The sequence below is a fragment of the Hordeum vulgare genome, chromosome 6H (assembly GCF_904849725.1).
Source record: "Hordeum vulgare subsp. vulgare chromosome 6H, MorexV3_pseudomolecules_assembly, whole genome shotgun sequence".
Lineage (NCBI taxonomy): Eukaryota > Viridiplantae > Streptophyta > Magnoliopsida > Poales > Poaceae > Hordeum > Hordeum vulgare.
In genome coordinates, this window is record NC_058523.1 from 547,741,382 (window position 1) to 547,813,470 (window position 72,089).

A 72,089-nucleotide genomic window follows, 5' to 3' on the forward strand; every position below is an offset into this window, starting at 1 on the left:
GAGGGGCCCTTTTTGGCGATGTAGACAAGTGATGTTATTAAAATGTTTGATCAGTCGGTGAACAAAGGCATGTTTCAAATGCAGTGGTGCCTTCCCAATACCTTTGCCTCTCTACTCGTGCTAACCGCAACGGTGGATGATGACCTTAGTGTTTCAAGCCAGGCTTTTTCTACTTGCCTCTTTTGCCTTTTTCGTAACAACTTTTGTAAGCATGTGTATCTTACTGCTCGGCTCTTATTAATTTAAAGCTGGGCATATAATGATGTAAAGAGAACACTCGCAAAAAAAGACCGACTCCTGATAGGTTTTTTTATCCGGTCTGATTCTGTGATGTTTAAAGAAGGGACACCACTATGGTGAGGCGTCTGAATCGTGTAATGTGCATGGGCGTCTCCACGTGGTTCTGTTGAGGTCATGGAATTATCACAGCCATACAGGTCATGGAATTATCACAGCCATACATACACGCAGCAGCAAGCAAATCCGCCGATGTAGATGGTGTCCATAAAAACTCACGCAAAATGTTTGTTCTGTAAAATTTCCGCTAAAGAGATACTCTATTCGTTCAGGTCGACAACATGCCCCCCGATAATTGATGTATTCTCCATCCATATCAAAATACTCATTATGTTCTCTTTTATAACACCTCCAAAACAAATATCTGAACCTCTTATTAAAGAGAACAGAGTGAGTATTTGTTCTCTTTTAAAGTGGCGCCAACGTCCCCTCCGGTCAGCCACTTGCTCTTTGCCGATGACAGCCTGCTGTTCTTCAAGTCAAGTAGTGAGGGAGCCACTTTGGTGTCTTCTTTGTTGGAAACTTGTTGTAGGGCCTCAGGACAGAAAATCAATCAAGCAAGATCATCGGTTTTCTTCAGCAGAGGATGTGCACCAATGTTAAAAGACTCTATCAAGACTATTCTCAATGTGCAGAATGAGAATTTGAATGAAAAGTACCTGGGCATGCCCACTGATGTGGGAAACAGCAAGAATGGCGCCTTTAAATATCTAAAGGACAGAGTCTGGGGCAAGGTCAAGGGTTGGATGGAGAAAATGCTATCATTTGGAGGGAAGGAGGTGCTGATTAAATCGATAGCGCAAGCAATCCCGGTCTTCTCGATGGCATGTTTTAAACTACCTCGGGGGCTATGTCTCCATATCAACTCGATGATTCGCAAGTTCTGGTGGGGGAGCAAGAATGGAGAAAGAAAAACATGTTGGGTCTCCTGGGAAGTTATGACTCGACCCAAGTATGAAGGGGGGCTGGGGTTTAGGGATATTCAACTGTTCAACATCGCTCTCGTGGCAAGACAAGCCTGGCGGCTACTTACAGCTCCGGAAACACTTAGTGCTAGGATACTTAAAAGCTCGATATTTTCCCTCTTCTGAATTTTTGGTCGCGGAACTGGGCAATAACCCTTCCCAGATTTGGCGGGCAATCATGGAGGGGAAAGAGGCCCTCAAGGTTGGACTGATTAGAAGAATTGGAGACGGCACAAATACTGATATCTGGAATCAGAATTGGCTACCTAAGGATGCATCTATGCGCCCAATAACCAGCCTTACTCCACATATACCTATGATGGTGTCGGAACTTATTGATAGTACGGCTGCGAGGTGGAAGCACGATCTGGTCAATGCAACGTTCCTCCCAATCGATGCATGCGTGATCCTAAATATACCCCTCCCTACCAGGCAAAGTTCGGATTACTGGGCATGGTCACATGAGAAGAAGGGAGAGTTTACTGTCAGGTCGTGTTATCGTATGCTTATCTCGACGAAGTTAAGAAGGGAAGCATGGTTGGAGGGGCGAGGAGGCCCTGCTGATAGCACCAGAGAGAGAAAATGCTGGGACAATCTCTGGCATATCCATGTGCCATCGAAGATCAAGGTTTTTTTGTGGAGACTAGCTTGTTCATCTCTTCCCACAGCAGATGTGCGACACCACCGACATATGGCCTCATCACCTTCTTGTGCAATATGTCGCGCTGCAGACTCGTGGTTCCACTCACTGATTACATGTACTATGGCACGGTGCGTATGGGCACTGCACGATCAACAGCTGGTTGAACACATGCTAGTTACTGCGGAACCGTGTGCTCGCTCCTGGTTGTTCAGTATGTTTGCTTCGGTTACATAGGACGAAATGACTCGCATCACAGTTACCTTGTGGGCGATCTGGTATGCACGAAGGAAGCTAATTCATGAGGGAGAGCACCAGAGTCCAGCAGCAACATACTCTTTCGTCAACAGATTCATCGATGAGCTGCGGGAGACCAGACCTATCCGGCCACTATCGCATGCAAGACCGACCCAGGCAACAGCTACAAGATGGAAACCTCCACCGATGGGGTATGCTAAGGTAAACGTTGATGGGGCGGTCTGCAAAGCTCCTCCTATTGGTGCGGTTAGTGCATTTTGCCGGGATGAACATGGGATGTACTTGGGTGCTTCTGCTGTGGTTTTTCATGGGCTAACTGATCCTCATATTCTTGAAACTTTGGCATGCCGTGAGGCACAAGCTTTAGCCAGGGACATTCTCCTTCAGCACATCGTCGTTGCATCAGACTGTCTCACAGCTATAATGGAGATCAATTCAGGCACACAAGGAATCACGAGCCCAATTGTGGAGGAAATCAAGGATGGAAATTCAGATTTTCAGCATATATCTTTCGTTCCCGAAGGGAGAGCCTCGAATAGGGAAGCTCATGTTCTTGCTAAGCATGCTTTGCATTTGGGGGAAGGACGCCATTTGTGGATCCTACAACCTTTTGATTTTAATGTAATTATTGTACTTCGTATCCTTGATCAATAAAGCAAGCATTTACCCCTCAAAAAAAATATAAAGGACGGTGGGGTGTCGGAACACGAACACTTGTATGTACTGCCAAGAGAAAGGGCACTACAAGAAGAACTGCCCTGCCTGGCTAAAGGCCTTCATGGCAAAGAGAGGTAACAATATTGTTTCCTTTGTAAATGAATCTCTGTATTTAAAGAGAACTGCCCTGCCTGGCTAAAGGCCTTGGTGGATTGACTCAGGAGCAACTGTTCATGTTGCAAACACTTTACAGGGGTTCAGTTTGAAGAGGACCATGTGCCAAAAAAAAGAAGTATTGAAGTTGCAAATGGTGTCCAAGCAGAAGTTGAAGCTGTAGGTGACGTCTCCTTGGAGCTAACCGAAGGATTCAAGCTTTTGCTTAGAGATGTACTATTTGTGCCTTCATGTAATAGGAACTTAATAAGTGTTTCATGCTTAGACAAAGACAATTACCAATGTTTTTTTTGGATTTGGTAAATGTATCATTTGGTACAATAATGATTATGTAGGCGATGCCTTTCTTCATGATGAGCTTTATTTGTTATCGATTCGTGACAAAGTGAATTATGCAAATAATGTGAATGTGAAAGTTCTTCGTCGAACAACGAACAAAAGAAAAGAAAGAGAACTATCACGACCCCTTGAAATTATGGCACTGTCGGTTGGGCCATATTTCGAGGGGGAGAATAGAAAGATTAATCAAAAGCGAAATTCTTCCAAAGTTGGAGTTCTCTGACTTAGAACAATGTGTAGATTGCATTAAAGGAAAATATGTAAAACAAATAAAGAAAGGTGCAAACCGAAGCACAAGAACACTGGATATTATCCACACTGATATTTGTGGACCGTTTCCGGTGAAAAGTGTGGATGGTTATGATTCGTTCATAACATTCACACACGATTACTCTCGCTTCGGTTACATTTATCCAATCAAAGAAAGAAATGAGGCATTGGATAAATTCAAGATATTCAAAGCTGAAGTTGAAAATAACCTTGACAATAATATTAAGATTGTGAGGTCGGACCGTGGGGGGAGTACTACGGTCGACACACAACATATGGCCAAGTCAATGGACCTTTTGCAAAGTTCTTGCAGGAGACTGGCATTGTCGCCCAGTATTCAATGCCGGGAGAGCCTCAGCAAAATGGAGTAGCTGAAAGGCGTAACCGTACCCTCATGGATATGGTGCGCAACATGATGAGCTACTCCGACATGCCATTGGGATTGTGGATGGAGGCACTTAAAACCGCCATTCACATTCTCAACAGAGTACCAAGCAAGTCGGTGTCCAAAACATCGCACGAGCTATGGACAGGAAGAGTGCCATCCCTGCAACACTTCAGAGTGTGGGGATGTCCACCTGAGACCAAAATGTTTAATCCAAACATTGGAAAGTTAGATTCAAAGACAGTGAGTTGCTATTTCATTGGCTATCCTGATAGATCAAAAGGTTTTCGTTTCTACTGTCCAGACAGATACACAAAGTTTGTACAAACGAGACATGTTGTCTTCTTAGAGGACGAAATGATGAGGGGGAGCTTGCTAGCTTGGAAAATTGATCTCGAGGAGAAAAGGGTGCATGCACCCATTCCGATAATTCAAGAGCCATTTTCTCGCTACCCGCTATGACTCCAATGATGACAACTATGGGAGAAGACCCCGAACCTGTCCTTCAGGAGCCGACTGAACCTGTTTTTGATCATGAAAGGGAAGTGCAACAAGAAATAGTAGAAAGTGTGCCAGACATTGAGGCACTTAGAAGCTCTAATAGAACATGAAGACCTGCTATTTGTACTAATTATAAAGTCTAGAACACAAAAATGGTTCATATGGAAGGTGATCCCACCACATAGGAATAAGCCATTAAAAGTCCTCACTCATCAAAATGGATAGAGGCAATGGAAGCTGAGATGAAATCGATGAGTTCCAATAATGTTTGGGACTTAGAGATTATTCCTAAAGGAGCAAAGACAGTAGGCTGCAAATGGGTCTACAAAACAAAGTATGACTCTAATGGGAATATAGATAAGTATAAAGCCCGACTTGTGGCAAAAGGATTCACGCAAAGAGAAGGGATAGACTACAATGAGGCCTTTTCTCCGGTCTCTTGTAAGGATTCCTTCAGAATCATAATGGCACTAGTTGCTCATTTTGATTTAGAGCTGCATCAAATGGATGTAAAGACGACATTTCTAAACGGAGATTTAGAAGAAGATGTCTACATGAAACAATCCAAGGGTTTTATCATGGAAGGCAAGGAAAATATGGGATGCCACCTAAAGAAATCCATTTACGGGCTAAGGCAAGTCTCTAGACAGTGGTACATAAAGTTTAATTGTAACAGCCCGATGCCGACGTTCGAGAAGATTCCCCTTCTATTCTGTTTTCGTTGTGTGTCTATTTTCTTTTGTCGCATCATCATCGAATCATCAACATTGCATCAGCATCTCCGTTGCCGCCAGTTTTCAAAAAGTTGCATCCGTTGTTAGTTGTCGGCTCTCGTCGTTGTCCGTTCTGAGCCCGACCGCACACGCACGCGCCCGCGGCATCATCAAAACCTTGTTTTAAAAGTGTGCGTAAAACATTCTCTGATCGAGGTGAAACTTGGCATGCGGTTGTGATTAGTTATAGCTAGGCCGTCTGTCGAATTTCGTCACGATCGGAGCCCGTCTGGTACCCGAACGGTCGACCGTAGCGGCACCGTATTCGGTCTACCGTGGGACGTCTGTCGGTGTTTTAAAATTCGTTGCCGCGCCGCCCGTTCTCCCTCTCGTCTCCGGATATCCACTCTACACGGCCACTAGTCCATCCCGCGTTCGGAATCGTCTGATTCCGACCGCGCGGTTGTATCCGGAACGAAATTCCGGTAAACCTAGCCCCCCTTTCTCTATAAATAGACCTCCTCCTTAATTTTAGGCAGCAACCCCGCTCTACCTCGGGATCCGTGCGAAACCCTAGCCAGCCTCCTCTCTCCCTCTCCAGTCGCCGGGCCCGCGAAGCCCATCTGGGGCCCGCCCGAGCCCGGATCGCCCCTGCCTCGGTCGGTTCCCTTCTCCTCCCGCAGGAGCTCGCCCGTGCGTGCCCGAGCGCCTCCCTTTGGTCGCCGTGCCGCCGCCAGGCGCCTTGGCCGTCGAGGCCCCCTCCTGTGCCGCCCCAACCTTCCCGTGCCAGATCCAGTCTCACGAACCCTCGCGTCAGGGAGCGTCGCCTCTCCTCCCGTGCTGCCCGCAGCAGCTCCGCCGAACTGTTGGGGAACGTCGCATGGGAAACAAAAATTTTCCTACGCGCACGAAGACCTATCATGGTGATGTCCATCTATGAGAGGGGATGAGTGATCTACGTACCCTTGTAGATCGTACAGCAGGAGCGTTAGTGAACGCGGTTGATGTAGTGGAACGTCCTCACGTCCCTCGATCCGCCCCGCGAACAATCCCGCGATCAGTCCCACGATCTAGTACCGAACGGACGGCACCTCCGCGTTAAGCACACGTACAGCTCGACGATGATCTCGGCCTTCTTGATCCAGCAAGAGAGACAGAGAGGTAGAAGAGTTCTTCGGCAGCGTGACGACGCTCCGGAGGTTGGTGATGACCTTGTCTCAGCAGGGCTCCGCCCGAGGTCCGCAGAAACGCGATCTAGAGGAAAAACCGTGGAGGTATGTGGTCGGGCTGCCGTGGAAAAGTCGTCTCAAATCAGCCCCAATACCTCCGTATATATAGGTGGGAGGGAGGGGACCTTGCCTTGGGGCTCAAGGAGCCCCAAGGGGGTCGGCCGAGTCCAAGGGGGGAAGGCTCCCCCCACCAAACCGAGTTGGACTTGGTTTGGTGGGTGGGAGTCCTTCCCTTCCTTCCCACCTCCCTTTTTTTTTCTTTCTCTTTGATTTTCCTTTGTATGGCGCATAGGGCCCTTTTGGGCTGTCCCACCAGCCCACTAAGGGCTGGTGCGCCACCCTCATGGCCTATGGGCTTCGCCGGGGTGGGTTGCCCCCCCGGTGAACTTCCGGAACCCATTCGTCATTCCCGGTACATTCCCGGTAACTCCGAAAACCTTCCGGTAATCAAATGAGGTCATCCTATATATCAATCTTCGTTTACGGACTATTCCAGAAACCCTCGTGACGTCCATGATCTCATCTAAGACTCCGAACAACATTCGGCAACCAACCATATAACTCAAATACGCATAAAACAACGTCGAACCTTAAGTGTGCAGACCCTGCGGGTTCGAGAACCATGTAGACATGACCCGAGAGACTCCTCGGTCAATATCCAATAGCGGGACCTGGATGCCCATATTGGATCCTACATATTCTACGAAGATCTTATCGTTTGAACCTCAGTGTCAAGGATTCATATAATCCCGTATGTCATTCCCTTTGTCCTTCGGTATGTTACTTGCCCGAGATTCGATCGTCAGTATCCGTATACCTATTTCAATCTCGTTTACCGGCAAGTCTCTTTACTCGTTCCGTAATACAAGATCCCGCAACTTACACTAAGTTACATTGCTTGCAAGGCTTGTGTGTGATGTTGTATTACCGAGTGGGCCCCGAGATACCTCTCCGTCACACGGAGTGACAAATCCCACTCTTGATCCATACTAACTCAACTAACACCTTTGGAGATACCTGTAGAGCATCTTTATAGTCACCCAGTTACGTTGCAACGTTTGATACACACAAAGCATTCCTCCGGTGTCAGTGAGTTATATGATCTCATGGTCATAGGAATAAATACTTGACACGCAGAAAACACTAGCAACAAAATGACACGATCAACATGCTACGTCTATTAGTTTGGGTCTAGTCCATCACGTGATTCTCCTAATGATGTGATCCAGTTATCAAGCAACAACACCTTGTTCATAATCAGAAGACACTGACTATCTTTGATCAACTCGCTAGCCAACTAGAGGCTTGGTAGGGACGGTGTTTTGTCTATGTATCCACACATGTAAATGAGTCTTCATTCAATACAATTATAGCATGGATAATAAACGATTATCTTGATACATGAATTATAATAATAACTATATTTATTATTGCCTCTAGGGCATAATTCCAACAGTCTCCCACTTGCACTAGAGTCAATAATCTAGCCCTCACATCATCATGTGAATTACATTGTAATAAATCTAACACCCATACAGTTCTGGTGTTGATCATGCTTTGGCCGTGGAAGAGGTTTAGTCAGCGGGTCTGCTACATTTAGATCAGTGTGCACTTTGCATATATTTACGTCCTCTCCCTCGACATAGTCGCGGATGAGGTTGAAGCGTCGTTTGATGTGTCTGGTCTTCTTGTGAAACCGTGGTTCCCTTGCTAAGGCAATGGCACCCGTGTTATCACAGAACAAGGTTATTCGATTCAGTGCGCTTGGCACCACTCCAAGATCCGTCATGAACTGCTTCATCCAGACACCCTCCTTAGCCACCTCCGAGGCAGCCATGTACTCCGCTTCACATGTATAATCTGCTACGACGCTTTGCTTGGAACTGCACCAGCTTACCGCACCCCCATTAAGAATAAATACGTATCCGGTTTGCGACTTAGAGTCGTCCGGATCTGTGTCAAAGCTTGCATCGACGTAACCTTTTACGGCGAGCTCTTCGTCACCTCCATACACGAGAAACATCTCCTTAGTCCTTTTCAGGTACTTCAGGATATTCTTGACCGCTGTCTAGTGATCCACTCCTGGATTACTCTCGAACCTACCTGCCATACTTATGGCTAGGCTAACATCCGGTCTAGTGCACAACATCGCATACATGATAGAACCTATGGCTGGAGCATAGAGCGCATATGCTCTCTATCTTCATCAGTTGCTGGGCACTGAGTCTTACTCAATCTCGTACCTTGTAGAACTGGCAAGAACCCTTTCTTGGACTGTTCCATTTTGAACCTCTTCAAAACTTTATCAAGGTATGTGCTTTGTGAAAGTCCTATCAGGCGTTTTGATCTATCCCTATAGATCTTAATGCCTAGAATGTAAGCAGCTTCTCCTAGGTCCTTCATAGAAAACCTTTATTGAAGTAACCTTTTATGCTTTCCAAAAACTCTACGTTGTTTCCAATCAGTAATATGTCATCCACATATAATATTAGAAACGCCACAGAGCTCCCACTCACTTTCTTGTAAATACAAGATTCTCCAACCACTTGTATAAACCCAAATGCTTTGATCACCTCATCAAAGCGTTTGTTCCAACTCCGAGATGCTTGCACTAGTCCATAAATGGATCGCTGGAGCTTGCACACCTTGTTAGCATTCTTAGGATCGACAAAACCTTCGGGTTGTATCATATACAACTCTTCCTTAAGGAAACCGTTAAGGAACGCCATTTTGACATCCATCTGCCAGATTTCATAATCGAAAAATGCAGCTATTGCTAACATGATTCTGACGGACTTAAGCATCGCTACGGGTGAGAATGTCTCATCGTAGTCAACTCCTTGAACTTGTGAAAAACCCTTTGCCACAAGTCGAGCTTTATAAACGGTCACACTGCCGTCAGCGTCCGTCTTCCTCTTAAAGATCCATTTGTTCTGAATGGCCTTGTGGCCCTCAGGTAGTACCTCCAAAGTCCACACTTTGTTCTCATACATGGATCCTATCTCGGATTTCATGGCCTCTAGCCATTTGTTGGAATCTGGGCCCACCATTGCTTCTTCATAATTTGCAGGTTCATTGTTATCTAACAACATGATTGATAAGACGGGATTACCGTACCACTCTGGAGCAGCACGTGGTCTCATCGACCTGCGTGGTTCGACAGAAACTTGAACTGGAGTTTCATGATCATCATCATTAACTTCCTCCTCAACCGGCGTCGCAATGACAGAGGTTTCCCCTTGCCCTGCGCCACCATCCAGAGGGATGAGAGGTTCGACAACCTCGTCAAGTTCTATCTTCCTCCCACTCAATTCTCTCGAGAGAAACTCCTTCTCGAGAAAAGCTCCGTTTTTAGCAACAAACACTTTGCCCTCGGATTTGAGATAGAAGGTGTACCCAACTGTCTCTTTTGGGTAACCTATGAAGACGCACCTTTCCACTTTGGGTTCCAGCTTTTCAGGCTGAAGCTTTTTGACATAAGCATCACATCCCCAAACTTTAAGAAACGACAACTTTGGCCTTTTGCCATACCACAGTTCGTATGGTGTCGTCTCAACGGATTTTGATGGTGCCCTATTTAAAGTGAATGCAGCTGTTTCTAATGCATAACCCCAAAACGACAACGGCAGATCGGTAAGAGACATCATAGATCGCACCATCTCTAATAAAGTACGATTACGACGTTCACACACACCATTGCGCTGTGGTGTTCCAGGCGGTGTTAACTGTGAAACAATTCCACATTGTCTTAAGTGAGTACCAAACTCGAAACTCAGATATTCACCCCCACGATCAGACCGTAGGAACTGGATCTTCTTGTTACGATGATTTTCCACTTCACTCTGAAATTGCTTGAACTTTTCAAATGTTTCAGACTTGTGCTTCATCAAGTAGACATAACCATATCTACTTAAATCGTCAGTGAAGGTGAGAAAATAACGATATCCGCCGCGTGCCTCCACGGTCATCGGACCACACACATCGGTATGTATGATTTCCAACAAGTCACTTGCACGCTCCATTGTTCCTGAGAACGGAGTCTTAGTCATCTTGCCCATGAGGCATGGTTCGCACGTGTCAAGTGAATCAAAGTCAAGTGACTCCAAAAGTCCATCAGCATGAAGTTCCTTCATGCGCTTTACACCAATATGACCTAAGCGGCAGGGCCACAAAAATATGGCGCTATCATTGTTAACTCTAACTCTTTTGGTCTCAATGTTATGTATATGCGTATCGCTATCAAGATTCAATATGAACAATCCTCTCACATTCGGTGCATGACCATAAAAGATGTTACTCATAGAAATAGAACAACCATTATTCTCTGACTTAAAAGAGTAACCGTCTCGCAATAAACAAGATCCAGATATAATGTTCATGCTCAACGCAGGCACTAAATAACAATGATTTAAGTTCATCACTAATCCTGACGGTAACTGAAGTGACACTGTGCCGACGGCGATTGCATCAACCTTGGAACCATTTCCTACGCGCATCGTCACTTCATCTTTTGCCAGCCTTCGTCTATTCCGCAGTTCCTGTTTCGAGTTGCAAATATGAGCAACAGAACCGGTATCGAATACCCAGGCACTACTACGAGAGCCGGTTAAGTACACATCAACAACATGTATATCAAATATACCTGATTTTTCTTTGGCCGCCTTCTTATCTGCCAGATACTTGGGGCAATTGCGCTTCCAGTGACCCATACCCTTGCAATAGTAACACTCCGTTTCAGGCTTAGGTCCAGCCTTGGGTTTCTTCGCCGGATTGGCAACAGGCTTGCCGCGCTTCTTCGAATTGCCCTTCTTGCCTTTGCCGTTTCTCTTGAAACTAGTGGTCTTATTCACCATCAACACTTGATGCTCTTTACGGAGTTCAGACTCTGCGACTTTCAGCATCGCAAACAACTCGCCGGGAGACTTGTTCATCCCTTGCATGTTGTAGTTCAACACAAAGCCTTTATAGCTTGGCGGCAGTGATTGAAGGATTCTGTCAGTGATAGCTTCTTGCGGGAGTTCAATCCCCAGCTCAGCTAGACGGTTTGAGTACCCAGACATTTTGAGCACATGTTCACTGAGAGATGAGTTTTCTTCCATCTTGCAAGCATAGAATTTATCGGAGGTCTCATACCTCTCGATCCGGGCGTCCTTCTGAAAGATAAACTTCAACTCCTGGAACATCTCAAATGCTCCATGACGCTCAAAGCGACGTTGAAGTCCCGGTTCTAAGCCATACAAGACTGCACATTGAACTATTGAGTAGTCCTCCTTACATGCTAACCAGGCGTTCTTAACATCCTGATCAGCCGTAGCGGGTGGTTCATCTCCTAACGCAGCATTAAGGACATAATCCTTCTTCCTAGCTTGTAAGATTAGCTTAAGATTACGAGCCCAGACTACAAAGTTGCTTCCATCATCTTTCAACTTAGCTTTCTCTAGGAACGTATTAAAATTTAGGATGACTATCGCGTGAGCCATGATCTACAACACAAATATATTCAAAGTGGACTTAGACTATGTTCAAGATAATTAGAGTTTAACTTAGTCAAATTATTTGCTAAACTCCCACTCAAAAAGTACATCTCACTAGTCATTTGAGTGGTTCATGATCCACTTACACTAGCTCAAGTCCGATCATCACGTGAGTTGAGTATAGTTTCAGTGGTAAGCATCCCTATGCTAATCATATCATCTATATGATTCATGATCGACCTTTCGGTCTCATGTGTTCCGAGGCCATGTCTGCACATGCTAGGCTCGTCAAGCTTAACCCGAGTGCTCTGCGTGCGCAACTGTTTTGCACCCGTTGTATGTGAACGTTGAGTCTATCACACCCGATCATCACGTGGTGTTTCGAAACGACGAACTGTAGCAACGGTGCACAGTCGGGGAGAACACAATTTCGTCTTGAAATTTTAGTGAGAGGTCACCTCATAATTCTACGGTCGTTCTAAGCAAAATAGGGTGCATAAAAGGATTAACATCACATGCAATTCATAAGTGACATGATATGGCCATCATCATGTGCTTCTTGATCTCCATCGCCAAAGCACCGGCACGATCTTTTTGTCACCGGCGCCACACCATGATCTCCATCAACGTGTTGCCATCGGGGTTGTCGTGCTACTCATGCTATTACTACTAAAGCTACATCCTAGCAAAATAGTAAACGCATCTGCAAGCACAAACGTTAGTATAAAGACAACCCTATGGCTCCTGCCGGTTGCCGTACCATCGACGTGCAAGTCGATATTTTCTATTACAACATGATCATCTCATACATCCAATATATCACATCACATCGTTGGCCATATCACATCACAAGCATACCCTGCAAAAACAAGTTAGACGTCCTGTAATTTTGTTGTTGCATGTTTTACGTGGTGACCATGGGTATCTAGTAGGATCGCATCTTACTTACGCAAACACCACAACGGAGATATATGAGTTGCTATTTAACCTCATCCAAGGACCTCCTCGGTCAAATCCGATTCAACTAAAGTTGGAGAAACCGACACTTGCCAGTCATCTTTGAGCAACGGAGTTACTCGTAACGATGAAACCTGTCTCTCGTAAGCGTACGAGTAATGTCGGTCCATGCCGCTTCAATCCAACAATACCGCGGAATCAAGAAAAGGCTAAGGAGGGCAGCAAAACGCACATCACCGCCCACAAAAAACTTTTGTGTTCTACTCGAGAAGACATCTACGCATGAACCTAGCTCATGATGCCACTGTTGGGGAACGTCACATGGGAAACAAAAATTTTCCTACGCGCACGAAGACCTATCATGGTGATGTCCATCTACGAGAGGGGATGAGTGATCTACGTACCCTTGTAGATCGTACAGAAGAAGCGTTAGTGAACACGGTTGATGTAGTGGAACGCCCTCACGTCCCTCGATCCGCCCCGCGAACAATCCCGCGATCAGTCCCACGATCTAGTACCGAACGGACGGCACCTCCGCGTTCAGCACACGTACAGCTCGACGATGATCTCGGACTTCTTGATCCAGCAAGAGAGACAGAGAGGTAGAAGATTTCTCCGGCAGCGTGACGGTGCTCCGGAGGTTGGTGATGACCTTGTCTCAGCAGGGCTCCGCCCGAGCTCCGCAGAAACGCGATCTAGAGGAAAAGCCGTGGAGGTATGTGGTCGGGCTGCCGTGGAAAAGTCATCTCAAATCAGCCCCAATACCTCCGTATATATAGGTGGGAGGGAGGGGACCTTGCCTTGGGGTTCAAGGAGCCCCAAGGGGGTCGGCCGAGTCCAAGGGGGGAAGGCTCCCCCCCCAAACCGAGTTGGACTTGGTTTGGTGGGTGGGAGTCCTTCCCTTCCTTCCCACCTCCCTTTTTTTTCTTTCTCTTTGATTTTCCTTTGTATGGCGCATAGGGCCCTTTTGGGCTGTCCCACCAGCCCACTAAGGGCTGGTGCGCCACCCTCATGGCCTATGGGCTTCCCCGGGGTGGGTTGCCCCCCTCGGTGAACTTCCGGAACCCATTCGTCATTCCCGGTACATTCCCGGTAACTCCGAAAACCTTCCGGTAATCAAATGAGGTCATCCTATATATCAATCTTCGTTTCCGGACTAGTCCGGAAACCCTCGTGACGTCTGTGATCTCATCCGAGACTCCGAACAACATTCGGCAACCAACCATATAACTCAAATACGCATAAAACAACGTCGAACCTTAAGTGTGCAGACCCTGCGGGTTTGAGAACTATGTAGACATGACCCGAGAGACTCCTCGGTCAATATCCAATAGCGGGACCTGGATGCCCATATTGGATCCTACATATTCTACGAAGATCTTATCGTTTGAACCTCAGTGTCAAGGATTCATATAATCCCGTATGTCATTCCCTTTGTCCTTCGGTATGTTACTTGCCCGAGATTCGATCGTCACTATCCGTATACCTATTTCAATCTCGTTTACCGGCAAGTCTCTTTACTCGTTCCGTAATACAAGATCCCGCAACTTACACTAAGTTACATTGCTTGCAAGGCTTGTGTGTGATGTTGTATTACCGAGTGGGCCCCGAGATACCTCTCCGTCACACGGAGTGACAAATCCCACTCTTGATCCATACTAACTCAACTAACACCTTTGAAGATACCTGTAGAGCATCTTTATAGTCACCCAGTTACGTTGCGACGTTTGATACACACAAAGCATTCCTCCGGTGTCAGTGAGTTATATGATCTCATGGTCATAGGAATAAATACTTGACACGCAGAAAACACTAGCAAAAAAATGACACGATCAACATGCTACGTCTATTAGTTTGGGTCTAGTCCATCACGTGATTCTCCTAATGACGTGATCCAGTTATCAAGCAACAACACCTTGTTCATAATCAGAAGACACTGACTATCTTTGATCAACTGGCTAGCCAACTAGAGGCTTGCTAGGGACGTGTTTTGTCTATGTATCCACACATGTAAATGAGTCTTCATTCAATACAATTATAGCATGGATAATAAACGATTATCTTGATACAGGAATTATAATAATAACTATATTTATTATTGCCTCTAGGGCATAATTCCAACACGAACCTGCCGCTCGCCGGCACGTGTGCCTTTGCCGGGGATGGAACCCGAACGGCCGGAACCAGCCGAGCGCCGCCGGACCCAGCCGATCCGCCGCGCCGTCGTGTTCCTTGGCTTCCCAAGCCTGCGCCGCCGCCTCTTGTCCAGGTCGGGATCGAGGAGGATGACGAGCGCCGCTCGCTCGCCCCTCCCGCAGATCTGGGCCAGCGCCACGTGGCCCAGCTCCCCGTGTCGTGCCCCAGGCCCAGGCGCCCCCCGGCCCAGCAGCGCCGAGGCCCAGGCCGCCTGCCCTCGCTCTGGTCGGCTTCCTCCAGATCTGGGCCGAAGCCCATGGTGAGCCTCTCCCCCCCGCCGCCTCTATTTTGCGCTTAGGCGTTTCTTAGTTCCTTTGCGCATGCCCTGTTGGGCCAGGAATGGTTTAGGCCCATTAGATTTTAGGTTGTTGGTTTATTCAATTTCAAGGATTGTTAGATATTTTAAAACGCCGTAACTTTTAAACCGTAAATCGGTTCGCGACGTGTAGCATATGTATCTTGGCTAGAATTTCGCGTAGAACACGTTTTCACAACTTGCATATTTGTTGACGTGGTTTGCTGTGCTAAATGCATAGGTTTACGTGCTGTCCTAATAGGTTTCGTCCCGTATTTATTTTTTTGCGCAAGACCGTATAGCCCGAATGCCGTATTAGAAATGCCCATGTTTTAAAAACCCTCTTGCTATGTATTTTAGCGTGGTCATTGGTATTTTTGCGCGTAGGGATTTGTCGTTAGTTTATTTTTCCGTGTATAGGTTATTATCTCGCATTTACGTGTGGCGTTATTTTTGTTGTGCAACCCCACATATTTTATATGTTTTCGGGGTAGAAAAAATCCATTGGATTTTTCTGTGCAATTAGTTTTAGCATTAGAGCAAGTTAGTTCGCGTGATATTTTGTCATGTTGCCCTCTTGTCTTTTTCGTAGTATTTATTCCGTGCTTCCTTTGATTAAGTTGTCCACTAGAGAGTTGTTCTTTGATGCTTAGTCTAGCCCCTGGTATTTTTGGTTGCAATAGAAATGCATGTTTAGGTGTGGTTTCCTTGCTCTCAAGTTGCTAGAAATAGTGCTGATTTGGAGGTGCTGAAATATTTCTAAGTCTGGATTCTGTTATATTTTGTTGTTGTCTTGTCTTGCTTTTATCTTGTGATCTGTAGCTCTTTTGAGGTTGGTGCAATGGAGTTAATTATAGCCCTTGTGTTTCTCTAGCATGCCGTGAATTTTCATGCCATTTGGTGCCATGTAGCTATAGGTTTTTCTGCTGTCAATATGCCTTCAGATCGAAAACTGCACTTCCATGAAGTGTTATTTTCACCAAGTCTGAAACTGTGTGTGAGAAGCCATTTTGTGACTTCTTTTCCTAGTGTTCCTTGCTGCCATGCTAGTTGTTGTCAGTTGTTTGTTGTAGTGCTTCTTGACCTATTTTGTGTCATGCCTTGGTTGATTATATTTGAGTTGAGTAGCTCGTAGTTGTGGGGTGTAGAAAATGCTATGTGGCTGATTTTGGCAGATTGTAGAGATTTCCTGTTTTGCTCGTAGTTGTTGAACAGTAGCTCCGATTTCATCGTGTTCTACATGAAACTTGCTTAGAAACTCATGTAGTTACTTTTTCTCTTGCTGGATGTATGTTTTGAAGTACTCGTGACCGTCGTTGCACACATATTGCATTCATACCATCATATCTTGCGGTGCTTGTAACTTTTGATCCGTAGCTCCGTTGGAGATGTTCTTTATGTGTAAATTGCTTCCCATGACGCGTAGAATCACGTGAACCTATTTGTTTTGCTGTTTAACAACCAATTAAATGTGTCAGTTCAAATCTGAACAGATTTGTAAATTAACATGTGAGGTCGTTTCGGAGGTGTTATATGTCATTTCCGACCTCATTTAAAACGCCTAGATAGGTAGTTTAATTACGCTTCACCTCTTGCCATGTTTAACCACATTTCATATTACCGTGTATCTAATCGGGATAGAACTAAATAATTAACGTGTAGTTTCATTAATATGCAACTCATTGCATATTGAACTTCAATTAATGTGTAGTGTTTGTTTGTGTGATTTGCCATGCCGTGGCTTGCATGTATTCAGCTGCTCATGCATCATATGTGTTGTGCATCGTGTGGTGACTTCCGTGTGTTGATTTGTATTTCCGGTTTGCTTCGTCTCGATAGAGTTCCGCAGCGTGCCGGATTTTGAGGACCCGTTCGACTACGTCGGTTCGTCTGCTTCACGGAGTCGTTCTTCTTCCAAGCGGGATCTCAGGCAAGATGACCATTTCCCCATATACCATTACTATCATTGCCATGCTAGTTTTACCGTTTCTATCGTTTATGTCTTGTTGCCTACCACATGTTAAATATAAGCCTCTCAACAATGTCATGAAAACCTTCAACCTGTTCAACCTAACAAACCACTGATTGACTATGTTACCGCTTGCTTAACCTGTGTAGCGTTGCTAGTTGCAGGTGCAGTTGCTTCCATGTGATTACATGGGTTCCTTGTCATATCACCATATTAATGCTATTTAATTTAATGCACCTATATACTTGGTAAAAGGTGGAAGGCTCGGCCTTTCTAGCCTGGTGTTTTGTTCCACCTTTGCCCCCTTAGTTTCGGCTACCGGCGTTATGTTCCATAATTGAGCGCTCCTAACATGATCGAGGTTGTTATGGGGACCCCCTTGATAATTCGTTTCAGATTAAAGCTGGTCTGGCAAGGCCCAACATTGGTACTATTTTCCCAACATAATAATTCTGTTAAATTGAAATGCGTAGGGAGTTAGCGCTACCCGAGGAGTAATTCTACATAATACACGTAGGGCGAGTGCTGATGGTGCTGGTCCAAAACAGAGCACTGTGCGGGGCCACCGCGAGGAAACTCGAGGTTTGGCACTCGTACGCGTAGCTTATCCGTCGTGACCTGAGAACGAGATACGCGGCTCCTATCGGGATCGTCGACACGCCGGGCGGCCTTGCTGGATTAGTTTTACCTTTGACGAGATATCTTGTGCATCGGGATTCTGGTGATGCTTTGGGTAATCTCACAGTTGAGGTTTTCCACTAAGGAATCCGACGAGATTGCGAACTTCGTGATCGAGGATTTCTATGCGGCTTGTGGTAATTTGTGATGGACTAGTTGGAGCACCCCTGCAGGGTTAAATCTTTTGGAAAGCCGTGCCCGCGTTTATGTGGCAACGTGGAAACTTTATTTAACACTGGTTCTAGATAACTTGAAGTAACTTAATTAAAACATGCCAACTGTGTGCGTAACCGTGACTGTCTCTTTCGTGTGTTCCTTCTCCGATCGAGGACACGGTGGGGTTACGTCTGGCGTAGGTAGGTGTTCAGGATCATTCATTTGATCATCAGTAGTCACGTCCGTTATGCGTAGATCTTCCCCCTCTTATTCTTGTACTCGTAAGTTTAGCCACCAAATATATGCTTAACCGCTGCTGCAACTTCACCACTTAACCGTACCTCACACATTAAGCTTTGCTAGTCTTGATACCTTTGGAAATGAGATTGCTGAGTTCCCTGTGGCTCACAGATTACTACAACACCAGTTGCAGGTACAGGTAAAGGTTACTTGACGCGAGCGCGTTGATTGTTCATTTGGAGTTGCTTCTTCTTCTTCTTCATCATCAATCTAGGATGGGTTCCAGGCCGGCAGCTTGGGATAGCAAGGATGGACGTCGTTCTTCTTTTCTCGTTTGTTTTCGTCCGTAGTCGGACCATGCTCTTTTTCATGATGATTATGTATTGTACTGCTGTGACTCTGATGTAGCTTGTGGCGAGTGTAAGCCAATTCTATATATATATCTCTTCTTTTCAGTACATGTACTTGTAACGATATCCATTCTTGCGACACGACGAGATGCGCTTCTATCCCTGACGAGGCCCTCGTGCCAAATTGAGGATAGGGTTGCATCTTGGGCGTGACATTAATGATACTATTAAAAGGTTTGGATTTCAAGAAAATGTTGAGGGTAACTGTATTTATGCAAAGTTTAAACATGGCAAATATATTTTCCTAATCTTGTATGTGGATGATATCTTGCTTGCAAGCAATGCTATTAATCTACTACAAGAGGCAAAGGAGTTTTTATCCTCGAACTTCGACATGAAAGTTTAAACCTTGGTGATGCATCATATGTTTTGGGCATTGAAATTCACCGAGACAGGAAAAATGGTGTCTTAGGACTTTCACAGAAAGCATATTTAGAGAAAGTTCTCCAAAAGTATAATATGCATATGTGTAAACCACACCTTCTCCAATAGTCAAGGGCGATAGTTTTGGGAATCACCAACGTCCCAAGAATAAGTACGAGCTTGATGAAATGAAAACAGTACCGTATACTTCGGCTGTTGGAAGTTTACAGTATGCACAAGTGTGCACACGCCCTGACTTGGCGTTTATCACCGGGGTACTCGGTAGATATCAAGCAAATTCAGGCCAAGAGCACTGGAAGATGGCAAAGAAAGTTGTGCGTTATGTGCAAGGCACAAAAGAAATCATGCTAACATACAGGAGATCTGAGTCCCCAGAGATAAAAGGGTACTCAGACGCAGATTTTGCGGGAGATAGAGATGATAGAAAATCCATATCTGGGTACGTGTTCACTCTCGCAGGGGGAGCTATTCCATGGAAAAGCTCCAAGCAGACCATAGTTGCATCGTCACGATGCAAGCAGAGTTCATAGCATGTTTTGAAGCCACCGGGCAGGTGATATGGTTAAAGAAATTTATACCCGACTTGAAAGTGGTAGATTGTATTCACAAGACACTAAAGATATACTGTGACAACCAGCCCGCAGTATTTTATGCTCACAACAACAAGTCTAGTAATGCTTCCAAGACAATAGATATAAAGTACTCCCTCTGTAAACTAATATAAGAGCGTTTAGATTACTAAAGTTGTGTTCTAAATGCTCTTATATTAGTTTACGGAGGAAGTATTACGTTGTGAAAGATAAAATCTAAGATCAAACTATAAGTCTCGAGCATATAAGTACGAAGTATATGCTTGCGGATCCGCTAACGAAAGACTTACCATCCAGTGTGTTCAAGAAACACTTAGCCGGCATGGGTTTGATGGAAAGCCTATGATTCATGGATCATAAGAGGCCCAAAAGTAAATGAATTTGTTTCAAAACAAAAGTGTGTTGTAGCTGTATGATTCTATCGGCAATTAAGCTGTGACGATGAGACATGCTCTACATGCCTATATGTGATGGAACAAATTAAATAAAAAATAAAAGTTGAGATAAGGGGGAGAATGTTAGGTTGATCTCTCACCGCGTGGGCCCAACGGTCCACCGGGGCTTGATCTATGCGCCCTGATCGGGGGCGCCCAACCCATTATGGTTGATGGGCCCCTGTGACCTGCGCTATATAAAGGACGGTAGGGTGCCGAGGCACGGACTACGAGATTCGTCGCCGTCACACCCCTATCCACATACCTATCCGATCTAGGTTAAGCGCAGTGCTCACGGGAAGCTCCACCTAAGCCTAACCCTCCTTCTCCGTCACCGCTGTCGCTACCGCACCGATGAGACCGGTGGGAGCTCATCCAGCTCAGGACAAGGTAAACCTACGGGCACTACCGTGACTCATCTACCCTAGTCGATCCAGAGGATCTATCACTCTCATCCATATCTGTCCATTGACACAGCGATTCAGAATACAGATTGTAGATTGAGTTTAGTAGGACCAGGATATAGCACGTCCAGCTATATAGATATAGCAATCATCCGATACATCAAAGATCCCAATGCCGGGACAGGCAGCACAAGAGTGCACAAAAAGAATAAGAAAGAAATTAAAAGCAAAGAATGACAACAGAATCGGCTCGACGAAAACAAGGTTGATCCCAAACCGCTGCGCGCTCCAAAGAAATCCACCACGCTCCTAGCACTTCGTACCATCGCATAACGAGAACCACCTTCAGGAAGGAATGCGACGGTGACGACGCTGCAGCCCGGATTGATCCTAGGGTTTCCCCATACGCGGAGGGACGTGGGTGATTGGGAGACCCGACGCCCTTCTGGAAGGAACAGCGACGCCCGTGGGCGTCGCCGTGTCGGTGCCATGCACGCCGATAAGGATTTCTCCCATTCACCACAAACCCCCACCCCAACTGATCCGTCATGCTCCACCAAACGTGCAGCCCACCAATATGCGCTACCACGATCTAGGAGAAACCACCGCCGTCTCACCATGGAGAGCGAAAAGGGACCAACGGGCCCTAGAGGGAACAACCGGGAACGAGGAGCGACAGAGTAAGCAGCCACACGGGAGGGACAACCTCCACCGCCCTCGACGGTCACCGACCGGACGCAATAAGGGGAACACACCAGACACGTAGGCCCACTCGAGCCCTTAACGGCTCATGAAGCTCCCGTTGCCGCGCTGCACTGGACGTGCTGCCCTCTCCGCAACCCCTCACACGAGCCACCCCCTCTGTCCGTCGGAGCCAGCGCAGGCGGAGCCGAGCCAGGCCCGCCCAGACCCATATCGGGCCCCAAAGGGCCCAGATATGGGCCGAGAGAACGCCGAGGCCAACCGTCGTGCCAACCCGCCGCCAAGCGGCCGCACCACCACCTCCTCACCATCCGGAGCAGCGTCGCCCGAGGTAGAACCGCCGCTGCCCAAGGAGCATCGCTGCACACCCGCGACGGGACGACCACCTACAACCGCCGAGCCCGAAACCGGACCATAGTAGCCGCCCACGCCGCCCGCAGTCCGCGCCGCCAGGAGCCAGATCCGCCGCTAGTTGACCACGATCTGCACCAGGCGCGCCCCACCATGGCAGCCACCACGCCACCACTAGAACTCCCGGATCCGACGGGTCGCCACCATCCGGAGAGCTCAGATCCGCGCCGCCGAGCCCCGCCACAACCAGCACCTCCGGCGGCCAACTGTCCCGCATCGGCTAGGGGGTCCACGAGGAGGGGAAGGAGCGACCCCGCCGCCGCCCACGTCGGACTGGCTTGGCCCAACGGCGACACGAGGCGGCGGCGAGGGAGGGAGAGGCCGGAGGAGGAGGAACTGGGGGCCGACGGCTAGGGTTCCTCCCGCACGGCGACGTGGGAGGAGGAGGGAGGACAGGTAGTGAAATGAATAACTAAGCTCTTCATGTATTCTATTTTGGTTGCGTAGTCGCATGATCTGGTTATCCTGGGATCGGTGTTGTACTTGTATGTGGGTTATCCCATCATCTTGTATCATTCGACCATATACGTTGTTGTGTGATTTTGTTATATATATATAAAGCAGGACGAAAGCCTGTTTTAAGATGATTAACTAAACACGCAACCGTATTTTATTGGCTCTAAATAAGGCTTCATTATTGCAAATTTGTGCACTGAATTAGTACTAGTCCTACTCATCAACATGTTACACTACTTGTATATCCATGCCTACATGCAATTCCTGCAAGTGCTATGTTGCTTCTAGCACAAGTTTTCTCTTAAGATTTTGAGTGGGCGACCAATGCAAGTATGAATTTCCTATAATTGATCTGTAAACTGTGCAACACTGTTTGTTTTTTTCCTTTTTGGATTCGTTAAGGAACTGGCTTGCATTTGCCATTTCACATCAGCATTATTTGTGACTCACACTTCTCTCCTCTCTATGCGTCCTTCAACCAAGAAACTTAATATTCCCCATTTCCTTTTAACTTTGTTTTAAAATATAATCCTAGTCGACATCTACTGAGGTTTTGCTAATTGTGTGTCTGGGTGGCCATGCAAATGATGGTATGCAGACGTGGCGAAACTGAGCACAAGCGACTCTTACTTCTTCAGCTTTCGCGACCGCAAGTATGCGACGGGGCTGCGCACGAACCGCGCCACCAGGTCCGGCTACTAGAAGGCCACCGGCAAGGACCGCGTCATCCGCAGCCCAAGGTCGTCCTCGTCCCGCGCCGGCCGCGCCGCCATCGTCGGCATGCGCAAGACCCTCGTCTTCCACCGTGGTCGTGCCCCCAATGGCAGCAAGACCTGCTGGGTCATGCACGAGTTCCGCATCGAGAACCCTCACTCCCCACGCAAGGTGGGTTCTGTTGGGAACGTCGCATGGGAAACAAAATTTTTCCTACGTGCACGAAGACCTATCATGGTGATGTCCATCTACGAGAGGGGATGAGTGATCTACGTACCCTTGTAGATCGTACAGCAGAAGCCTTAGAGAACGCGGTTGATGTAGTGGAACGTCCTCACGTCCCTCGATCCGCCCCGCGAACAATCCCGCGATCAGTCCCACGATCTAGTACCGAACGGACGGCACCTCCGCGTTCAACACACGTACAGCTCGACGATGATCTCGGCCTTCTTGATCCAGCAAGAGAGACGGAGAGGTAGAAGAGTTCTCCGGCAGCGTGACGGCGCTCCGGAGGTTGGTGATGACCTTGTCTCAGCAGGGCTCCGCCCGAGCTCCGCAGAAACGCGATCTAGAGGAAAAACCGTGGAGGTATGTGGTCGGGCAGCCGTGAGAAAGTCGTCCCAAATCAGCCCTAATTGCTCCATATATATAGGAGGAGGGAGGGGGGGGGGCCTTGCCTTGGGGTCCAAGGACCCCCAAGGAGTCGGCCGAGCCAAGGGGGGGGAGGACTCCCCCCCCAAACCGAGTTGGACTTGGTTTGGTGGGAGGAGTCCCCCTCCCTTCCCACCTCCTTCCCTTTTTTTTTTCTTTCCTCTTGATTTTTCTTCTCTTGGCGCATTGGGCACTTGTGGGCTGTCCCACCAGTCCACTAAGGGCTGGTGTGGCTCCCCAAATGCCTATGGGCTTCCCCGGGGTGGGCTGCCCCCCCCGGTGAACTCCCGGAACCCATTCGTCATTCCCGGTACACTCCCGGTAACTCCGAAAACCTTCCGGTAATCAAATGAGGTCATCCTATATATCAATCTTCGTTTCCGGACCATTCCGGAAACCCTCGTGACGTCCGTGATCTCATCCGGGACTCCGAACAACATTCGGTAACCAACCATATAACTCAAATACGCATAAAACAACGTCGAACTTTAAGTGTGCAGACCCTGCGGGTTCGAGAACTATGTAGACATGACCCGAGAGACTCCTCGGTCAATATCCAATAGCGGGACCTGGATGCCCATATTGGATCCTACATATTCTACGAAGATCTTATCGTTTGAACCTCAGTGCCAAGGATTCGTATAATCCCGTATGTCATTCCCTTTGTCCTTCGGTATGTTACTTGCCCGAGATTCGATCGTCAGTATCTGCATACCTATTTCAATCTCGTTTACCGGCAAGTCTCTTTACTCGTTCCGTAATACAAGATCCCGCAACTTACACTAAGTTACATTGCTTGCAAGGCTTGTGTGTGATGTTGTATTACCGAGTGGGCCCCGAGATACCTCTCCGTCATACGAAGTGACAAATCCCAGTATTGATCCATACTAACTCAACTAACACCTTCGGAAATACCTGTAGAGCATCTTTATAGTCACCCAGTTACGTTGCAACGTTTGATACACACAAAGCATTCCTCCGGTGTCAGTGAGTTATATGATCTCATGGTCATAGGAATAAATACTTGACACGCAGAAAACAGTAGCAACAAAATGACACGATCAACATGCTACGTCTATTAGTTTGGGTCTAGTCCATCACGTGATTCTCCCAATGACGTGATCCAGTTATCAAGCAACAACACCTTGTTCATAATCAGAAGACACTGACTATCATTGATCAACTGGCTAGCCAACTAGAGGCATGCTAGGGACGGTGTTTTGTCTATGTATCCACACATGTAAATGAGTCTTCATTCAATACAATTATAGCATGGATAATAAACTATTATCTTGATACAGGAATTATAATAATAACTATACATTTATTATTGCCTCTAGGGCATAATTCCAACAGTCTCCCACTTGCACTAGAGTCAATAATCTAGCCCTCACATCACCATGTGAATTACATTGTAATAAATCTAACACCCATACAGTTCTGGTGTCGATCATGTTTTGGCCGTGGAAGAGGTTTAGTCAGCGGGTCTGCTACATTCAGATCCGTGTGCACCTTGCATATATTTACGTCCTCCTCCTCGACGTAGTCGCGGATGAGGTTGAAGCGTCGTTTGATGTGTCTGGTCTTCTTGTGAAACCTTGGTTCCTTTGCTAAGGCAATGGCACCAGTGTTGTCACAGAACAAGGTTATTGGATCCAGTGCACTTGGCACCACTCCAAGATCCGTCATGAACTGCTTCATCCAGACACCCTCCTTAGCCGCCTCCGAGGCAGCCATGTACTCTGCTTCACATGTAGAATCTGCTACGACGCTTTGCTTGGAACTGCACCAGCTTACCGCACCCCCATTAAGAATAAATACGTATCCGGTCTGCGACTTAGAGTCGTCCGGATCTGTGTCAAAGCTTGCATCGACGTTACCTTTTACGGCGAGCTCTTCGTCACCTCCATACACGAGAAACATCTCCTTAGTCCTTTTCAGGTACTTCAGGATATTCTTGACCGCTGTCCAGTGATCCACTCCTGGATTACTCTCGAACCTACCTGCCATACTTATGGCTAGGCTAACATCCGGTCTAGTGCACAGCATCGCATACATGATAGAACCTATGGCTGGAGCATAGAGCGCATATGCTCTCTATCTTCATCAGTTGCTGGGCACTGAGTCTTACTCAATCTCGTACCTTGTAACACTGGCAAGAACCCTTTCTTGGACTGTTCCATTTTGAACGTCTTCAAAACTTTATCAAGGTATGTGCTTTGTGAAAGTCCTATCAGGCGTTTTGATCTATCCCTATAGATCTTAATGCCTAGAATGTAAGCAGCTTCTCCTAGGTCCTTCATAGAGAAACTTTTATTCAAGTAACCTTTTATGCTCTCCAAAAGCTCTACGTTGTTTCCAATCAGTAATATGTCATCCACATATAATATTAGAAACGCCACAGAGCTCCCACTCACTTTCTTGTAAATACAAGATTCTCCAATCACTTGTATAAACCCAAATGCTTTGATCACCTCATCAAAGCGTTTGTTCCAACTCCGAGATGCTTGCACCAGTCCATAAATGGATCGCTGGAGCTTGCACACCTTGTCAACATTTTTAGGATCGACAAAACCTTCGGGTTGCATCATATACAACTCTTCCTTAAGGAAACCGTTAAGGAACGCCGTTTTGACATCCATCTGCCAGATTTCATAATCGAAAAATGCAGCTATTGCTAACATGATTCTGACGGACTTAAGCATCGCTACGAGTGAGAAGGTCTCATCGTAGTCAACTCCTGGAACTTGTGAAAAACCCTTTGCCACAAGTCGAGCTTTATAAACGGTCACATTACCGTCAGCGTCCGTCTTCTTCTTAAAGATCCATCTGTTCTGAATAGCCTTGCGGCCCTCAGGCAGTATCTCCAAAGTCCACACTTTGTTCTCATACATGGATCCTATCTCGGATTTCATGGCTTCTAGCCATTTGTTGGAATCTGGGCCCACCATTGCTTCTTCATAATTCGCAGGTTCATTGTTGTCTAACAACATGATTGATAAGACGGGATTACCGTACCACTCTGGAGCAGCGCGTGATCTCGTCGACCTGCGTGGTTCAACAGAAACTTGAACTGGTGTTTCATGATCATCATCATTAACTTCCTCCTCAACCAGCGTCGCAACGACAGAGGTTTCCCCTTGCCCTGCGCCACCATCCAGAGGGATGAGAGGTTCGACAACCTCGTCAAGTTCTATCTTCCTCCCACTCAATTCTCTCGAGAGAAACTCCTTCTCAAGAAAAGCTCCGTTTTTAGCAACAAACACTTTGCCCTCGGATTTGAGATAGAAGGTGTACCCAACTGTCTCTTTTGGGTAACCTATGAAGACGCACTTTTCCGCTTTGGGTTCGAGCTTTTCAGGCTGAAGCTTTTTGACATAAGCATCACATCCCCAAACTTTAAGAAACGACAACTTTGGTCTTTTGCCATACCACAGTTCGTATGGTGTCGTCTCAACGGATTTTGATGGTGCCCTATTTAAAGTGAATGCAGCTGTTTCTAATGCATAACCCCAAAATGATAACGGCAAATCAGTAAGGGACATCATAGATCGCACCATCTCTAACAAAGTACGATTACGACGTTCGGACACACCATTACGCTGTGGTGTTCCAGGCGGTGTTAACTGCGAAACAATTCCACATTGTCTTAAGTGAGCACCAAATTCGAAACTCAGATATTCACCCCCACGATCAGACCGCACGAACTTGATCTTCTTGTTATGATGGTTTTCCACTTCACTCTGAAATTGCTTGAACTTTTCAAATGTTTCAGACTTGTGCTTCATCAAGTAGACATAACCATATCTACTCAAATCGTCAGTGAAGGTGAGAAAATAACGATATCCGCCGCGTGCCTCTACGCTCATTGGACCACACACATCGGTATGTATGATTTCCAACAAGTCACTTGCACGCTCCATTGTTCCGGAGAATGGAGTTTTAGTCATCTTGCCCATGAGGCATGGTTCGCACGTGTCAAGTGAATCAAAGTCAAGTGACTCCAAAAGTCCATCAGCATGGAGTTTCTTCATGCGCTTTACACCAATATGACCCAAACGGCAGTGCCACAAAAATATGGTGCTATCATTGTTTACTCTAACTCTTTTGGTCTCGATGTTATGTATATGCGTATCGCTATCAAGATTCAATATGAACAATCCTCTCACATTCGGTGCATGACCATAAAAGATGTTACTCATAGAAATTGAACAACCATTATTCTCAGACTTAAAAGAGTAACCGTCTCGCAATAAACAAGATCCAGATATAATGTTCATGCTCAACGCAGGCACTAAATAACAATGATTTAAGTTCATCACTAATCCCGATGGTAGCTGAAGTGACACTGTGCCGACGGCGATTGCATCAACCTTGGAACCGTTTCCTACGCGCATCGTCACTTCGTCTTTCGCCAGCCTTCGTCTATTCCGCAGTTCCTGCTTCGAGTTGCAAATGTGAGCAACAGAACCGGTATCAAATACCCAGGCACTACTACGAGAGCCAGTTAAGTACACATCAATAACATGTATATCAAATATACCTGATTTTTCTTTGCCCGCCTTCTTATCTGCCAGATACTTGGGGCAATTGCGCTTCCAGTGACCCATACCCTTGCAATAGAAGCACTCTGTTTCAGGCTTAGGTCCAGCCTTGGGTTTCTTCGCCGGATTGGCAACAGGCTTGCCGCTCTTCTTCGAATTGCCCTTCTTGCCTTTGCCGTTTCTCTTGAAACTAGTGGTCTTGCTCACCATCAACACTTGATGCTCTTTACGGAGTTCAGACTCTGCGACTTTCAGCATCGCAAACAACTCGCCGGGAGACTTGTTCATCCCTTGCATGTTGTAGTTCAACACAAAGCCTTTATAGCTTGGCGGCAGTGATTGAAGGATTCTGTCAGTGATAGCTTCTTGCGGGAGTTCAATCCCCAGTTCAGCTAGACGGTTTGAGTACCCAGACATTTTGAGCACATGTTCAATGACAGACGAGTTTTCCTCCATCTTGCAAGCATAGAATTTATCGGAGGTCTCATACCTCTCGATCCGGACGTTCTTCTGAAAGATAAACTCCAACTCCTGGAACATCTCAAATGCTCCATGACGCTCAAAGCGACGTTGAAGTCCCGGTTCTAAGCCATACAAGACTGCACATTGAACTATTGAGTAGTCCTCCTTACGCGCTAACCAAGCGTTCTTAACATCCTGATTAGCCGTAGCGGGTGGTTCATCTCCTAGCGCAGCATTAAGGACATATCCTTCTTCGCAGCTTGTAAGATTAGCTTAAGATTACGAGCCCAGTCTACAAAGTTGCTTCCATCATCTTTCAACTTAGCTTTCTCTAGGAACGTATTAAAATTCAGGATGACTGTCCCGTGAGCCATGATCTACAACACAAATATATTCAAAGTGGACTTAGACTATGTTCAAGATAATTAGAGTTCAACTTAATCAAATTATATGCTAAACTCCCACTCAAAAAGTACATCTCTCTAGTCATTTGAGTGGTTCATGATCCACTTACACTATCCCAAGTCCGATCATCACGTGAGTTGAGTATAGTTTCAGTGGTAAGCATCCCTATGCTAATCATATCAATTATATGATTCACGATCGACCTTTCGGTCTCATGTGTTCCGAGGCCATGTCTGCACATGCTAGGCTTGTCAAGCTTAACCCGAGTGTTCCGCGTGCGCAACTGTTTTGCACCCGTTGTATGTGAACGTTGAGTCTATCACACCCGATCATCACGTGGTGTCTCGAAACGACGAACTGTAGCAACGGTGCACAGTCGGGGAGAACACAATTTCGTCTTGAAATTTTAGTGAGAGATCACCTCATAATGCTACTGTCGTTCTAAGCAAAATAAGGTGCATAAAAGGATTAACATCACATGCAATTCATAAGTGACATGATATGGCCATCATCACGTGCTTCTTGATCTCCATCACCAAAGCATCGGCACGATCTTGTTGTCACCGGCGCCACACCATGATCATCCATCAACGTGTTGCCATCGGGGTTGTCGTGCTACTTATGCTATTACTACTAAAGCTACATCCTAGCAAAATAGTAAACGCATCTGCAAGCACAAACGTTAGTATAAAGACAACCCTATGGCTCCTGCCGGTTGCCGTACCATCGACATGCAAGTCGATATTTCTATTACAACATGATCATCTCATACATCCAATCTATCACATCACATCGTTGGCCATATCACATCACAATCATACCCTGCAAAAACAAGTTAGACGTCCTCTAATTTTGTTGTTGCATGTTTTACGTGGTGACCAAGGGTATCTAGTAGGATCGCATCTTACTTACGCAAACACCACAACGGAGATATATGAGTTGCTATTTAACCTCATTCAAGGACCTCCTCGGTCAAATCCGATTCAACTAAAGTTGGAGAAACCGTCACTTGCCAGTCATCTTTGAGCAAAGGGGGTTACTCGTAACGATGAAACCAGTCTCTCGTAAGCGTACGAGTAATGTCGGTCCAAGCCGCTTCAATCCAACAATACCGCGGAATCAAGAAAAGACTAAGGAGGGCAACAAAGCGCACATCACCGCCCACAAAACCTTTTGTGTTCTACTCGAGAAGACATCTACGCATCAACCTAGCTCATAATGCCACTGTTTGAGAACGTCGCATGGGAAACAAAAATTTTCCTACGTGCACGAAGACCTATCATGGTGATGTCCATCTACGAGAGGGGATGAGTGATCTACATACCCTTGTAGATCGTACAGCAGAAGCGTTAGAGAACGCGGTTGATGTAGTGGAACGTCCTCACGTCCCTCGATCCGCCCCACGAACAATCCCGCGATCAGTCCCACGATCTAGTACCGAACGGACGGCACCTCCGCGTTCAGCACACGTACAGCTCGACGATGATCTCGGCCTTCTTGATCCAGCAAGAGAGACGGAGAGGTAGAAGAGTTCTCCGGCAGCGTGACGGCGCTCCGGAGGTTGGTGATGACCTTGTCTCAGCAGGGCTCCGCCCGAGCTCCGCAGAAACGCGATCTAGAGGAAAAACCGTGGAGGTATGTGGTCGGGCAGCCGTGAGAAAGTCATCCCAAATCAGCCCTAATTGCTCCATATATATAGGAGGAGGGAGGGGGGCCTTGCCTTGGGGTCCAAGGACCCCCAAGGAGTCGGCCGAGCCAAGGGGGGGAGGACTCCCCCCCAAACCGAGTTGGACTTGGTTTGGTGGGAGGAGTCCCCCTCCCTTCCCACCTCCTTCCCTTTTTTTTTCTTTCCTCTTGATGTTTCTTCTCTTGGCGCATTGGGCACTTGTGGGCTGTCCCAGCAGCCCACTAAGGGCTGGTGTGGCTCCCCAAATTCCAATGGGCTTCGCCGGGGTGGGCTGCCCCCCCCCCCCCGGTGAACTCCCGGAACCCATTCGTCATTCCCGGTACACTCCCGGTAACTCCGAAAACCTTCCGGTAATCAAATGAGGTCATCCTATATATCAATCTTCATTTCCGGACCATTCCGGAAACCCTCGTGACGTCCGTGATCTCATCCAGGACTCCAAACAACATTCGGTAACCAACCATATAACTCAAATACGCATAAAACAACGTCGAACTTTAAGTGTGCAGACCCTGCGGGTTCGAGAACTATGTAGACATGACCCGAGAGACTCCTCGGTCAATATCCAATAGCGGGACCTGGATGCCCATATTGGATCCTACATATTCTACGAAGATCTTATCGTTTGAACCTCAGTGCCAAGGATTCGTATAATCCCGTATGTCATTCCCTTTGTCCTTCGGTATGTTACTTGCCCGAGATTCGATCGTCAGTATCTGCATACCTATTTCAATCTCGTTTACCGGCAAGTCTCTTTACTCGTTCCGTAATACAAGATCCCGCAACTTACACTAAGTTACATTGCTTGCAAGGCTTGTGTGTGATGTTGTATTACCGAGTGGGCCCCGAGATACCTCTCCGTCATACGGAGTGACAAATCCCAGTCTTGATCCATACTAACTCAACTAACACCTTCGAAATACCTGTAGAGCATCTTTATAGTCACCCAGTTACGTTGCGACGTTTGATACACACAAAGCATTCCTCCGGTGTCAGTGAGTTATATGATCTCATGGTCATAGGAATAAATACTTGACACGCAGAAAACATTAGCAACAAAATGACACGATCAACATGCTACGTCTATTAGTTTGGGTCTAGTCCATCACGTGATTCTCCCAATGACGTGATCCAGTTATCAAGCAACAACACCTTGTTCATAATCAGAAGACACTGACTATCATTGATCAACTGGCTAGCCAACTAGAGGCATGCTAGGGACGGTGTTTTGTCTATGTATCCACACATGTAAATGAGTCTTCATTCAATACAATTATAGCATGGATAATAAACTATTATCTTGATACAGGAATTATAATAATAACTATACATTTATTATTGCCTCTAGGGCATAATTCCAACAGGTTCAACTGCCAGGCTTTGAGTTTGTATAATTGATAAACGGTGCAAATATTCATGTTTGCATTTGAATTTTATTTATGCAGGAGGACTGGGTGCTGTGTGCAGGGCTTTTCATAAGAAGAGAGCTAACACGGAGTACGCCATGGACGGAGAGCAGCAACTCGTCAGCGGCGGCATGGCTCGCAATGCTGGTGCCGTCAGCGGCGGCATGGCTCGCAATGCTGGTGCCGTCAGCGGCGGCATGGCTCGCAGGATCCTTTTTCTGCCACGATCCGGATCAGTATCGATCACCACTCGCCTACGGCGCCGTTACCTTCCTTTGGCGCCGCCGGAGGCCACCATTACCAGATTAAGTCGTGTGATCATCAGCACCACCCCGACGGCGCAGCAGGCGTCTCGCTCAGCAAAGTGGAAGCTTTCGCCGCCATGTCGCAGCTGCTGAACTAAGAAAGTATCCATGTTAGATAAAACGAGATCAACGAGACACGAGAGAACAGATTTTTACGTGGAAACCCTTGCGGGAGAAAACCACGGACGCACGAAGGCGCAATCACTATGAGGGTGGAGTATTACAAGCACGAGACGACAGGTCGTCTTTAGGTGCGACTACATGGAGTATATATGAGGGGCAATACATAAGAGTCCTTGCAGGAGAAGTAAACGAGTTGTACTCGTACGCGTCGGTACCAACGCAAAGGCCCACACCGTTTGTACTACGTCTAGTCCAATACGGTAGAATTTGGATCACAATTTAACAATCTCCACCTTGAGCCAAATTCCCTCCAGTAGTCGAAGAAAGTGAATAACTCCATCCAAATCAGCTTAAACATCTTGTGCGCCAAAGTCCATAGGACTAGTGAGAAATACCAACTAAGCCTGAGCAAAGCTCAAACTTATTGGTAGGAACTGGCTTTGTCATCATATCAGCTAGATTATCATGAGTACTTATCTTGCATACCTTCAAATCACCTTTAGCAACAACATCTCGAACATAGTGAAATCTGACATCAATGTGTTTTGTTCTCTCGTGATACATTGCATTCTTTGTAAGATATATAGCACTTTGACTGTCAGAAAATATGGTAGGGCAAGATGAATCTGCACAAAGCTCAGTGTACAAACCTCTCAACCAGATAGCTTCTTTGCATGCCTCAGAAATAGCCATATACTCGGCATCAGTAGTGGAACAAGCCACAATAGACTGCAAAGTTGCTCTCCAACTCACAGCACAACCACCAATGGTGAAAACATAACCTGTGAGTGATCTTCTCTTATCCAAATCACCAGCAAAATCAGAATCAACAAAACCAACAAGTCCATCTCCAGTTTTCCCAAACTGTAAATAAGCATTAGAAGTACCTCGCAGGTATCTAAAAATCCACTGAACTGCATTCCAATGCTCTTTTCCAGGATTAGCCATGTATCTACTAACAACACTCAGAGCATAAGATAAATCCGGACGAGAACAAACCATGGCATACATAAGTGAACCAACTGCACTTGAATAGGGAAATCTAGACATGTACTCAATATCTGCATCTAACTCAGGACATAAGGCTGATGATAATTTGAAGTGTGCAGCTAACGGAGTACTTACTGGCTTGGCATTATGCATATTAAAACGACGAAGAACTTTATCAATATATCCCTTCTGACTGAGATATAATTTTCCAGATGGTCTATCTCTGGATATTTCCATGCCAAGTATTTTCTTTGCTGCACCCAAATCCTTCATCTCAAATTCATTACTCAATTGCTTCTTTAGTTCATCAATCTCTGACATGCTCTTTGCAGCAATTAACATATCATCAACATAAAGGAGCAAATAAATAGCTGAACCATTGACAGTTTTCAAATAAACACAGCTATCATAATTAGACCGTTTGAAACCTTGAGAGAGCATAAAGGTGTCAAATCTCTTGTACCACTGTCGAGGGGATTGCTTCAATCCATAAAGAGATTTCTTTAACTTACAGACAAGCTTTTCTTTTCGAGGAATAACAAAACCTTCAGGTTGTTCCATATAAATATCATCTTCTAATTCTCCATGTAAGAATGCAGTTTTAACATCCAATTGTTCAAGCTCAAAATCATTCATGGTAACAATACTAAGTAAAGTGCGAATAGAGCTATGCTTCACAACAGGAGAAAAGACTTCGTTATAGTCAATACCTGGAATTTGGCTATAACCTTTAGCAACCAACCTTGCTTTATATCTTGCCTCATCATTAGGAGAAACACCTTCCTTTATTTTGAAAACCCACTTACAACGAATAGGTTTCTTCTCTCTAGGTAATCTTACCAAATCCCAAGTGCCATTCTTTTCAAGTGATTCCATCTCATCATGCATAGCAGTCATCCACTTATTACTATCACCAGAAATAATAGCCTCGGAATATGAAGAAGGCTCAGCATTACCTTCAATTTCTTCTGCAACAGTTAAAGCAAAAGAAACAATATTGCACTCCTCAATTAACCTTTCAGGTGCATTAATACCCCGCCTAACTCTGTCACGTGCGAGATTCCAACTCGGTGGAACAATAGGCTGATTTGGAGTGACATGTTCATCATCAAAGACGGGTTCATCATGTGCATCAACATTTTCCTTATCAGAAGTATCACCTGAATCAATAACATGCTCCACCTGAACAGTAGGCTGCTGAATAGTAGACTGCTGTTCACTCTCAATTGGAACATTAGTAGATGCAACATCATGTAACATAGCAGACTCATTAAAGATAACGCTCCTGCTAATAACAATCTTTTGTGTTTCAGGATTCCACAATTTAAAACCTTTAACACCAGATTTGTAACCAAGAAAGATGCACTTAACAGCCCTAGGCTCCAACTTCCCATTATCAACATGAGCATAAGCAGTGCAACCAAAAACTCTCAACTGTGAATAATCAGCAGGTAAACCAGACCATACCTCAATTGGAGTTTTCTTATTAAGAGGAATAGATGGTGAACGGTTGATGAGATAACAAGCAGTGGAAGCGGCCTCAGCCCAAAAACGCCTATGCAAACCTGCATTGGACAACATGCAACGGGCTCTGGAAATAATGGTCTTGTTCATACGCTCAGCAACACCATTTTGTTGAGGAGTATAAGGAACGGTGTGGTGTCTGACAATGCCTTCAGACTTGCAGTAATTCCCAAATTGCTTAGAACAGAATTCCATACCATTATCAGTGTGAAGTATTTTTACCTTCTTTTCAGTTTGTCTCTCAATCATAATCTTCCACTCCTTAAAAGCTGAGAAAGCTTGCCATTTATGCTTCAAGAAATAAGGCCAAACCTTTCTCGAATAATCATCAATAATAGTCAACATGTAACGAGCACCACCTAATGACCTTTTGCGAGATGGTCCCCATAAATCAGAATGCACATAATCAAGAATACCTTCAGTTGTATGAGTCGAAGTGTTGAACTTCACCCTCTTGTGCTTGCCGAAGATACAATGCTCACAAAATTTCAATTTACCAGTTTGGTATCCTTTAAGAAGACCTCTCTTATTTAACTCTGCCAAACCAAGTTCACTCATATGTCCAAGACGCATATGCCAAAGGTTAGAAGCATCACAACCAGAATTCTTTGAAATAACTGGAGTAGCGTTACCTGAAACGGTAGAACCTCGAAGGTAATAAATACCATTGGTCGAACTTAAGTCACCTTTCATCACAATGAGAGATCCTTTGGTGACCTTCAAAACGCTATCTCCACCTGAATACTTGTACCCCTTTGCATCAAGGGCACTCACAGAGATAAGATTTCTCTTCATCTTCGGAATATACCGAACATCTGTCAAAGTTCTGATTGTGCCATCAAACATCTTGATTCGAATGGAACCAATGCCTTCAATCTTGCATGGTGAATTATCAAAACCCAAAACGGAACCAGCAACAGTAGTAGAATCAAAAGTAGTAAACCAATCTCTATGCGGGCACATATGAAAAGTACACGCAATTTCAAGTACCCACTCATCATTGGTCTCAGCACATCCAGCAATAACAACAAGAGCATCATCGGAACTTTCATCACGAGCAACATTAGCCGAATTTTCACCTTGTTTGTTACCTTTCGGTTTGTATGTGCCATTCCTCTTTTCCTTGTTCTGCAACTTGAAACATTCTGAGATGTCATGCCCGTCTCTCTTGCAATACCTGCAACACTGCTTCTTGTCTTTAAATTGCGACCGGCCCCTCTGGCCGTTCTTACTTTTGCCACGGTTTCCATTATGTGAGCTGTTCTCCTTTGTCCTGCCACGAACATATAATCCTTCGGCTTGGGATGAACTCGAACCATCATGAGGCACCATTAATTTCATCTTCTCCTTAGAGTTCAAAGCTTCATAAACTTCATTAAGCGTGAGAGTATCACGACTGTATAATATGGTGTCTCGAAAATTGGTATAAGAACTTGGCAGCGAACAAAGTAACATTAAAGCAGTATCTTCTTCATCATACGTAACCTCCATTGCAGCTAGATCGGATATGATCTCTTTAAATTCTGAAATATGATTCAAAACGTTACCTCCCTCGGGTAACCTGTGCATGAATAATTTTTGCTTCAGATGCATCTTGCTGGTGAGATCTTTAGTCATGCAAATCCCTTCCAACTTTAACCATAGAGCGGCGGCAGTTTTCTCGCTCAAAACTTCCTGCAAAATATTATTATGCAAATGGAGTTGAATTTGTGACAAAGCCTTACGATCCCTTCTTTTCTCCTCAGCAGTCCAATCCTCAATTCTATTCTTCCCAAAACTATCCAGTGCATCATCGTAGTCGGCCTGCGCCAACAACGCCCGCATCTTGACTTGCCATAGGGTAAACCTTGTGTCACGGTCCAGCAGCGGAAGATCGTACTTCATGGATGCCATGAGTAGATAAATCTGTGTACACAAAGTAGTACAAGCCGGTAGAGAAAATTCCTGACAGAATTAATATGCAGAGAAAAAAAAACTAGAAACAGTAGCACCTGGTAGCTGAACGTAGCAAGGGAACAAGTAAAACCAAAAACAGCCTGTAGCCTTTTACGTGATGCAGCACTGTTTGCGATCTGACGAGCAGCTACAGCCTCGGATATTTGGTTGCGTGGAGCAGCAGCAACTTGCGGTAACAGCGGCTCAGTGGCGGCTTCGGCCAGGCAGCGCCTCGGTACTTGGGGCAACCAGCAGCGGCAGCACTCGGCGACTTAGGAACAGCTAGGGCCTCGATCGGTACTTGGCGGATCGACCGGCTGGATCGGTGGAATCTAGGCGGGGAACAGCGGCGGCCTCTACTGCTTGCGGCTGCAGCGGCTCGACTTATATGACGCAACCGCAGCAGCACGAGTTCCTATCGGTCTCGGATCCAAGGACGCGTCCGACGGTGCACACGTCGGAACCCTAGTTTCTCTCGTCTGTGGAAATCTCGTATCAACGAACCTTAGCTCTGATACCACTTGTTAGATAAAACGAGATCAACGAGACACGAGAGAACAGATTTTTACGTGAAAACCCTTGCGGGAGAAAACCACGGACGCACGAAGGCGCAATCACTATGAGGGTGGAGTATTACAAGCACGAGACGACAGGCCGTCTTTAGGTGCGACTACATGGAGTATATATGAGGGGCAATACATAAGAGTCCTTGCAGGACAAGTAAACGAGTTGTACTCGTACGCGTCGGTACCAACGCAAAGGCCCACACCGTTTGTACTACGTCTAGTCCAATACGATAGAATTTGGATCACAATTTAACACTCGAGTTCAGCCAGCAACCCCACGGCGGTGGCAGTGCAACGGCGGGTTTGAGTGACGGCGTGGAGCTGATGGACCTAGGGCTGCAGGTGCAGGAGGAGCACTACAACTACTCACTCGTACATTATGTGTACGAGGAGCACTACAACTATTCCTAATGCTAAGACATTTCACTATAAACTAGATACGGATGTATATATATAGATATATTTTAGAGTATAGAACTATAGATTCAATCATTTTGTTTCGTATGAAGTCCACATTGTAATCTCTAAAGCGCATTATATTTAAAAGGAGGGAGTAGTTGATACAAGTCTTTCAACACATTATGTCCTCACTCGTACTCATCCGTGATCAACTTAATGAATTGTACATTTGCACAGCTGAAAATGAGTAGAATTCACCTTATAGATGGATCACAAGATTAAGGGAACGGTGGACGGTCTGTTGTCCTCTCCTGTTAGGTACCTCCTGTTCATCCATCGTTGATCCTAGTCTTTTTCCTCCCCCGTCCATGGTCAAAGAGAAACTCTAGCAAAGTTGATATATTGATAGCCTCCATATCACATATAGAGCATAGAGCACACTCCATATTGATATGACGAAACAAAAGCGTAAACGTAAATTCATCATAATAATGCCTCCATGACCATTTTACATGTGGAACCCATTTACGTGTGCCTAGAAGACATCTTTCTTGTCCGTCTTTAAGAGTGGAAGTTTTTGAACTAGGATGACAACAAGGATTAACAAAATAGATTCATGAAGGATTACAAAGTACATTTCAACTAATTTAACTGCAGGCCCGTCCTCCTTTTGCAAGTGACCTTGCAGGAAGGGGACACATCATTAGCCGCGAATTTCGCCGCACTTGATCGACGAATGTGCAAGTATTAATCTAGTTATAGTATTAGGTATAGTCACATATTAGTTTAGTTCTAAACCTAGTCCTTTTGTTTTCACGTTTGTAAACCGGACCGTACGTGTATAAGTTGGGGTTTCCGCCGTGTTGGCTGTCGAGTCCGGCAACATGTTTCTTTTTAGAAAAAGGAGGTTCAATCCCCGGTCTCTGCATCAATCAATGCATACAACCATATTTATTAATTAGTTCACGAAGGTCTGATAAAAATATACATGAGTCCGGCAACATGTTGGACCGAACGGTTCCGTGTCCTTTTATATACTGAACAAATAAACGAAAAAGTGCTAGTTGTTCGCATTATTAAAAGTATTTCACCTGTCCAGTTTACGTCGCTGAGTTATGTTTCGAGCCGTCGAGACGATTGATCGAATCGGTCAGCTAGCTCATCGTACGTGCCTACGTATTGGATATCCATCCACCTGTGTGCCTGTTAGCTTCACAAGCTAGCTTCGCACGTAGGAGTGCTGCTGTCCGGTGATTTGATGCAAGCCAGGTTTAAAATTAATAATTGGTATCTAGAGTTTCGACGATCTACGATTTACGATGACGGACAACGACGTTGAGTCGGTCAAGTCCAGTAACGACGGTTCCAAGGTGGACAAGAACGGCGGCAAGGTGAAGAAGGACGGTAAGTCAGCAACCAGTGGTGGAGGAATGGGTGGCGCCAACGTCCAGACGCATCACAACATCCCCATCCAGTACCCTATGCTCCCCGACGCCAACTACGACGTGTGGGCGGTGAAGGTGAAGATTATTCTCCGATCCTTTTGAGTCTTGGAGGCCATCACGGACGACGACATTGACGAAGAGCGCGACGAAGGTGCCATGGCCGTCATAGCCGAGTCTGTGCCGGATTCCGTGCTGATGACAATGGCGGAGTTCGACACGACAAGAGATGCATGGAATGCATTCAAGGAAATGAGGATTGGAGAAGATCACGTCACCAAGGCTCGGACACAAGTGCTGAAGCGCCAATTTCACAAGTTGCAGATGGATGAAACTTAATCGATGGACGACTACGCCATGCGTCTTACTACTTTGCTGGGAGAGATCCGCGCGCTTGGTGCAAAGCTCGAGGAGGCCGAGATAGTGGAGAAATTTTTTAGTTTGGTGTCTCACAAATTCATGTACATCATCGGCATGCTCGAGCAGGTTTACGACATCAATGACATGACCATAATGGAGGCGATCGGACGCCTGCGAACATGGGAAGAGAATGCTCATGGTTGTCAGAAAGGCAAAGGAGGAGGTAGTGACCAACTCATGTACTCACGCGCAGATTGGAAGGCACCAAGTAGCAAAGGAAGACGTGACGATGGCGAAGGCTAAAGCAACACGAATCGCGATGGACAAATGGAAAAGGCCAAGGAAAAGGCAAACCACAAGGTCGTGGTAAGGCGGACCAATCTAAAGAGCGGAAGCCACGGAACTTGGACTTGTCCAAGCTCAAGTGCTATAACTGCAACAAGATGGGTCACTTTGCGAAGGATTGTTCGAAGCCTAATAGGCGGGAGATCAAGGCAAATTTGGCAAAGCAGGAAGGAGAATGTCCAGGTCTTCTGATGGCCGGTGTTTATGATCTCGTTGAAAGGTGGTTGTGAAACCAAGCCGAAAGGTGCTACTTCATGAGAAGAAAGTGACACCGAAGTTATCCGGTATTCGAAATGTGCCATGGTGTCTCGACACGGGTGCCACTAACCACATGACGGGGTGCAAGGAGAAATTCCTCGAGCTGGAATACGATGTTGAAGGCTCGGTCAAGTTCAGTGATGGTTCAGCTGTGAAGATTTGTTGGCAAGGATCTATCCTCTTCGAGGGTCTCACAAGCGAACATCGCATACTCACCGGAGTGTACTACATCCCACGGCTTCGCAACAACATCATCTCTATTGGGATGCTTGATGAGAATTGATGCAAGGTGGATATCGAGAACAGAGTGATGACGATTTACGACAATCTCCGAAATGTGCTAGATCGTGTTAATCACACACGAAACAGGCTCTATATCCTCAACCTTGATCAATCTCAACCAGAGTGTTGACTCGCCAAGAGTGATGATGATTCGTGGTTTATGGCATCCTAGATTTGGACACGTTAACTTCTACGCCTTGAAGAATATGTCAAAGATGGAGATGGTATTCGGGATGCCATTTATCGACCATGTTAGTCGAGTATGTGACGGGTGCTTGCTTGAAAAACAGCACCGCAAACCCTACCCTACTCATTCTACCTACCGTGCAAAATATGCACTCGAGCTGCTCCATGATGATCTATGTGGCTCTATCACCCTGGCAACTCATGGAGGAAAGAAGTACTTCTTCCTTGTAGTAGAGGACTACTCGAGATATATGTGGGTCGTTCTCTTACGATCTAAAGATGAGGCGTTTGAAGTGTTCAAGAAGGTCAAGGCTGTAACGGAGATGGAACACAAGCTAAAGGTCTGGGCTCTACAGATAGATCGCAGCGGAGAGTTTACGTTGAATGAGTTCAACGACCACTACGAGAAGATTGGCATAAAAAGGTTCCTCGCGGCACCTTACCCGCCACAGCAGAACGGGGTCATTGAGAGGCACAAACGAACCGTCGTTGACATGGCAAGGAGTTTACTCAAGAGTAAGAACGTGTCGGGGAATTTTGGGGAGAAGCTATCTTGATGGCGGTCTATCTTCTCAACCGGGGTCCAACAAAGGCGGTGATTGGCAAGACTCCGCATGAAGCAATTTACGAACGTAAATCGAATGTATCTCATCTACGGACGTTCTGGTGCGTGGCACATGTGAAGACGTCAAAGCCGCATCCCTCAAAGCTTGCCGATCGTATCACCAAGATGGTGTTCATCGGATACGGGAGGAGTTCCGGCAACAAGGCATACCGCTTCAACGATCCACAAACGAAGCGTCTACGGATTTCAGGTGACGTCATGTTTGAAGAAAATCAAGCATGGAATTGGAGCGCCGCAGCCGACGATGCTCCAAACAATAACATATTCAAAGTTGAATTTCCAACTCACAATGATGCAGGAGAGGACATCCAGGTGGTTGGAAAGACGTCCAACCAAGGTGACCACAATAGTAGTGATCATCATGGTGCCGACACCGATGACGACGCACATAGGTTGCAAGGAGATAGTGACAATGACGCGCACGATAGGGGCGTAGATCTCGACGACAACATCGACAATGGGGCACATAGTGAGGACGACAATCAAGATGATGGTCACGGTCACGACGACTATGCCGATGATGCAGATGTTGATGAAATGCTCGAGACTCAGTTGCCTTCCTCGAGTGCATCAACACTGACACAATTTGTGTCACCTCCTTCGCAAGCCATAACGGACTCCTCCATACCTCGTCGCTACAAGACCCTCAAGAAAGTCTACAAGTACACAAAGCCAGTTACGCTCGAGTACTCCGGACTGTATCTGCTCGGAGTTGAGGAGCCAGCGAACTTCGTAGAGGCGAGAAAAAGTCCTAGTTGAGGAGCCGGCGAACTTCGTAGAGGCGAGCAAAAGTCCTAGGGTGAAGGCGATTGAGAGCAATGGCACGTGGACTTTTGTGATCCGACCTCCGAACCAAAAGCCAATTGATTTGAACTGGGTTTACAAGTTAAAGAAGGACACATAGGGTGCAATTATGAAGTACAAGGCAAGACTCGTTGCAAAGGGTTACATACAACGTCAAGGAATTGACTATGATCGGGTGTTTTCACCGGTTGCTCGACTCGAGACGGTGAGAGTGCTCCTAGCTTTGACAACACAATAGGATTGGAAGGTTCATGATATGGATGTTAAATCGGCTTTCCTCAACGGTGATCTCACAGAAAGAGTGTACATGGAACAACCCCTCGGCTACGAAAAAAAAGGCGAAGAAGGAAAGTTTACAAGCTCAAGAAGGCATTTTACGGGTTGAAGCAAGCGCCAAGAGCTTGGAACATAAATTTGGACCGAAGTTTGGTCTCGCTCGGGTTCAAGAGATGTCCCCTCGAGCGCGCAGTCTATACGAAGAACTTCAAAGGCGCAAACCTGCTTGTTGGAGTATATGTCGATGATCTGATTATCACCGGAGATAGCGTACAAGAAATTGAACGTTTCAAGGTGCACATGAAGAACAAGCTTTGCATGAGTGATCTGGGATTACTCAGCCATTACTTGGGCATCGAAGTAAAGCAAAGCTCCGGAGAGATTTCCCTATGTTAATCGGCTTATGCGGTCAAGTTATTGAACAAGTGTGGCATGTCAGATTGCTACAAGACACAAGTTTCAATGGACCAACGTCACAAGTTGAGAAAGTGTAGCTCAAATACGCCGGTGGACACCATAATGTATCAAAGCGTTATGAGCAGCCTAATATAGTTGGTGCATACCCGACCTGACTTTGGCTTATTCAGTCGGGATCGTGATGTTGGAAATATGCCCTAGAGGCAATAATAAATTAGTTATTATTATATTTCTTAGTTCATGATAATCGTTTATTATCCATGCTATAATTGTATTGATTGGAAACACAATACTTGTATGGATACATAGACAAAACACTGTCCCTAGTAAGCCTCTAGTTGACTAGCTCGTTGATCAAAGATGGTCAAGGTTTCCTAGCCATAGGCAAGTGTTGTCACTTGATAACGGGATCACATCATTAGGAGAATCATGTGATGGACTAGACCCAAACTAATAGACGTAGCATGTTGATCGTGTCATTTTGTTGCTACTGTTTTCTGCGTGTCAAGTATTAGTTCCTATGACCATGAGATCATATAACTCACGGACACCGGAGGAATGCTTTGTGTGTATCAAACGTCGCAACGTAACTGGGTGACTATAAAGATGCTCTACAGGTATCTCCGAAGGTGTTCGTTGAGTTAGTATAGATCGAGACTGGGATTTGTCACTCCGTGTGACGGAGAGGTATCTCGGGGCCCACTCGGTAATACAACATCACACACAAGCCTTGCAAGCAATGTAACTTAATGTAAGTTGCGGGATCTTGTATTACGGAACGAGTAAAGAGACTTGCCGGTAAACGAGATTGAAATAGGTATGCGGATACTAACGATCGAATCTCGGGCAAGTAACATACCGAAGGACAAAGGGAATGACATACGGGATTATAGGAATCCTTGGCACTGAGGTTCAAACGATAAGATCTTTGTAGAATATGTAGGATCCAATATGGGCATCCAGGTCCCGCTATTGGATATTGACCGAGGAGTCTCTCGGGTCATGTCTACATAGTTCTCGAACCCGCAGGGTCTGCACACTTAAGGTTCGACGTTGTTTTATGCGTATTTGAGTTATATGGTTGGTTACCGAATGTTGTTCGTAGTCCTGGATGAGATCACGGACGTCACGAGGGTTTCCGGAATGGTCCGGAAACGAAGATTGATATATAGGATGACCTCATTTGGTTACCGGAAGGTTTTCGTGCATTACCGGAAAAGTTTCGGGCTCATCGGTAGTGTACTGGGAGTGCCGGGAGGGGTGCCGGGGACCATCGGGAGGGGTGTCACGCCCCAAGGGGTCTCATGGGCTATGGGAAGAGATAAACCAGCCCCTAGTGGGCTGGAATAAGTTCCCACTAAGGCCCATAAGGTTTGAGAAGGAAAAAACACAAGGTGGAAAGAGTTTCCAAGTGGGAAGGTGGAATCCTACTCCAAGTAGGATTGGAGTAGGACTCCTCCACCTCCAATTTCGGCCAAACCTTTAGGTTTTGAGGCTGCCTCCTCCCCTCCCTCCCACCTATATATACGGAGGTTTTAGGGCTGATTTGAGACGACTTTTCCACGGCAGCCCGACCACATACCTCCACGGTTTTTCCTCTAGATCGCGTTTCTGCAGAGCTCGGGCGGAGCCCTGCTGAGACAAGGTCATCACCAACCTCCGGAGCGCCGTCACGCTGCCGGAGAACTCTTCTACCTCTCCGTCTCTCTTGCTGGATCAAGAAGGCCGAGATCATCGTCGAGCTGTACGTGTGCTGAACGCGGAGGTGCCGTCCGTTCGGTACTAGATCGTGGGACTGATCGCGGGATTGTTCGCGGGGCGGATCGAGGGACGTGAGGACGTTCCACTACATCAACCGCGTTCACTAACACTTCTGCTGTACGATCTACAAGGGTACGTAGATCACTCATCCCCTCTCGTAGATGGACATCACCATGATAGGTCTTCGTGCGCGTAGGAAATTTTTGTTTCCCATGCGACGTTCCCCAACAGTGGCATCATGAGCTAGGTTCATGCGTAGATGTCTTCTCGAGTAGAACACAAAAGTTTTTGTGGGCGGTGATGTGCGTTTTGCTGCCCTCCTTAGTCTTTTCTTGATTCCGCGGTATTGTTGGATTGAAGCGGCTTGGACCGACATTACTCGTACGCTTACGAGAGACTGGTTTCATCGCTACGAGTAACCCCGTTGCTCAAAGATGACTGGCAAGTGTCGGTTTCTCCAACTTTAGTTGAATCGGATTTGACCGAGGAGGTCCTTGGATGAGGTTAAATAGCAACTCATATATCTCCGTTGTGGTGTTTGCGTAAGTAAGATGCGATCCTACTAGATACCCATGGTCACCACGTAAAACATGCAACAACAAAATTAGAGGACGTCTAACTTGTTTTTGCAGGGTATGCTTGTGATGTGATATGGCCAACGATGTGATGTGATATATTGGATGTATGAGATGATCATGTTGTAATAGATAATATCGACTTGCACGTCGATGGTACGGCAACCGGCAGGAACCATAGGGTTGTCTTTATAACTAACGTTTGTGCTTGCAGATGCGTTTACTATTTTGCTAGGACGTAGCTTTAGTAGTAATAGCATGAGTAGCACGACAACCCCGATGGCGACACGATGATGGAGATCATGATGATGGAGATCATGGTGTGACGCCGGTGACAAGAAGATCGTGCCGGTGCTTTGGTGATGGAGATCAAGAAGCACGTGATGATGGCCATATCATGTCACTTATAAATTGCATGTGATGTTAATCCTTTTATGCACCTTATTTTGCTTAGAACGACGGTAGCATTATGAGGTGATCTCTCACTAAAATTTCAAGACGAAATTGTGTTCTCCCCGACTGTGCACCGTTGCTACAGTTCGTCGTTTTGAGACACCACGTGATGATCGGGTGTGATAGACTCAACGTTCACATACAACGGGTGCAAAACAGTTGCGCACGCGGAACACTCGGGTTAAGCTTGACGAGCCTAGCATGTGCAGACATGGCCTCGGAACACATGAGACCGAAAGGTCGATCATGAATCATATAGATGATATGATTAACATAGGGATGCTTACCACTGAAACTATTCTCGACTCACGTGATGATCGGACTTGAGATAGTGGATTTGGATCATGTACCACTCAAATGACTAGAGAGATGTACTTTTTGAGTGGGAGTTCTTAAGTAATATGATTAATTGAACTAATTTTCATGAACATAGTCTAATGGTCTTTGCGAAATGCGATGTAGCTTGCGCTATAGCTCTATTGTTTTATATGTTCCTAGAGAAAATTTAGTTGAAAGTTGATAGTAGCAAACTTTGCAGACTGAGTCTGTAAAACCGAGGATTGTCCTCGTTGCTGCACAGAAGGCTTATGTCCTTAATGCACCACTCGGTGTGCTGCACCTCGAGCGTCGTCTGTGGATGTTGTGAACATCCGACATACACGTTTTTGATGACTACACGATAGTTCAGTACAAAAATACTTAATGGCTTAGAAGCAAGGCGCCGAAAACGTTGTAAAACGTCACGGAACATAAGTGATGTTCTAAAGAGATGAAATTGTGATTTCTTGTTTGTGCCCTTGTTAAGAGGTACGAGACCTCCGACAAGATTCTTTGTCCACAAAGCACAGGAGAAAAGGCTCAATCGTTGAGCATGTGCTCAGATTGTCTGAGTACGACAATCGCTTGAATCAAGTGGGAGTTAATCTTCCAGATGAGATAGTGATAGTTCTCCAAAGTCACTGCCACCAAGCTGTGAGAGCTTCGTGATGAACTATAACATATCAAGGATACATACAATGATCCTTGAGCAATTCGCGATGTTTGACACTGCGAAAGTAGAAATCAAGAAGGAGCATCAATAGTTGATGGTTTGTAAAACCACTAAGTTTCAAGAAAGGCAAGGGCTAGAAGGGATACTTCGTGAAACGGCAAAACAGTTGCTGCACTAATGAAGAGACCCAAGATTAAACCCAAACCCGAGACTAAGTGCTTCTGTAATGAGGGGAACAATCACTGAGGCGGAGCAACTCAAGATACCTGGTAGATAAGAAGGCTGGCAAAAGTCGAAAGAAGTGTATTTGATATACATGATGTTGATGTGTACTTTACTAGTACTCCTAGTAGCACGAGGGTATTGGATACCGGTTCGGTTGCTAAGTGATTAGTGACGCGAAATGAAAGCTACGGCATAAACGGAGACTAGCTAAAGGCGAGGTGACGATACGTGTTGGAAGTGTTTCCAAGATTGATATGATCAAACGTCGCACGCTCCCTCTACCATCGGGATTGGTGTTAAACCTAAATAATTGTTATTTGGTGCTTGCGTTAAGCATGGACATGATTGGATCGTGTTTATTGCAATACGATTATTCGTTTAAAGAGAATAATGGTTACTCTATTTTCTTGAATAATCACCTTCAATGGTTTATTGAATCTCGATCGTAGTGTTACACATGTTCATGATATTGGTGCCAAAAGATACGAGTTGATGATGATAGTACCACTTACTTGTGGCACTGCCGCTTGAGTCATGTTAGTATAAATTGCATGAAGAGGCTCCATGCTGATGGATCTTTGTACTCACCTGATTACGAATCACTAGTGACATGCGAATCATACCACATGAGCAAGGCCTTGTTTTCATTGAGATGAAATAAGATAGTAACTTGTTGGAAGTGATACATTTTGATGTATGCAGTCCAATGGGTGTTGAGGCACGCAGTGGATATCATTATGTTCTTACTTCACTGACGATTTGAGTAGATACAGGAGTATTTACTTAATGAATCACAAGTCTAAAATGTTGAAAAGTTGAATTCCGTTTCAGAGTGAAGTTCGTCGTAACAAGAGGATAAACTGTCTACGATATGATCATGGAAATGAATATCTGAGTTACGAGTTTTGGTACACAGTTAAGACAATGTGGAAATTGTTTAGCAGTTCATGCCACCTGGAACATCATAGTGTGATGATGTGTCTGAACGTCATAGCCACGCACTATTTGGTATGGTGCATACTATGATGTCTCTTATCGAATTACCATTATCGTTTATGGGTTATGCATTAGAGACAACCGCACTCACTTTAAATAGGGCACCGCGTATTTCCGTTGAGATGACACAGTATAGACTGAGGTTTAGAGAAATCTAAACTGTCGTTTCTTGAAAGTTTGGGGTTTCGACACTTATGTGAAAAAGTTTCAGTCTGATAAGCTCGAACCCAAAGCGGATAAATGCATCTTCATAGGATATCCAAAACAGTTGGGTACATCTCCTATCTCAGATCCGAAAGCAAAGTGTTTGTTTCTAGAAACGGATCCTTTCTCGAGGAAAGGTTTCTCTCGAAAGAATTGAGTGGGAGGGTAGTAGAACTTGATGAGGTTATTGAACCATCACTTCAACCAGTGTGTAGCGGGGCGCAGGAAGTTGTTCATGTGGCGCCTACACCAATTGAAGTGGAAGCTGATGATGATGATCATTGAGCTTCGAATCAAGTTACTACAAACCTCGTAGGTCGACAAGGTCGCGTACTGCTGCAGAGTAGTACGATAACCCTGTTTTGGAGGTCATGTTGTTGAGCAACAGTGAACCTACGAGTTATGGAGAAAGCGATGGTGGGCCCAAATTCCGACAAATGGCTGGAAGCCATGAAATCCGAGAGAGGATCCATGTGTGAAAACAAAGTGTAGACTTTGGTAGAACTACTTGATGGTCATAGGACTATTGAGTAAAAATGGATCTTTAAAAGAAGACAGACGATGATGGTGATAAGTCACTATTAAGAAAAGCTCGACTTGTCGCAAAGATGTTTTCGATAAGATCAAACAGTTGACTATGATGAGACTTTCTCACTCGTAGCGATGCTAAAAGTCTGTTAGAATTATGTTAGTTGTTGATGCATTATTTATGAAATATTGCACGTAGGATGTCAAAACATTGTTTTCTCGACGGTTTCCTTGAGCAAACATTGTATGTGATACAACCAGAAGGTTTTGTCGATCCTAAAGATACTAGCAAGTATGCAAGCTCCAGTGATCCTTCAATGGACTGGTGCAAGCATCTCGGAGTTGGAATATACACTTTGATGAGATGATCAAAGATTTTGGGTTTGTACAAGGTTTATGAGAAACTTGTATTTCCAAAGAAGTGAGTGGGAGCACTATAGAATTTCTGATAGGTATATGTGGTTGACATATTGTGGATCAGAAGTAATGTAGAATTTCTGTAAAGCATACAAGGTTGTTTGAAAGAAGTTTTCAAAGGAGTACCTGGATTACGCTACTTGAACATTGAGCATCAAAGATCTATGGAGATAGATCGAAAGCGCTTAATAGAAGTTTCAACAAGATGCATGCCTTGACAAGTTTTTGAAAGAGTTCAAAATAGACCAGCAAAGAAGGAGTTCTTGGTTGCGTTGTGAGGTGTGAATTTGAGTAAGACTCAAAACCCGACCACGGCAGAATAAAGAGAATAGACGAAGGTCGTCTTCTATGCCTTAGCCGTAGAATCTAAAGTATGCCATGCTGTTTACCGCACCTGAAGTGTGCCTTGACTCAAAGTATGTTGAGAGGTACAGAGAGTGATCCATGATTGAATCACTAGCAGCGGTCGAAATTTATCCTTAGTAACTAATGGACTAAGGAATTTTTCTCGATTATGGAGGTGGTTAAAGAGTTTGTCGTAAAGGGTTACGTCAATGCAAGCTTTGACACTAATCCAGATAACTATGAGTAGTGAAACGGATTCGTATAGTAGAGTAGATATTTGGAGCATTTCCGAATAGCACGTAGTAGCAGCATCTATAAGATGACATAAAGAACACACGAATCTGAAAGTTTCAGAACCGTTGACTAAAACCTCTCTCACGAGCAAGACATGATCAGACCCCATAACTATATGGGTGTTGGATTCGTTGGAATCACATGGTGATGTGAACTAGATTATTGACTCTAGTGCAAGTGGGAGACTGTTGGAAATACGCCCTAGAGGCAATAATAAATTAGTTATTATTATATTTCTTAGTTCATGATAATCGTTTATTATCCATGCTATAATTGTATTGATTGGAAACACAATACTTGTGTGGATACATAGACAAAACACTGTCCCTAGTAAGCCTCTAGTTGACTAGCTCGTTGATCAAAGATGGTCAAGGTTTCCTGGCCATAGGCAAGTGTTGTCACTTGATAACGGGATCACATCATTAGGAGAATCATGTGATGGACTAGACCCAAACTAATAGACGTAGCATGTTGATCGTCTCATTTTGTTGCTACTGTTTTCTGCGGGTCAAGTATTTGTTCCTATGACCATGAGATCATATAACTCACGGACACCGGAGGAATGCTTTGTGTGTATCAAACGTCGCAACGTAACTGGGTGACTATAAAGATGCTCTACAGGTATCTCCGAAGGTGTTCGTTGAGTTAGTATAGATCGAGACTGGGATTTGTCACTCCGTATGACGGAGAGGTATCTCGGGGCCCACTCGGTAATACAACATCACACACAAGCCTTGCAAGCAATGTAACTTAATGTAAGTTGCGGGATCTTGTATTACGGAACGAGTAAAGAGACTTGCCGGTAAATGAGATTGAAATAGGTATGCGGATACTAACGATCGAATCTCGGGCAAGTAACATACCGAAGGACAAAGGGAATGACATACGGGATTATAGGAATCCTTGGCACTGAGGTTCAAACGATAAGATCTTTGTAGAATATGTAGGATCCAATATGGGCATCCAGGTCCCGCTATTGGATATTGACCGAGGAGTCTCTCGGGTCATGTCTACATAGTTCTCGAACCCGCAGGGTCTGCACACTTAAGGTTCGACGTTGTTTTATGCGTATTTGAGTTATATGGTTGGTTACCGAATGTTGTTCGGAGTCCCGGATGAGATCACGGACGTCACAAGGGTTTCCGGAATGGTCCGGAAACGAAGATTGATATATAGGATGACCTCATTTCGTTACCGGAAGGTTTTCGTGCATTACCGGAAAAGTTTCGGGCTCATCGGTAGTGTACTGGGGGTGCCGGGAGGGGTGCCGGGGACCATCGGGAGGGGTGTCACGCCCCAAGGGGTCTCATGGGCTATGGGAAGAGATAAACCAGCCCCTAGTGGGCTGGAATAAGTTCCCACTAAGGCCCATAAGGTTTGAGAAGGAAAAAACACAAGGTGGAAAGAGTTTCCAAGTGGGAAGGTGGAATCCTACTCCAAGTAGGATTGGAGTAGGACTCCTCCACCTCCAATTTCGGCCAAACCTTTAGGTTTTGAGGCTGCCTCCTCCCCTCCCTCCCACCTATATATACGGAGGTTTTAGGGCTGATTTGAGACGACTTTTCCACGGCAGCCCGACCACATACCTCCACGGTTTTTCCTCTAGATCGCGTTTTTGCAGAGATCGGGCGGAGCCCTGCTGAGACAAGGTCATCACCAACCTCCGGAGCGCCGTCACGCTGCCGGAGAACTCTTCTACCTCTCCGTCTCTCTTGCTGGATCAAGAAGGCCGAGATCATCGTCGAGCTGTACGTGTGCTGAACGCGGAGGTGCCGTCCGTTCGGTACTAGATCGTGGGACTGATCGCGGGATTGTTCGCGGGGCGGATCGAGGGACGTGAGGACGTTCCACTACATCAACCGCGTTCACTAACGCTTTTGCTGTACGATCTACAAGGGTACGTAGATCACTCATCCCCTCTCGTAGATGGACATCACCATGATAGGTCTTCGTGCGCGTAGGAAATTTTTGTTTCCCATGCGACGTTCCCCAACACGTGAGTCGTTTCATGAAGAATCCAACAACCGAACACATGAGCGCGGTCAAGCAAATCCTGCGCTATGTGAAAGACACTATTAATCTTGGTTGCACGTACAGAAAGGAAAATGAAGGATTGGTCCTTCATGGAAATTCAGATAATGACATGGCAGATGATGTGGATGACCGAGAGAGCACGACGGGCATGGTTTTCTACCTTGGTCCGAATCCGATTAGCTGGAATTCTAACAAGCAAAAGATGGCGCCATTGTCTTCATGCGAGGCAGAATATATAGCGGCAAGCACGACGGCTTATCAAGCAACGTGGCTGACAAGACTCCTAGCTATTCTTGCAAAGTGAGAGGTGCACAACGCTGCAATCTTATTGTGTAAAAATACGGTTCATCACGAAAGAAGCACGCACATAGATACTCGGTTCCAACACTAGTACAACTAGAGCGTTGGTAAGGGCGGAAGCTGAAGGCCAGCAGCTATGCGGACGACAACGAGATTGACCGAATTGTATGCTGGAGGAACATGCCGAGCTGAAACTTCACTCGTGCGCAAAGTCGAAACCAACGCCGACGACATCTAAATATGAAGGCTCACAGGCTGGGTGTGACACACTTCATAAATTGTGTCGATCTAGAGGCATATGACGACTCATCTAGATATGAAGGCTCGCAGGCTGGGTGTGACACACTTCATAAATTCTGTCGATCTAGAGGCATATGACGACTCATCTAGAGGCTAGATTGTCATTTTATATTAAAATCACAGTATCAACAGCTATTGTGCCGAACAACATGGTATGGGTGATTCCGTTAGATCGAGTTGTTGTAATGCACCCAAAACGATCATATATCTGCTCGTATGCACACATACAGCAGGTAGCACTATAGCACATCGATGGATCTCCTGCAGCACGCGTACGTGAGTTCCATCATAAGTCATTGGCCTTGTTTGGATCCATCATAAGCCATCATAATTCATGCATTCTGCATCCTCATGAGCACTCCTGATCCTGAGCTCCCCACTGCTGGTGCTATGCATATATCATCTCTGTCTGCCCCAGTGTTGAGAAACGGACCACCCCCACCACCTTGACTCCTTGAGGCTTGAGCATAGCACTCGCCTGGAGGTGTACGTGTTTGCTTGTATGGCTGGTGATGCTGGCCGAGCTGATCCAGACAAAACGAGTCATGGGGTTTATGGACGGGCACGTTCATCATGCATCAGTCCGGCCGGTCATGGAAGCTACAGGCCATACCGATCGGCCGAAGTAGCTGTCGACCCTGCTGCTGCTGCTGCAGGCAGCTGGACCACGGGCGCGCCAACTTCTTCCTGCTCCGCTGTAGACGTCTGTTACTATCGACAAAGCATTACTGATCGATTGCATTCCTAGGTAGCTCACCAACCGGCTACCGTTGTTCCTGTCTGTCGTCCTCCCGTGCATCTGCATGGTTGGCTGGCTCATCACTTTGGTTCCTTCCGAATGAAACCGAGTGCTCAGCTGCCCGTGCTCGTGCCGCCGCTGCAGTGATACGCGTGCGTTGGCCGCCGGCAGGGATTCCATATCCATCGATCGTCGCTGGCCGTTTGTGCCTGAAGATCATGAACCATGCATGTGAGCACTGACGATACCGACGGGCTCAGCACCCCCGTGACTCCCATTGTTAATTACTGGCTCTACTTACAGGCGTGCATTATAATATGATCCGTCACGAAGCAGGGCAAGCTAGCTAGATCTTGGATTGTATCTCGTTTGGAGTATGTGATCATTGTGGGTTTATTAACTAGTTGCAATGCTGCTCCTGATTCGGTACCACTCAATACTCATATATATGCTCGGCATGGGCAGATGGATCTGGTCTAGGTAGGTCGCTTGCTTGATGGCTCATGCCATGGCCGTCTCTTTCCACTCTTAATTAGCGGGGGCGCGTGACCTGGGATCGATTGATGGACTAGAAGACACGAAGCTAGAACGATCACATCCCACGTTTTTTGTTGTAGCAGGGGATCTGGTCTAGGTACGTCGATCTAGACTTGAACGATCCCGCGAGAGCGCAGTGGAGCATTTAATCCCTTGCCGGCTGGTGTCACTTTCCATTCGCTCCCTTTAAACCATCATCATTTCCGGCCGGGCCGGGCTTGGCTTCAATGGACAATAATGAAGAATGATGATCGATCGGTCTCCTTCCCATTCCGGCGAACTAGGAAGGTTGGTTCCTTTGCTGAAAAAAAGGAAGGTTGGTTCCTTGAAACCAAAATTATCAATTTAATGGGACAGCCCCATAGCTTAACAGAAAAGCCCGTCTTGTTTCCACTTAAGCCAGCTCGGAACGAATCTGTTCACCTACTTTACTAGCCAACCACGCAAAATTAAAGGCGAAACTTAATCATGCTTTAGAATTAGCATTTAATGTAGCATACACAAAACATGAGGTACGTTCACTACCATCAAAGGTAGGGAGTATCATATAGTAGTACTTTACATATGGTACTATTGTATGATACTATCTTCATAATGTATAATCTATACTTATACTAATTAGAGACTCTTAAGAAATTCCCACCTTAATTAGAATTTACCAACCGTTCATCTTATGTGTCCGAATTATTACGGTGTAGATTAATCCTTATAATTGTTGGCAAAAAAATAGTTATAGGGCCCACAATCTTTATTAGCCCTTATAATCCTTGCTAAAAAATAGTTACAGGTATAGTTGTAGGTATAGAAACCACGGACAGCTATAACAACCGCACATGAAATCAGTTTTGATTAGCTAGGTACTATACTGTATCTTCCAAAAGGAAGAGATAGATATGTAGTATGCCTATTAAAAGGTAAAAGCGATCCCTACAGAAAAAAGGTGAAAGCAATCAAGTCGTTAAAAAAAAAGGAAACGTAAGGCCTAAAGAAATTAGCACGTATGCTCTTTTTTTTGAGGTATTAGCACGTATACTCTTCTCAAAAGAGATAGGTGCCTAATATGCTTATTAAAAAGTAAAGCGAGCAGTTTATCAAAAACAAAATAAAGTGAGCAAATTGTTTAGAAAAAAGGAAAAATAAATGAAAGGCCTAAAGATATTAGCATGTAATCTTCTCAAAGAAGAACGTATAAAATTAGTACCCTGACACCATTAAACCAGCCCCATCGCTCTTTAAAATGAAAAGAAACTGTTGTACTCCCTTCATCACAGTTTATAAGGCGTGCACGTGTATCTAGGTCATCAATTTGACTTATATAAAATATATTGTTTAACACAAAAATTATATCATTAAAAAATAGAACATCTAAAGTTTCTAATGATATATTTTTTATAATATATGTCTTTTATTAAGTTGATCAAATTGACGATCTAGATACACGTGCAAGCCTTATATACTGAAACGGAGGGAGTATCCCTAATCCTACGTAGAGATAATGCTTCTTAACCTCCCCTCTGTGCACGATCTCTCCAACTACACGCTATAATCGCATGCACCCAGTCACCGGTGCTCCTGATGTATTCGATGATTACTTTCGAGCGAGACATAACAACACTTGATTGATCTCAAAGCTAGCTTGGTGGGTTCTCCTTGGCTGCATGCACACACACGCAGCTATGAAACAAGATCGACTTCTCCTCGGCTGTAGGCGAATAAACATATGAGGGCACATACATGGAAAAAGAGATTGGCTGGCCACCATATGACATGTGTCCTTCCTATTGTTTCTTACTTTGACTTGAGTTCAAAGAAGGTAAAGTAGCTGGAATGGATCAAACTCTCTGTTTGTTCTTCATTCATGCTACACCAGTCGCCACGTACATGTTGATTGTTGTGCTAGAATCCGGCACAGGTTCTTTTTTCAGTTTACTACATTTTTTATTATGCATGCATCAGTTGTTGCATACGTTCAAAAGATGATTCACACTGAAAGAATCAATCATCTTTTCTGATTATGCATGCATCAGTTGTTGCATAAACACAAGATTTATTCTTTGAGATTATTGTTGATATTTCAGATGGTGATTAGATACAAGATTCCCTAAGACTCTGATAATCATATTTAAGAAAAATATTGTTAAGAAACCAGAGAGAAGTGTCTCTTGATATTGGCAGCAATGTCACTTGCAGTTTAGAGATTCAACATCCCATCAGTTCTTTTTCTAACACCTTTGGTAAAAAAGTTGTATGAATGGACATTACTATCTTCATTGTTGTTGCCACATAGGTTATATTAGCAATTGCTTCCATTGATTTCTCTTTTCTTTCCCTATTTTAGAACTTCTATAATTCCTTTTCTATTTGGATTTGTAAAGGAAACAACAATATGTAATATGCTTAATTGGTTATTCCCTTCTTTTGGCATCCGAATCACTTGATAAATATATATTACAAAATTTATGGTGACAACCTTTTCTTTCGAGTGTGACTATTGTTGTTTGCAGTGGTCATGAAATTGCAAAACCTATATAATTATCCAGTAGTCGTTACTGGCAAACATGTTAGTTGTCTACGTAAATAATCCCATAGTTTACCCGGATTTGAATCTCTAAGATACAATAGAACTCGATAGACGTAGAGTGACTTTCCCGAAAGAATCTCTCTTCCAAGATAATTTTAGAGGAAAAACAATGTGTAGCGCATTTCATGCACAAGATGACAGTCCTGAAATCTCATACAAATTTGAACAAGTCACTTATTACTTTAGTTAAATACTCCCTCTGGTCCTATTTACTCTGCATATAAGTTTTGATCCAAGTCAAAATATCTCTACTTTGACCAAACTTATAGAAAAAGGTATCAACATTTATCATGCCAAATCAATATTGTTAGACTCATTACAAAATGTACTTTCATGGAATATATATTTCATTGTCTAGATGTTGATATTTTTTTAATATATATTTGGTCAAATTTTGCATAGTTTGACTTCAGAAAAATCTAATATATGGATTAAAAAGGACTAGAGGGAGTAATTTCATCCTACATATTTTCATGTATTACGTTTTCTTATCATTCAAGGAACAAGTTTGTGAATGCAAAAGCAACTACAACATTACTCAATATTGCTGGTTAAGGATAAAATATGCATCCCAATAATAATAATAATAATGTAGAAAACGACGTCATCTTAATCATGTATCTTGGGACATTTATTTTCTTATGTACATGCTATTATGAATAAAAATTACTTTTCATGGAAATGCAAATCATAGAATTTTTTAATAAAGAAATGTGGTCAAGAAATATGATGTTATTCTTAACGTATACAGAAAATCACCCACAGAAAACCTAGCTAATGCGCTAAACTACTTCCTTGATAATAAGTATAAATGTATTATTTCATATTCATAGAAAATAGGAATTGACTAAACTAGCCCGTGCAACTGCACGGGTTGACGACTAGTATCATAAACTAGTAGTACAACGGACAAATTTAAAAGGCACAGTTAAATTTACGTGCTTTTCCACAACAGACAAGGTTTAGGACGCATTGCATTTACTCCTAGCAGCTAATTAGTACTCTATTCTACTATTTCTATATACATGCGTAGTGTAAATGCTATTTTTTAGCCCATCTCACAGTCAATCAATAACCACCTAGGTTCCAGAGAATTTGCATGCATGCCTTCTAAACCGTGACGGAAGGAGTATCATAGATGACATTATTTATTAACATGCATGACACATAATAGCATAACATTTAACCTGATACAGTATCTACTTATGTTACTCTAAGGCGGGACATAGTGGGAGTAACTTGTGTGATATCATATACTTGGGACTAGCAAACATGCTGATGTGGCAGATAATTAAAGAAGAGAGAGAGGGTTAGAGTAACATAGATAGATACCATAACATGTTAAATGCTACTCCCTCCATCCATATATATAGGGCCTAATGCATTTTTCGAGATTGCTGTTGACTATTGATAAGATTAACATTATATGAATTGTATAATGTAAAAATTATATCACTAGAAGCTCCTTTCATGTATAAATTTGAAGATATGTTTTGTGTAACTTGCATGTCATATATTATTGCTCTAACATATGGTCAAAGTTAGTCTCGAAAAACGCATTAGGCCCTATATATATATATGAAAGAGGGAGTATGCTACTATGTGTCATGCATGTCAATAAATGAGGTCATCTATGATACTAGTTTATGATACTATGTATTATGGAGGTAGTATCATATAATACTCCCTCCGTTTCAGTTTATATACAAGTCCGGCACGTGTATCTAGGTCGTCAATTTGACCAACTTAATAAAAAAGGCGTATATTACAAAAAATATATCATTAGAAACTTTAGATGTTCTATTTTATAATGATATAATTTTTATGTTAAACAATATATTTATATAAGTCAAACTGACAACCTAGGTACACGTGCATGTCTTATAAACTGTGGCGGAGGGAGTACTATCATATGCATGATACTACTATATGATACTCCCCACTATGACCAGCCTAACCCTCTCTCTCTCTACTTTAATTGTTTGCCACATCAGCGTTTTTGCTAGTTCTAAAACAGTCTTATCTTAAATTCATCATGTGATTTAAATAAAGAGCAATGTTATGCGTTGGCCGGCGGATAACTCATAATTATATGCCGCCTCCTCCACATTGAGATCCACCATTATGAAGCGGGCCATACCGTCCCTCTTGCCTCGTGGGTCATCGATGACGGTGTAAGCATTGCAACATTGGCCATGTTTCAACAACATTAGAGATGTTTCAGTCCCGTGAGCTCGCAGATCCGCGCCACTGCAACAAGGATAATGTTTAAGAAATGTGCCTCATCAACAATGTTTTAAAAATATGCTTACGCAAAAAGTCAATGTTTCAAAAGCAATAGTGACACTGTAGTCTAGGCGCGTGGGATCTATTTCAAAAACATGTCTTTGCAACAATAACTATGTTTCAGAAACTCGTCTTTGCAACAACGACGATGTCTCAAAAACGACAATGACGCTGCAACACGGACACGTATCGATCACACGTGGTGGCTTGCCGCACCGTAGGATCATCTATAATTGGACGACGGCGCTGGCGAACGATGTCTTACGCGCATCAGCCGACATAGCCCAAGAGCTTAGCTTAAATCAAACAATAAAAATGTTATACTGTCACATCTCACATTTTCCGCGAATTTGGTATATTGAAATTTTCATTGAGATTGACATTGATTTGTTGATTGTTGCATCACAACGGTTGAGCCCCCAATCAACTTATGAAACCCTAGCTCGCCATAGTTGAAACCAAACCTAATTGATAGATTATTTGGCATAAGGGTATCCAAGTCTCAAGTAATATTCTAGGCCTTGATAAATTTCCCTAAAAAGAATTGGATTGGATTTGTTGGAATCAATTCGAAGTCAAGGGAAATTATATAAAAATGGTTTTGCAATTATTTATCAAGAAAATAATTTCATAAGTCCAAATAATGTATTTGCCCTTTTTCAAATTTCTAGATAGGATTTTAAACATATTGGGTTTTAAAAGAAAATTCAAATTCACAAGAAAATAATAAGTGTCAAATTAATTGTTCAAACTGCCCAAAAAATTTATACAAAACCAGAAATATTTCATTTGGAATTGAGAGCCAGTTCACTAGTGTAAGAAAATTCAAATCAAAGTCTATTTGGATTTTCAGAATAAAACAGAAAAAAGGAAAAACAAAAAACAGAAATCGAAAAACTAAAAGAAAAAGAAAAGGCCCAGCTAGCCAGGTCGACCCAGCAACGAGCCAACCCAGCCAACCAGCCCAACGGAACCCCTCTCCCTCCCTCTTACCGATCCACGGGACCCACGCATCAGGAACGTTCCCGACCTCTTGCGCCCACTCGCACATGTTGCCCGCAACCGCACACGCGCACACACTCTCCCACATTGTCGTGGTCATCGTGCGAGCAAGCCCCTGCCACTAGGCCCCTATAAAAGCCCCTATCCTACTATGCAAAATCCCCAACCTCGAGACGCCCATTGTCGCCGGGCTCTAGCATCGCGAGATCACCTTTGTCATTCTGACCCAACTTGGTCCAGCTTCGAATGTAGTGAAGCCAACAACGCCAGAGTTGTGTCATCACCAAACACAACCTCACTGACGCCATGCACACCATCTGGACATCACAGCCAAGCCTATAATCCATGAGAACGTTGACTCCATCGATGGCCGAACCTCATCGTCGCCCGATCATTAATTCTAGTGAGGTAAGCCTGTGTCCGACACGTGCATCATGTCCCTCGCGTTCGCCTTGGCCATGCACACCTCCCTCTGACCCACTCGTTCATATTTGTGTGCTAGATTTTGAGCACCTCGACCTCACCCGAAGCTCCGGTACCGCATCCGAGCTCCGTCAACGCCACTCCGCTCAACCGTATCGTCCCCAACCCTGTATGAGGCCACCAGCGACCTCCACATGCCCATCCTTGTCCATCCATGCTTTTCACCGCCCATGGAACCTATCGTCAGATCCGTCGAGGCCTGGGTAATGCGTCCTCGTCGTCATGTTTTCTCATGACATTCCCGTGAAAATGTCCGGTGAGCCCAAACCCTAAGCCATTTGTTTTATTCCAACCGTTAGATCTAGATCCAACAACCCACAAAAGATCACTTAAACGAATGGGTGTCGGCCAACCAGAAACTGCCACATCACCAACACTATATATCCAAAACATTATCCACTTATTTTATGTTTAAACGAATTAAATTGACATTTTACAAAAAAAAAACCTGGACACTAAAATCATCATAAGATTTTAGTTGTTAACCCTAATTGGATGACACTTTTAGCAAAATGATCCTTCAGAAAAGCACTTTCACCTAGGCCAATAATTTTAAATTTAAATTCAAACAGAGCATAACTTGCAAGTTAGAAATCCAAATTAATTAAATATTTTTGCAAAATGAACCTACGTATTTGTAGTTTCAACTTATTTAATGTAGTCAGATTTTAAAATAATTTAGTATCGAATGTGAAGATAGTTTAAACTAAAACTTAAAACACATAGTATTTGAAATGAAATTTAGATCAGATTTGAAATAAAAAATGTCGATTAAATAACTGTTATTGCAACTAGTTTCAAGAAACCAAATTGAACATTAGTAATAATTTTAATTATTATTTGACTTTTGGAAATTGAAAGAACAACAGTGTTATATTCAAACTAAAAAGGTTATTACTTCAGACCCTATTTTAATTGAACAAAACTATTTCCATATGGTTTAGTTAATGGAATTAAACCTAATAATTGTTTGAGTTAAAAGTGACTTTAGGGAAAGATCAACTCAAATTAAATTTAGTTCAAACTAAAAAAAGTTCTAAATCTATTTGAACCTTAGTAAATATTTTCATATTTATATTGGACCTTTGGTTAAACCAAAATCAAATAAATAAACTATAGTAAATATATTGAATTTATATTTGTATTTAGTTTAAACTTATTTAAATAAATAAACTTTAGTAACGATATTGGATTTTTATTTGACTTTAGGGAAGAAAGTAAATATAAATAAGTTTCGTTGAAACAACTTAGTCAAATTTGAAATCATTCGTAATTCAATTTAACTTAGTGAAACCAAATCAAATTATGTACTCAATTCAATCTGAATTCAAATAAGATGAACCCTAGTTCAAATCCAAGAAGTGAAAGCGAGACAAAATTATCATTTCCAAACCTTAGTGTATTCAAGCTCATGTAAGTTCACCAAGTTTCGATTGTCATTAAAACTTGAACATGAACTTTGTTGTCCAAGATTCATAGATCATGCATGTGTTGTTCTGATTCTTTTAATTGGATCACACAACAACAACCATTGTGTTCAATTCTTATTTATACTTGTATGTCAACCCTTATGTCACATGTGTTCCAAATGACAACAAGTATGTTATTTTTCAAACTCTTATGAGTTAACCCTAACACATGATCTCACAACACAATGACACACACCAAAATAAGATTACATAGATAGAACTCCAAGGAGATCGACGTGAACATTGTATTGAAATCAAAGAGAGAGAAAGAAGTCATCTAGCTACTAATTATGTATCTGTAGGTCTCTGGTTAACTACTCACATGTCATCATGGAGGCAACAAGGTTGATGTGGACGGCCTGCATGATCAATTCCCCCATCTATAGATTGCCAGAAAAGGCCTCCAAATGGGATCGCGGTGGAGGAAAAAGTATTTCGGGTGTCCCCCTGTTGGTTTTGGCGTATATGGGAATACATAGAAGTGGAATTAGGTCAGTGGGACATGCAAAGGAGTCACGAGCCTACATGGTGCACCCTACCCCGTGGGCGCACCATGCAGGCTAGTGGCTCTTATGGCCACCTCCCGAAACTTCTTGGGTCTCTTTGTGCAAAAAATACCCCCGTAAAGTTTCATCGTGTTTGGTCTTCGTTTGGTACTGTTTCTCCGAAAAGGTGAAAATACGCAAAAGCAAGAACTGGCACTGGCACTGAGTTAATAGGTTGGTTTCGAAAAAGGATATGAAATTGCATATAATTTTATATAAAGTATCCAAAATTGATAATATAATAGCATGAAACAATAAAATAATTATAGTTACGTTGGAGACGTATCAAGGTGATTGATGGTCATGGACCAAACCAAGGTCTACTAAACCACCGCGTGAAGGAGAACCGAATCCCATAGACTTACTAGTGGGCAGGTTGGAAACTACCGAACACTTGAAGGACACTCCAAGAACAACATAGTATTCGACATATTGGCCACCGAACAAATATGTAACCTAGGTACCCAGAGCATCCATATAAGCCAAGGGTATTAGTCTCTAGATACACAATTACTCATCTTAGGGTTTAAAGCTTACACAATCGATCTCGGGGTAGATCATCATCCTATACTCGGTACACCATCATCGTTACAATCAAGCATGATGTAGGGTTTTACCTCATCGAGAGGGCCCAAACTTGGCTAAACATTGTCTCCCTCGTCTCATGTTACCATTCATCCTAGATCCATAGCTCGGGACCCGTGATACATCTCCAACGTATCTATAATTTTTGATTGTTCCATGTTCTTATATTATCATCTTAAGATTTTTGGGTCATAATGCACCAATGTAGATTATTTTTTAGCACTAACCTATTAACCCAATGCCCAGTGCGAGTTGCTGTTTTCTGCGTGTTTTTTGTTTTTCATGTTTTCAGTACCAAACGAAGTTCAATTGCCACGAAACGTTTTGGCATTTTTTTCCGGTCCAAAATAAGACCTGGAAGCTTCGGGGGAGACCCGAAGCCCCACGGGAAGTCCACAATGTGATAGGGAGTGGCCAGGGGTGGCCGCGCCCAGATGCCTTGTCGCCTCCCGGTGGCCCCTCTTGCCTTGTTCTCTGGCCTATAAATTCTCATATATTCTAGATACCCTAAATATATCCACGAAACACTTTTTATGTTGCGACAAGACTTTTTTGCATGGCAACCCCATCTGGAGCTTCGTTCTGGCACTTTGCCGGAGGGGGGATTGATAACGGAGGGCCTCTTCATCAACCTTGGTGCCCTCATGATGATGTGTGAGCAGTTCACCACAAACCTACGGGTTCGTAGTTAGTATCTAGATGTCTATCCCTCTTTGTCTTGTTCTTCAATACAATGATCATCGCATCTTCGCTTTGATCTATCTGATGTAATTCTTTTGTGCCATGCGTTTGTTCAGATCCGATGAATTTTGTGTTTATGTTCACATTATTCTTGAAAATTATTTGAATCTTCTATGATTTTCATGATTCTTATTTGCATGATCATCATAGCTTCGTAAATCTATCGGATCTATTGAATTGCTTTGGCCAAGTAGTTTGATCTTACTTCAGTGGTAGATGTGCGTTGTAGTGGGTTCAACCTAGCGAGTTTCTATATCCCAATGACAGGAAGGGGACAAGTTGCGTCTTTGTGTTGCTGCCACTAAGAATAAAATGATGGAATTTATTCATATTGATCAAGTTTGCTTTGTCTACATCATGTCATCATTCCCCAAGCATTACTCTGTTTTACTCAATACTCTAGATGCATGCTAAATAGCGATCGATGGGTGGAGTTATAGTAGTAGGTGCAGGCAGGATTCGACCTATTTTCTTATGAACGTGATGCCTATATACACATGATCATTGCCGTGAAAATCGGATAACTATTTGTTGTTCTATCAATTGCCCAACAGAAATTTCTTTAAAAAGTGTATGTTGCTTTCATGAGAGATGCCACGAGAGAACACTATGCTCCCGGTTCTATTCACTTATATATAAAGAAAAATTATAATTTCCTCATTGTTATAATTTGTCTTTTATTTTATTTTGCAAGTCACAACTATCTATAATTATCTACACACCTTATCCGCTTGCAAATAACGAGACCAAGGGGATTGGCAACACTCTTACCCCGTGTTGGGTGCAGGTTGTTTGCTCTTTAGTGTGCAGTCGCTGAAGATGGTCGATGATTGATATTCCTATTGGTTCGATAAACCTTGGTTTCTTAATCGACGGAAATACTTATCCGCATTGTGCTGAGATAACCCGTTCCTCTTCACGGAAAATATAATGCAGATCACAAGCATCAACCCCCTACCCCAGATCAACCAGTTTTGGCATCGACATTGGTTGCCCATATAGGTTACGTTGTGTGGTTGATCCGGATCAATGGAGGCGTCGATCAACGACGAAAACCTCGACAGTGTACCTGTTGTGCCGTATTACCTTGCCGATGCTATCTACCTCAATGAGTGGCGTTTGTGAAGACCACTGCTGATCCCCAAGGCAAAAAAACAAACCTTGTTCGCAACAGTGCAAGAGGCAACTAGGAAGAATGTGGAGAGGGTATTTGGAGATCCAAGCTCGTTGGGGGTATTGTTTGTGAAGTTGTGATGATGTGGGAACTAGAGACACTTCGTCAGCTCATGACATGTTGTGTAATCTTGCAAAACATGAGTGTTGAGGATGAGAGTGAAGGGGCAGCACGCACGCATGATTTTGTGAAGCCCCGTGTTCAGGTCCTCCTTCCGGAACAAGAGGCAGATAGCATTCTCAACTTTTTCGAGATTGGATCGACAACTACGGGATCAACATGTGCATATGCAACTTCTGGATGATCTTATTGAGCACATGTGGACACACACTCAAAATTAGTAAACTTTACCTTTTTAATTTATCAATTATGCATGATGAACAATTTGTTTGTTAGAAATATGTTTCGATTGTGTACTAATAAATATGAATTATTTGTATTTGTGTGTACTAAGCTATGATTGTTCAAAATTATCGGATGTGCATGTGTTTGCATATATTTAGTGTTTTGAAGATAAAGACTATTGTTGTTAATGTTAAGATTTGATGCTCACTCGGTCACTGTCCTCATACGCATACAAACGAGTCCGTGGAGGTACAGGGGCTTGGATTAGCTAATCGTGGTTGTACATGCTCTCAAATAAATAAAAAGCCGGAGTACAGACATCCACCGTCAAGGAAAGTGAAGGCCCGCAAATGCATGAAGCCGTGTTGTTCCGAGAAAACCAGAGATGCCGTGATGAGTTCCATTTGGGCTAGCTAGCTAGCTAGCGAGCCTAGCCGCACCCAGGGTCAACAAGAAGCGCGCGGCACAGTTCCATTCTGTTCCGCCACGTACATCAACCATCACCCCAGCACGAGTACGCGTGCATAGCAACCGAATTGGACGCGTTGGCTTCCTTCCTTGATAGCCGGACGAGGCGCCGGAGCCGGCCGGGGTAGTCGGGGGGGTCGATGGAGACGACACGACGAGGGGTCGGACGACGGATCTAGCCTGAAAGCGAACACCATCCATCGACACATCCCTTCCATCGGGCGACGTGATCGGGGACGCGATCGACCGAGCTAGCGTTTTGTCACGGTTCCCCCGGAGCCTAGCCCGATGTGTGCGGATCGCCGCGGAACCCGTGGCACCGTCGACGGGTACGTTGCCTATTCCTTCGCGATCCGTGGACCCCGACGAGGGCGCGGGCCAGGAGCCGGCGGCGGGGCGGCCGGGGGAGGCGACGGCGAGGCGCGTGTCCACGTAGCCCTCGCGTGCCGCCGCTTGGTGCGCGCCGGGGTCGTTGTCCCGAGCCGATCGAGGTGGAGGCGTCGCAGCTTACTTGCCGGCAACCGTTTCTCCACCCCGCCAAGCCACCACACCTCTCCCTCTCTTCTCCCACCTCTCTCCCTGGTATAGTCTCGAGAAACTAATGGATCATATGGAGGAAGAAGCTACTCACTCTACTCGCGAGTCGCGATCGACCGAGCAGTGCGATTACTGTGGCGAGCGCAGTAGAGACGTAAACGTCGCCGTCTCCGAGGGAATATACATGTCCTGAAGCGCGACGGCCACCCGGAGCCCCATCAATCATTGCCGACGCTGCTACCCGCCACGCCACGGCCGATCCACCTTCTCCTGCAACAAAAAAGAAAAATAGCTTTCAAGAACACAACAAATTTTTCACCTCCTCCTGTCAGTCCGTGTCCATTGTGTAGTACTTCCTCCATCATGGTTTAGAAGACACAGTTAAACTTCGTGTGTTTTTAAATAAACAAGGTTTAAGACGCGAAAGCAATTACTTTTATTAATTATTAGTACTGATATTACTCATGCATGCGCCTTTTCAATTTGCTGCTTACTCCGGTGGAGTTGATGCATGCATGCAAGCGCTGGTTATTAACTCGGTAGTGAAAACACCAAACAGTTATTTTCTCAGTTGATTAGGCGCATTAGTATCTAGACCTGCTATATCTTATAAGCAATTGATGACTACCTTGATCCTAGATTTTTTTAAGCGTAGCTTTTAAACCGTAACGAAGAGAGTAGTACGATCGGGGTATCGACTGGTTGTTCTCAACTGACCAATCGCCGAAACCGATCGCCAAGTACGTGGTTCCTATTATTAGGCCGCAGCTGTTATTTCCAGCCCGTCAAGTTACTACACACCACAACACGGCCAGAAAAGCGACCATACGATAATGATTTCCAAAATGTTCCAAAGAGAAATTGACAAAATCATCAACGTTGATGCGGGTCGATCGACCTCACGCTCGACTCGGAACCAAACGAGGATCCCTCTACCAGGAGATGCTCAATCCCTTGGTCAATCAGGCGCCCGCCGAGAGCGACGCGACAAGTCCCCAGCAACAACAAGCTGCTCGCGATCGTGCTAGCTAGCTAGTGCTGTCCGTGCACAGGCCATTGCTGCAAGGGGACAGCGCCCACTCGACACGCGCAACCAAAACGGCCGACGATCGTGCGTGCCATTGGATTCGCTCGGTGGCAAGGGACCCGCCAGGGGGCAAAGAGTTGCGAGGTTTTTGTTCCGTGGAGGCCGCGACGAGAACCCCGGATTGGGCACTGTATTTGCAGGGATTTCTCACTAGACACACAGAAGCGCAGATAGATCACATCGATCCATGCCGCACTGCAGCACGCTAGATTTCATTCCACACTACAGCATTATTGGATTCGATCGATCGTATATACATGTAGCTTGATTGTTCCGTTGCCTCGCCAACAGAAAAAATTGGGGCTGTGCATCCGTGATGATTGTGGCAATTCTGACAATCTTAAGATCTCTCCGTCCGTCGAAAGTGGTCTTAGAGCATCTACAACTCATTATATCCGTCTTAAACCATTCGGCCAGTCTGCCCGGTCACTGGTCATGAAAATTTAACTCAGTCGGGGGTCTTAAACGGGTTTTAAATGTCCGGATTGATCGTCACCTTTCATTTCCAACCGAAATATAGAGCGAATACGGGGCGTCCGGGCGTGCCCAGGCACGTCGCCACGTCGGTGTGGCTCGCGCTGGTCCGCATTGACCCCATATATATTCGTTCACATCCGTTCGTCGGACCAACCAATAATCACTTCACTCCACTCTCCACATCCATCCGTCACCCAAGCTCATCTCTTGCGATCTTCGGTCTTCTCTGGCATGACGGGCAGCGGATCTGACTCTGACCAACCCAGATCTGTCAACTGGGGTGTCGATTCCTGCGGGTTGGAGGATTCAATGGTGGTCCTCATTGTACTCCGCCGCTCCCGTGAGGACAGCGTCCGACCGACGTGACATCTATACAGGGCGACACCACAGCGTCGCCTCAATGGGCACTCGGGTCCTCTAGGGTTGTATCATCGCGATCCCGTCGGTAGGAAAATCGCTCCTTCCCCATCACCGGTCTGGCAGACTGTGAGTCCCATCAGGAACGGGATGCCCGTCGTGGGAAAGAGAGGATAAGGGCCGATGTGGCCCGTATCACGGAGGAAATGACAACGTCGAAGGCGGCTGATGCGGTGGCTTGGGCGGCCGCAGAGTGAAAAACGACACTGGAGGAACATGCGCACCCTCGCCCGAGAGCAGAATCGAAAAGTCTGTGAACCGGCCAGACTGCCACCGAAGGAGAAGAAGGAGGTCAGCGACGGCTAGGACAGCTTCACCGACGAGCAGATTTGACTCTATCCCTAATGCATCTTCGATCGGTACTTCTGCGAGAAGGACGACAAGGACTTCGGGAAGGGCAAGGGCAGCCGTGGATGAACTTCACCATAGCCAAACATGCCAAATTTTGGTGGCCCAATGGCATGTTAGTAGTGATGGAATAGCCGAATGATGTGTGTAATGGATCGACGTAGTAGTTGCATAAGTTTGTATGGATCTGAGGTGTCCGGTTGTGAGAAAGATAATTAGATGCTTGATCGGGTACGCTCGTGAGCGTTTGAGGGGTCCGATTTGCCAGGTAGGCATGTAGATGCTCTTAGATTTCCCAAGTCCGGCTGTAGTTGATATTAAAGCATCCACAACCAGACCCCTCATACCCGTCTCAAACGCCCAGTCAGTCCACACGGTCATTGACCGGTCATGAAATTTCGACCCAACCGGGCGCCTCAAACAAGCCTCAAACACCCAGGCTGGTCGGCACCCCTCATATCCAGTCCAAATATGAGGCGGATATGGGGGTGCCCAGGAGAGCCTGGGCACGCCCGCCACGTTAGCCTAAAGATGGGGTCCCACGTGGATTCGACCGAAAACCCGGCGATCCGATGGACGTCTCGTACGTCGCCACGGTGCAACTGTTGCATGGCGTCGCTCTGGCTCGTCGCCCGAGGCCAAATCCGGCTCTTTCAGCCGGACAACGTCCCCCAGTCCTAGCACATCCACCTTCTCCCTCTCTGCACCGCCACTCGAGCTCGTCTACCTCCTCTCCCAAGCTTCCCCACACTCTCCGCTGTCGATATGGTCCGGCGTAAGATCACGACCTCCTCCATGCTCACGCCGGATGGATGCAGATTGAGGCAGAGATTCAAGCTAGGCGCGCCACCCGCATTGCTGCGGGTCTACCTCCGAACTCACCAGAGACGGAGGAGGAGGAGTAGGAGGAGGAGCAATCGCGGGAGGAGGAGTAGGACGAGCCTGCTCGAGGGTTCAACATGACAGAGGCGGATGCGGAGTTCGCCGTCGCCCAAGCCGAGGAGATGGCGCAACAATAAGCCATCCTGAAGTCCACCCAGGATGAGGCAGAGGTGGAGGCCAACCGGGCACTCATCCCGCAGAGGCAGACGGAGGCTGACGCGCTCTTCGACGAGTTCATCGCGGAGATACCGAAGGAGGAGGCCAAAGCAGAGCTGCCGGAGGGGGTGAAGCTGCAGCTACCGCGCATGCATGCATCCGCAGGAGATCACGGATATCGTCGACATCTCCGATGAGGAGTAGCTATGTACGTTTTTTCCATGATTTGTATAGATATAAGAATCTAGTATGAGGTGTCCAAATGTAGTGATGTTAATTTGGGGCATGCCCGGTCACACCCTGCGGACACGTCCGCGGACATTTGAGGGATCATCTTTACCATCCGTCGTTGTAGCACTAGTGAAGAAAATGGTGGCGACGGAGGCAGTTGATGCGGTGGCACGGGCAGCCGCAGAGGAGGAAGCCATCTGAGCCCGCATTTTCAAGAAACGACAACGAAGGAACACATGCGCCGTCGCCCGAGAGCAGAATCAGGTGGTATGTGAAATGGCCGGACTGCCACTGAAGGAGGAGAAGTACGTCAGCGACAGTTGGAATAGCTCCGACAACGAGCAGATCCGGCTATATCACTACTGCATCTTCGGCCAGTATTTCTGCGAGAATGAAGGCAAGGGCTTCGGGAAGGGAAAGGGTAGCCATGGATGAACTTCATCATAGCCAAAGATGCCAAATTTTGGTAGTCCGATGGCATGTTAGTAGTGATGCAATAGTCGAACAATGTGTGTAATGCATCGAAGTAGTAGTTGCATTATATGGTGTCCGTTGTGAGAAGGAAAATTTGAGGGTTGATTGGGCGCGACAGCAAGCGTTTGACTGGTTGGATTTGCCATGTCCAACTTTAGCATCTACAAATCGGACCCCTAATACTCGTCTCAAACGCCCGGACTGTCCGCCCGGTCATTGACCGGTCACGAAATTTCAACCCAACCGTGCGCCTCAAACGGGCCTCAAACGCTCAGGCTGACCGACACCCCTCATAGCCAGCCCAAATATGAGGCGGATATGGGGGCGCCCGGGAGAGCCCTGGCACGCCCGCCACGCAGCCTGTCGATGGGGTCCCATGTGGACTCGTCCGAAAACCCGACGGCCCAACAGACGCCTCGTCTGGCTCCGCGGTGTGTATCTCGTGTGGCGCCGCTCCGGCTCGCCGCCCAAGGCTAAATCCAGTTATTTAAGCCGGCCAACGTCCCCCAGCCCTAGCACATCCACCTCCACCCTTTCTGTGCCGCCACTCAGGCCCATCCGCCTCCTCTCCCAAGCTTTCTCACGCTCTCGGATGTAAGATCGCGTCATCCGTCATGCTCACGTCGGAGCGATGGATGCAAATCGAGGTGGAGATCTAGGCTAGGCACACCACCCGAATCACTGAGGGTTTGCCTCCGGACTCACCAGAGACGGAGGAGGAGGAGGAGCAGTCGGAGCCGATGGAGGTGGAGGATCCGGAGGAGGACGAGATTACTCAGGGGTTCAACATGACAGGGACGGGTGCAGAGTTCGCCATTGCTCAAGCCGGGGAGATGGCGGAGCATCATGCCATCTTGGAGTTCATCGAGGATAAGACGGAGGTGAAGGCCAACCGGGTGCTCATCCCGCAGAAGCAGGCGGAGGCCGACGCGCTCTTTGAGGAGCTCGATGCAGAGATAGCGACAGAGGAGGCCACAGCTGCAACTGCCGCGCATCCATGTATCCGTGAGAGAGCAGGGAGATTATCGACATCTCCAACGAAGAGTAGTTATGTAGGTTTTTTTTTTGTTTACATGTTTTGTATAAATATAAAAATCTAGTATAAGATATCTGCATACGATGGTGTTAATTTAGAGCGTGTCGGGTCACACCCCACGATGTGCCCGGACACGCTGCGGATTGGGGAAGATTCGGTTGACGTGTTTATTCGTTTGCCAGGGTAATAGCAAACGCGAAAATATATTTGTGCGTTTCTTTTCCATGCATGAATCTTGATATGGGGCTTGACTAGCATGAATCTTGATATGGCGCTAGGCCGCTAGTACTAATAATTATGTAAATACCCGTGCAAATTTTAGTGACAGAGTTCGCATGCATAAAGAGATATGCTGTAGCTCATGCATGCATGCATGCAATGCGTATAAACTTCGCCTTAACACTAATCAACCTTGAATTAATAATCAAGTATAGGAGACTAGGAGTGGTACAATAATACCGTATTTTATGAAGTTGATCGATACCATTTCGTGGAATGTAGGAGTAGACTTCACATATCATAATACTGTGCTCCAAAAGAAAAGAAATATATAGATTAAAAGATGGAAATTTTGGTGCTCCCCTCTGTTTTCTGTCGCTTTCGTAGGACACCAATGGAGTGTGGAGCCGTCACTCTTCCTGCATACGTGTAATGCTGTAGGAGTGAATAGCGGAGAAGAGAATAATGCCTCTGCTGGAATTAGAAACATCGACCATCACATGACTGGGCTCGATCGTTCTAAAAGAAATGGATAAGTAAGATGCACTTCCCAATTAGGAAGCCTATTAAATGATTGTACTTCCTCTATTGATTAGCCTTAACCAAAGCAATAATGCAATATTCAAAGCTTCGTAGCTTTGCAAACTACGAGTTGCATTCCACCATTCACCGTCCATCTTTGTTGGATGAGATTTTTTAGATGGTCCAACAACAAACCGTAAAGATAATTTGCCCAAACGCATATGAGAAGGTAGTATATACAGTGTTGTTTTTGTGAGCACGAGGAAACTAATTATTCTTAACGGCCCTCTTGCCGAGCTTATATGACGAACAATACATGTATCCTTTAACGTACCTCCGTCTACTAGTTTATCAAACTTGTTTGGTAACTGCTTAGGCCTATGTTAATGCTAGTTTCTTAGCATGCTTCAATAGGCATTTTGTTGACGCGGTATA

The 72,089-nt window shown here is 45.2% G+C and overlaps 1 pseudogene; it reads left to right on the forward strand.

Annotated features, from left to right (window-relative positions):
- The first annotated feature begins 22,431 nt into the window (after nucleotides 1-22,431).
- Nucleotides 22,432-37,907, forward strand: LOC123405841 (annotated as a pseudogene).
- Nucleotides 37,908-72,089: the final 34,182 nt, after the last annotated feature.